The sequence below is a fragment of the Benincasa hispida genome, chromosome 11 (genome assembly GCF_027475165.1).
Source record: "Benincasa hispida cultivar pf3 chromosome 11, pf3_genome.v1.1, whole genome shotgun sequence".
NCBI lineage: Eukaryota > Viridiplantae > Streptophyta > Magnoliopsida > Cucurbitales > Cucurbitaceae > Benincasa > Benincasa hispida.
This window is the reverse complement of record NC_143488.1, coordinates 53,071,489-53,142,710: the sequence shown is the minus strand read 5'-3', so window position 1 is coordinate 53,142,710 and position 71,222 is coordinate 53,071,489. Positions and strand designations below refer to the sequence as shown.

The 71,222-nt window shown below is 34.9% G+C and overlaps 5 protein-coding genes, 1 non-coding gene and 1 pseudogene across 12 annotated transcripts; 3 read left to right on the top strand and 4 right to left on the bottom strand.

The window, feature by feature from the left end:
* The first annotated feature begins 14,540 nt into the window (after positions 1-14,540).
* Positions 14,541-26,713, top strand: LOC120090618 (altered inheritance of mitochondria protein 32-like). 3 transcript variants are annotated; one of them, XR_005485573.2, is made up of 9 exons: positions 14,546-15,043; positions 15,203-15,288; positions 15,707-16,012; positions 16,104-16,187; positions 18,982-19,097; positions 19,802-19,989; positions 20,083-20,115; positions 20,186-20,526; positions 26,194-26,713. XR_005485573.2 is itself a non-coding variant. In XM_039048336.2 (5 exons), exons 1-5 carry the CDS (start codon positions 14,675-14,677, stop codon positions 19,079-19,081), a joined length of 945 nt encoding a protein of 314 aa, XP_038904264.1. In that variant the 5' UTR covers positions 14,541-14,674; the 3' UTR covers positions 19,082-19,443. The 3 variants fall into 3 exon arrangements, 1 of the variants encoding a protein (XP_038904264.1); XR_005485576.2 differs by lacking the exon at positions 18,982-19,097; XM_039048336.2 differs by lacking the exons at positions 19,802-19,989; positions 20,083-20,115; positions 20,186-20,526; positions 26,194-26,713 and having other exon boundaries at positions 14,541-15,043; positions 18,982-19,443.
* LOC120090617 (putative pentatricopeptide repeat-containing protein At3g01580 pseudogene) lies at positions 19,601-20,921 on the bottom strand (annotated as a pseudogene).
* A 9,284-nt stretch (positions 26,714-35,997) lies between the features above and the next one.
* On the top strand, positions 35,998-40,199 carry LOC120091142 (serine/threonine-protein kinase STY13-like). 3 transcript variants are annotated; one of them, XM_090307491.1, is made up of 7 exons: positions 36,035-36,153; positions 36,255-36,884; positions 37,014-37,146; positions 37,286-37,481; positions 38,186-38,310; positions 38,422-38,580; positions 39,612-40,199. In XM_090307491.1, the coding sequence occupies exons 2-7, from the start codon at positions 36,754-36,756 to the stop codon at positions 39,924-39,926; spliced, it is 1,059 nt and encodes a 352-aa protein (XP_090163617.1). In that variant the 5' UTR covers positions 36,035-36,153; positions 36,255-36,753; the 3' UTR covers positions 39,927-40,199. The 3 variants fall into 3 exon arrangements, with proteins under 3 accessions (XP_038904939.1, XP_038904938.1, XP_090163617.1); XM_039049011.2 differs by having other exon boundaries at positions 35,998-36,884; positions 37,014-37,140; XM_039049010.2 differs by having other exon boundaries at positions 36,007-36,884.
* Positions 40,200-40,301: 102 nt separating this feature from the next.
* LOC120091144 (cryptic loci regulator) lies at positions 40,302-42,153 on the bottom strand. The gene is made up of 2 exons (XM_039049012.2): positions 41,454-42,153; positions 40,302-40,738 (listed from the first exon to the last, which is right to left on the bottom strand). Exons 1-2 carry the CDS (start codon positions 41,871-41,873, stop codon positions 40,580-40,582), a joined length of 579 nt encoding a protein of 192 aa, XP_038904940.1. The 5' UTR covers positions 41,874-42,153; the 3' UTR covers positions 40,302-40,579.
* A 663-nt stretch (positions 42,154-42,816) lies between these two features.
* On the top strand, positions 42,817-48,714 carry SGF29B (SGF29 tudor-like domain-containing protein). 3 transcript variants are annotated; one of them, XM_039050066.2, is made up of 10 exons: positions 42,835-42,998; positions 43,160-43,235; positions 44,596-44,689; positions 44,869-44,945; positions 46,088-46,182; positions 46,319-46,404; positions 47,066-47,119; positions 47,272-47,425; positions 47,605-47,618; positions 48,363-48,714. In XM_039050066.2, exons 2-10 carry the CDS (start codon positions 43,214-43,216, stop codon positions 48,469-48,471), a joined length of 705 nt encoding a protein of 234 aa, XP_038905994.1. In that variant the 5' UTR covers positions 42,835-42,998; positions 43,160-43,213; the 3' UTR covers positions 48,472-48,714. The 3 variants fall into 3 exon arrangements, with proteins under 3 accessions (XP_038905995.1, XP_038905994.1, XP_038905992.1); XM_039050064.2 differs by having other exon boundaries at positions 43,077-43,235; XM_039050067.2 differs by lacking the exon at positions 47,605-47,618 and having other exon boundaries at positions 42,817-42,998; positions 43,077-43,235.
* Positions 48,715-51,529: 2,815 nt separating this feature from the next.
* On the bottom strand, positions 51,530-56,063 carry LOC120092130 (GDSL esterase/lipase At5g14450). The gene is made up of 5 exons (XM_039050342.2): positions 55,369-56,063; positions 55,073-55,282; positions 54,121-54,293; positions 52,933-53,206; positions 51,530-52,010 (listed from the first exon to the last, which is right to left on the bottom strand). Exons 1-5 carry the CDS (start codon positions 55,685-55,687, stop codon positions 51,763-51,765), a joined length of 1,224 nt encoding a protein of 407 aa, XP_038906270.1. The 5' UTR covers positions 55,688-56,063; the 3' UTR covers positions 51,530-51,762.
* Positions 56,064-70,717: 14,654 nt separating this feature from the next.
* LOC120092250 (small nucleolar RNA R71) lies at positions 70,718-70,824 on the bottom strand. The gene has a single exon (XR_005485960.1). It is a non-coding gene; the product is annotated as a small nucleolar RNA R71 (small nucleolar RNA).
* Between the last annotated feature and the right edge of the window lie 398 nt (positions 70,825-71,222).

Here is a 71,222-nt window from a genome sequence, read left to right as displayed (position 1 = left end):
GGGTAGCTTGGATAAAGTTGAAAACCAGTGTTTGGGTTAATTTGAAATGGTCAAATTGACAAGAAGAAGTTCAATTATATATGATATAATTGGAGTGGTTAATTATATATGATATAATTTGAGTGGTTAATTATATATGATATAATTGGCTAAATGTATGAGATACATTATTTTGGAGGAAATTAGATATAAATATGATTTATATCAAGTCGAGGAGAAAAACTATAGTGGATATGTGATATCAAACTATAGGTTAAAAATATAATATGATTATATTTATTAATTAATTAGTTGATTAATTATATGATAATTAATCCAAATTTCATATTTGGACGTGGGTTAGTGGGGTAGCATCGGTTATTGTAACCAATGAATTAAAATGAAAATAGTTTTCGTTTTGATCAATGGCCCAAAAGAATTCGCAAGCGCGCGCTGGTGAAAAGATAAAACGATCGCTTAAGATTTTCAAGAGCCTATACGATTGTTGCCTCGCGCCTAAACGATCGCACACTTATTCTTACACGATCGCATAGCTTCTCTAAACGATCGTATAGTATGCCAATTTTGTTAAATGATCGTATAGCTTTTCCTAAACGATCGTTTAGTAAAACCTACACGATCGTGTAGCTTCTCCTAAACGATAAGCATTCTGCTATGCGATAGCGTCTTTTTCCCTCCCACTTGCTTATCGCCTACACGATTCATGTTTCCTTCTTCCTCTACCAAATTTACCAAAGATCACTGATGACGGACATAAATGTACGTCATTATAGGCCTTTTATTTATAATTATGAGGGCTGCTAAGTAGAATATGTGTGATTGTACTAAGAATTCATGAGAAAACGAGCTTGCGTCGATCGACATTAAGAATCTCGGCTAACCCACTATTATGCGTTACTTAGCGTCCAATTGTCTATTTTTGTAGTTAACGCAGGAATCGATCGCATGCGGTGAATCTCGCCATCGCAGAGGCGTTGCATACGTGATCACATATGCTCGATTCATGGATGTTGCAGCCATTAACCGCATGCGTTCATTGCATAAAGGTTGCGGCTACAGAGTATAACCATAATAGAGGGATGACTGCAAAGGTGGTGGAATGTGATGATACTATGGAAACCAAGCATGAACGCATAACTTGGGAGTATCAAAAGGTGATGTTGACTTTTCACGTACCACGCCGTTAGCAGCAGAGATTCAGAGCAAGTCCATCACGCCGTTAGCTGCAGAATTTCAGAGAAGGACCATTAATGCTATCGGCGATCAAACTCTATAAATAGAAGCTTTGTGATCCAGACAAAAGTGTGAGAGGATATTCTTGAGAGTTCTTCATTCCTCCTACCCTTCTGAGTGACGACCAGAGCTCCGTCGGAGATAGATCTTGAGAGAGACTACTCCACCGTCCATCCATGGCACCACCGGTAGCCTTGACACATATCTAATGGATACAAGACATTGCCCATCTGGCCTTCCATATCTCTTCTATATCTGTATTGTATTACATTGTGGCTTAAGAGATTAATACATTTTGTGATCAATGCATTTCCCTATTTCCTTCGATTTCATCTTCTTTTTCTCCTAATCCTTTACTTTCACTGCAAAGACTAAGTAAGATTGCTAAGAGTATCGTATACTCAATCTTGCGGCGTAGACATATGAAGCAAGTAGTAAACCACCGAGAGGTGTGCGTTGCGCGAATGTTGTGAGAAAATCCTATTTGCTTAGTGTGATGTTGTAGCAATGCCTGTCTATGAGCTGATCAGAGGTAGTTAACTGCCCGGGAGGGTAAGTGGTGGAACGCATTAAGAAAAATAAGCAGTGTTCCTAGAGATAGGAATAATATCACGTCAACCATGTTTATGTGATTACCTTGTCTTATGAGCGCATCATTCATCATTTAGGCATACTTGAGAGAGTAGTCTAAAGACCAAATCTAGGCTTGAGAGAGTCAGATTGGATTGCATAGGCAAGAATAGAGGCTTAGAGATAAGCTTTGTTTGTTATCTCACAACGTATGCACCCTATAGGTAGGATATGGTGGTATGCGGTCATCTTGTTTATGTGTGGGAGCACGTGAGTAAGAATAGAGACTTAGACATAAGGCCTTTCGACACTATCGCATATACATCGCATGCGTCTTTGTCAAGTATGTGTAGCATAATTGCATAGCTTGCGCTAGCTGGGATTACCCTTGCTATCAAGCTTAGTGTTGCGGTGAAGTCATCCTTACCATTTTCTCTATTTTCCCATGCATTTTATTATGCATTAATAGTTGTTGTGTCTTTATCTCTCATAGTCATACTTCCACTGCTTAATCTGTTAGTTAGGAGTAGGAGTAGCACATAGCCCATAACCTTCAATATTCTTTTATTCTTCGTCGTAAACACTTTACTTCATAAAATTTAGCTACAAATCCCTGAGTTCGACCTCGGATCACCTAAGAAACTTGCGATCTCGTTATACTTGGCGAGAGAGCAAGAAAACTTATGGCTGGAACGAAATGCATGGTCATCGTATAGGTTCTTAAACACATTTTGCATATCCCTTAGATCAACGCACGACTAGCAAAACGCATGGAGAACGAACAATGAACGCATATTTATTTACTCCATTTTCCCATACCATCAAGTTTTTGGCACCGTTGCCGGGGACTTAGCAACAGATAGTTTGTTGAGTTTTGTGTTTCCGCGGGCAACCTTTTTACCTTGAGAGTATTGTATCTTGTGCGACCAAGCTATAAATAATATTTGAAGTGTAGGCGATGCGTCGAAAGCCAGTATTGACCCCAAGATAGAAGGAAAATCAGTCGCATGAACTGAAGGTAGTTATAAGCGCGTAGCGACCAACAAGCGCCAGAAGTTCCAATGGTCAAGGCGAGCCTCTTGACATAAACAGTTGAGATCAATCTCCTGCATGGAAGACTTCTTGCGGTGACCTTACTCCAATTTCTTCAGGGACGCCTTCTACTCTATCTTTACCTTGCTTTTCTAGTTTAATTTATTTTTATTGTTATTTTAGATATGCGGCTGCTTTTTTGGATGCGGTGCGTTTGCTCCTTGTAGATGCGACAATAATTCTCTTTGGTGCGTAGTTACAGCGAAAGAATCCTCTCCATCATTCAACACATGGCTTTGACCGCATGAATTCTAAGGCATGGTCGCAAGTGTTATTCTACTCAAAGGTTCTTTTCTTGTTATCTTGTATGCATTATCCTTTTTAAATTCTCTTTTGTCCACTTGCCTACCTTTGCGTTGCATCTATGATGGTATGTATAATTTACTACATCCACTACCTAGACATCGCAAAGCTCACCTTCCTTTTAATAGTCTCCTCAAAATTTGACAATCTAAGTTTTATTATGTGCAAACCTCTGCTCAAACATTTGTTATCGCATTCCCGATGAGTTTGTCTTTAGTTTTTAGGCAATAGCACTACCACTCTTTAAGTTTAGGGGTGGCAGTGGTCCCGGAAAGATGTGTCTATCATATTGCGATGCTATTCAAATATATATATATATATATATAATAAAAAAAAATAAAAAAAAAATCCACTATCAGCGCAAAGGGGAAACTCAAGTTGATAAGAGTAAGTTGTGAAAGGTACTTACCCGTAGTTGGATGTCCATATGATACCCGTGGGGCAAGAAGAAACGAAAGTAAGTGGCCAAGATCAATGCATAAGTGCAACTCTTTTGTCTAGCACAAGCCAAATTAAGCCAAGACAAGAGTTGAGTTGAATATAGCACATAATCGAAGTTGGCTATCCGCATGACACACGTGGGGGCAAAGAAAAACAAAAAGCGTAACCAAGTGCCACACTCTAATAATAAATCACAAAGCTTTGAATCGATTTAAATGGACACATTGTTAAAATCTAAACGCAAAGTTGCGGGGCACGAGTAAAAAGTTTTTAAGCAGAGGCTTGCCTTATTTAAGCTTAGAAAATATTTCTTTGAAGAAGTAGCCGAAGATGAGAAGAGTGTTGCTGCCAAGGTTAGAGGTATGAGTAAATTATATTCCAAGAGGCTGGTCATCGCAAAGGAAAGCCAGAGGGTGAATTATGAATTTCCTAAGTATAAAGTATGTCGAGGACAAGCATGATTCTAAGTTTGGGGGTGTGATGACGGGCAGAAATATACGTCATTATAGGCCTTTTATTTAGAATTATGTGGGCTGTTAAGTAGAATATGTGTGATTGTACTAAGAATTCATGAGAAAATAAGCTTGCGTCGATTGGCATTAAGAATCTCGGCTAACCCACTATTATGCGTTACTTTACATCCAATTGTCTATTTTTATAGCTAACACAGGAATCGATCGCATGCGGTGAGTCTCGCCATCGCAGAGGCGTCGCATACGCTCGACGCATGGATGTTGCAGCCATTAACCGCATGCGTCCATCGCATATAGGTTGCGTCTACAGAGTATAACCATAATAGAGGGATGACCACAAGGGTGGTGGAATGCAATGATACTTCGAAAACCAAGCATGAACGCATACCTTGGGAGTATCAAAAGGTGATGTTGAGATTTCACCTACCACGTCGTTAGCAACAAAGATTCAGAGCAGGTTTATCATGCTGTTAGCTGCAGAATTTCAGAGAAGGACCATTAATGCTGTCGGCGATCAAAATCTATAAATAGAAGCCTTTGAGCACAACTTCAGATATCCGAGCTTCTGCCTTCAAGCAGATCCTTGTGATCCAGACAAAAGCATGGGAGGATATTCTTGAGAGTTCTTCATTCCTCTTACCCTTCTGAGTGATGACCAAAGCTCCACCGGAGATAGATCTTGAGAGAAACTACTCCATCGCCCATCCATGGCACCATCAGTAGCCTAGACACACATTTGATGGACGCAAGACATTGTCCATCTGGCCCTCCATATCTCTTCTATCTCTGTATTGTATTACATCGTGGCTTAAGAGATTAATACATTTTGTGATCAATGTATTTCCCTATTTCCTTCGATTCCATCTTCTTTTTCTCCTCATCCTTTACTTTCACTGCAAAGACTAAGATTGTTAAGAGTATCACATACTCAATCTTGCGGCGTAGACATATGAAGCAAGTAGCAAACCACCTAGAGGTGTGCGTTGTGCTAGTGTTGTGAGAAAATCCTATTTGCATAGTGTGATGTTGTAGCAATGCCTGTCTATGAGCTGATCAGCGGTAGCTAACTGCCCGTGAGGGTAAGTGGTGGAACGCATTAAGAAAAATAAGCAGTAATCCTAGAGATAGGAATAATCTCACGTCAACCATGTTTATGTGATTACCTTGTCTTATGAACGTATCATTCATCATTTAGGCATACTTGAGAGAGTAGTCTAAAGACCAAATCTAGGCTTGAGATAGTCAGATTGGATTGCATAGGCAAGAATAGAGGCTTAGGGATAAGCTCTGTTTGCTATCTCACAACATATGCACCCTATAGGTAGGATATGGTGGTATGCGGTCATCTTGTTTATGTGTGGGAGCACGTGAGCAAGAATAGAGACTTAGACATAAGGCCTCTCGACACTATCGCATATACATCGCATGCATTTTTTTCAAGTGTGTGTAGCATAATCGCATAGCTTGCGCTGGCTGGGGTTACCCTTGCGATTAAGCTTAGTGTTACGGTGAAATCATCCTCGCCATTTTATCTATTTTCCCATACATTTTATTATGTGTTAATAGTTGTCGTGTCTCTATCTCTCATAGTCATACTTCTACTGCTTAATCTGTTAGTTAGGAGTAGGAGTAGCGCATAACCCATAACCTTCAATATTCTTTTATTATTCGCCGCAAACACTTTACTTCATAACATTTAGCTACAAATCCCTGAGTTCGACCTCGGATCACCTTAGAAACATGCGATCTCGTTATACTTGGTGAGAGAGCAAGAAAACTGATGGCAGGAACAGAACGCATGGTCATCGAATAGGTTCTTAAACGCATTTTGCATATCCCTTAGATCAATGCATGGCCAACGAGGCATGGAGAACGAACAATGAATGCATATTTATTTACTCCATTTTCCCATACCATCAACCATGCTTTGGGTTCTCACTTCGAAAATATCCGGGGCTCTTTACTGGTGGTGTCGTCCCCACAGCATTCATGTTCGTGCGGTTGTTCGTGCTGCTGTTGTTGACACTGCTGCTGGGCATTGGTAGATCGCTTGGAGGGTTCCACTGCTTGGAGTGCCGAAGTTTGAAGAACGTCTTCAAATGGTATGGCACTTTTTCCCTTGCTTTTTTTTGTTGTTCATAGCTTGTTGATAATTAGTGTTTGTTTGCATAACTGATGTTTTGAATGTATAATGTGTATTTCGGTCACGGTGAGATCGAAGCGATCCGAACGCACTCATGGAACTCTTTGGTAAGAGATTTTTCATCCACATATTGCATGGAGAGTGTACAATTACACTTCAAGGTCTAGCCATCCAATTTGGACTCCCGATTAATGGAAGACCATTGATCGGATCTCTAAATTATGACTGAGAACAACTTTGTGCCCTTCTTTTAGGCGTAACCACGAATGATGCCGTTCTTAAGGGAGGTCATCTAAGTCTGCCATGGTTAGCTGATCAATTTAACAACTTCACCCATCTACTAGACCATGCAGATGAAGATGACCTGCAACGATATGCTCGAGCATATATTCTCACGTTGATTGGAGGATTGGTATTTCCCGACAAATCCAACAGCAAAGTACACCTGATGTATCTTCCTCTCTTTGTGGATTTTGATGTTGCCGGGACTTACAGTTGGGGCGCTGGATGTCTTGCATGGTTGTATAGGCAACTATGCAAGGGTGCAGTTATAGATGGAAGAGACATTGTAGGCCCACTTTTATTGCTACAAATTTAGGCATGGGATCGATTTCCTCTTCTAGCACCTCGACGACCCCATAGATACGAGAATAACTTAGGTGACAGACCACTTGCAGTAAGGTAAGCATATTTACCTCATTATTGTTGTGTTCATTATGAAATACTAATAGCTAAAATTCAATTTCTGATTGTTGTAGATGGAATGACAACTATTCTGTAATTAGAGCACTTACGCATATTCTAGTACAGTATAGGCACATACTCGATACACATATGCCTAACCAGGTAATATTTTATTCATTCATATATCATATATTCATAATGTTTCAATCTTCTGGTTAATTCATTTTTTGACACATATGCATGCAGGTTATTTGGGAGCCATATAATCATCTTATCCAACTATTGCCGCCATACTGTCTCAATGGTAATGAGATATGGACATCTAGATGTCCACTCATATGCTTCTTCGTTGTGGAGTGGCATCACTCAGATTGTATGATGCGTCAATTTGGGATGTTGCAACAAATTCCTCAACCTTGCAACACGACGCCCGACTTCATTCACACGATTTAAGAGGCGTGTATGAGTGGGACTAGATTGCATATTTGGCTCCCCCAATTTCAATCTTGGAAAATCGATAGAGTTTGGTTATTAATGGACCTCTTAGTAACAATAGTTTAGGTACCGAGCCTAGATATATTGAATGGTATTCCACTGTGAACAAGTGGTATATAACTAAAGCAGGAGCATCCTATCACTTGTTAGTATGAGTTTATTGTTTACTATGATTGTTTGATTTTATTTCTTAATTGCACACCAAAATAAAATTTAAGTCATTAACTTGTTATTCAATTCTTTTTCAGGCCGAGCTTTCAAATTTGCCAATATATGCTCAAAGAGCCTTGCGTAGACTCACCTCAATATATTGCATTACATATATTTCCATGATGTCCTCTCCCTCAACATTTGAATTTTTTCTAACAACCCTCAGTACACTAAGCATGGAAGAAGGACAAACTTCACAGGTCCATCCAAATATCCATGACCAGTATGTGACATATCGACAACGTAGTGAGGGTATACACTTTGCAGAGGAAAGTCAACCATCAAGTGTAAGAGGGCGTGGCGATCGTGGACACTATGTCACTCAACATGATCGATCTAGGCGTAATAGAGGATCTTCTTTCAGTTGTGAATAAAGAACCTTATACAATGATTAAATGTATTAATGAAATTCAATTACGAAGATGTACTTGCAGTCTACAACACATCCTAAAGAACCTTGAATATTATTTACAATAATCGAAAGTTAATATCTATATTTTTGCATAATTTTCTAACAACTTTAAACAAAAATAATAATTTGAAATTAAAAATTAATATTGAGTATATCAAATCAATCATAGCAATTTCTTAATCTCAAAATCATTATTGTTTATATTGTTAAAAAACTAGTAATATTACTATCAAAATAAAAAATGAGATTAGTGAGTAGTTGATTTTAGGTAAGAATGATTTAGAATTAAATAAATGAAATATTATTAATTGTAAAAAAACACAAGTAATGAAAGAGTTGAGTTTCGGATTATTAAAAGAATGAAAAAAAATAATAGCAAAAATATTTTATTATTTTATTATTTTTTTTAGGGATGCGTCTCTTTAAGAAACGCATCTTTTTTTTTTTTTTTTTTTTTTGTTAATGAAAAGAGATACATTCAATGCGAAAAAAAAATTAATAAAATATTGTCAAATGCATCTTTGAAGAGACGCATTTAGTACGGAAAAATAAAATAAAATATTGAATGCGTAGATGGGGACAAAAAATGTCCCCCTTTCCCCTAAATAAGTTTCAAATCTCATCTTTTCTCTAATTAACTTTCAAAACCCTCCACAAATCTAAATAACCCGTTCTTATACTGTTTTATACTTTGAAAATATTCATTTTGATACTTTTATTTTAACTTTAATTTATTTTCATTTTTGAATTTTTAAAAAGTGAATGAAAATAAATGGACTAAAATGGTTGCTTTTTAGAAAACCAAAGTTAAAATAATAAGGACCAAAATGAACATTTTGAAAGTATAGAGACCAAATGAATCAAAATTATAAAAATAGGGACCATAATAAACATTTTTAAATGATAAGGACCAAAATGAACCAAAACTAAAAATACAATAACCAAAATAGTATTTAAACATATTATCTAACATTTTGCTTTTCTCATTCCACTTAACACATGGTGGAATTTCACCGATTGTGGATCATTTGGATCCCTATGACAACTTAATATGCATCACTATCTTTTAAAAAATCTGTTGGTCATTCGCGATCTAGGCTCCACTATGATTTTGCGGTGGGTGGACACCCGCAACTACAAAGAACCAATTTGAAGTTTTTTTTTTTAATACAATCGTGATGTACATCTAAATCACGTTAGGAGTACAAATATTAATAGATGGGGTGAGAAGCTACAATAGCAAGAAGAAGTTTTAAGTTGTTAAGTACTGATAACGGGTAGAAATGCACGTTATTTCATTACTAAGTTATTAAACAATGAGGGTTTGTATTGATAAAATATGTTAGATTGCGTCCAAAAATCATTAAGTTTATAACATTGCGGTCGCATGCGTTCATCGCATAGGAACAGTTAACTTTTTTGTTTTTATGCAGAATATGCGTTGACGCAAGGCGAAAAGCGCGATCACAAGAAATCAATGGACGAGCGCAGCATTACCGCAAGGCTTTGCGGTGATTTGTGCTTGCAAACATTTGCTTAAGAAGGATTGTCGCATAGAGCCGATGCAACTTGGTGGGCGCATTTGGGTGAAAGGCATAATTAAACACGATAGGATAGGAAGCTGATAACAGTCGAATCCGAATTAAGTTGACAAGTCGCTAATGATAACAAGTACACTCAACTTTTCGGTGACAAATATTCGACGCATCAGTCAAAGAATTAAAGGCATCCCATCTGTGCAATCATAAGAGGGAAGCCGCCTTTCACCCTGGAAGCTCTATAAATACCGAAGGCATCCTTCAGAAAAGGGATTAACAAGTTCACCTGTTCATCAATTTAGGAGCTTTAGTCGTGTTCATAGTTTTCTTTTATTTTTAAGGCGGAGTAAGGGAAGAATAGAGACGCTGGAAGATTGCTCAGGACAACTCGAGAGATAACCCGGAGGCATAAAAGCAGAGAGCGGGCTGACTCTCGCGAGAGTGAGATTATCTTTTGAATACGAGTAGAAAAGACAGTGTAAAAGCCTGGGAAGCAAGAGATTGCTACCAAGCTCTTTATTCTCTTCTTGCATTGTTATTTTGTACTTCATCTTTATATTTATACAATGGAAGTTCTTATTCTACGTCTGTTCACTCTCTTAGCACGCATGAGTAGCTAAACTTGTCGAATGGGTTGAGAAAAACTAAGCTAACATGACCTAGGAAGTTCATTGCTTGCGATTATCTTGTGTTATGCTGTGCCAAACATCCCTTTAGAGCTACTTGAGAGAGAGTCTAAAGAAAGAACCTAAGACTTGAGAGAGCTAGGTTAGAATCTAGACTCGAGAGAGCAAGATTTGAACTGCATAAATAAGAGATAGGGACTTAGAGATACGCTCTGTTTGCCAGCCTGCATCGCTTGCATCCTAGAGATAAGAATGATATTATGTGGTTGCCTTATTTGTGTATGTGTCATTCTGTCATCACATAAATAAGAACAGAGGCTTATATGTATGACCTATAGACTTATTGCATATATCGCATGTGTTCTAACATTAGAAGTCGTAGCATTCACATCGAGAGATGGTTTACTATTGTATGTGTGTTGCACGATCGCATAGCATGAACGCATCCTAGGAAGTGTCAGCCAAAACCCTTCTCAACCCGTTCACCGCATACTCATCGCATCTTCCGTTTTATCAATTATTTTCGAACTCCGCCGCATTTGTTTATTTTCATTACCGCAACAAACAAAACCAACAACTATTTGAGTTATCGGTTACCGCAAAGTTTTCCTAAAAATTACCACTGCAACCTATTTCCCCAAGTCCCTAAGTTCGACCCTGAACTTACCAGAAAACTCAGTGGGGTTTACACTTGGATTCCACTGAGAAAACTTAAGTGCTCAACGCATTTTCATCATCGTATTTCATCCATAATTCCACATCATAAAATAACGCATCAGGTACTCTGTAACTTAAAGCAGAATGTTAGTTTTCAATGGATTTTAGGATTGGGTCATCCATACAATTTTCCTAATTAAGGGGTAACTAACCATTGCCAAAGTGAGTCTAGCTCAACTAACATGTGAATGTGTTAGTGACATAAGGTCTTTTATTTGAATTCCCTACCCCCAATGATACTAAAAAAGGGTTAACTAACCATTAATTGAAACACTTGCTTAAATCTAGAGGCCGGTTTGGATTGATTTGAGAAAAAATGTTTTTGAAAAAATTCATCTTTATTTAAATACTTTTGATAGAAATGAATTAAAATATACTCGAAAAGTTACTTTGAATGGTTGTTAAATACTTCAGTGTCTTTCAAAATGACTTATATTTTAAAATAAACACTTCAAAATGTATTTAAAACACACTCTAAATTGTTGAAATCGAAATTTAGAATATAAATTGATACATCATATTAAATTTGTAGTATAATTACATAATTTTTAAAAAGATTTAAATGAAAAAATGAAAAACACACAAACAAAAACTATACACCAAAATAGGGTGAAAAAAATCTTTCTCGACTTTAAGCTCGTCAAATGCTACCATTTTGACCATTTATTAAATTTTTACTAATTTATCCACAAATTTTACTATCTTCGAAAAATTCTTTAAACTGTCCTAAATCCAACTGAATTTCTCCTCTTCAACAGCTCCTGGACCACCAATTGATCTTTCTTAACTATATTCTTGACCTTAGATTGGGTGGTGGAACCAAACTAAGATGAATTTTGAGGGTGATTATCAATTTTGGAGAGGAAAAGAAAGAAAACTAATTTTCTTCCAAAAATTTTATATTGCATGAAGAAGTTTAATCAAATTAAAAAAAAAAAAAACTTCTTTTATAGATAATTTGCATGCAAACACAATTAACATAAAATTGACATCAAATCAATTTTATTTTAGTGGATTAAAGGTGTTAATTAAAGTGATTAAAAAAAGAAGAAAATGGAAAATGTCGGAATTTTCCACTTTCTCTCTTTTTTATAAAAATTTATATTTATTTACTTTATTTTTATTTTTAAATTAATTTAAAACCAAATTGATTTAAAAGAAAATTTAATTTTATATTTAAATTTCACAAATTCAAATTTCAATTAATTAAAAATAAAAATCAAATAGTAAAATAGTAAAATACCTAATCCAAATATGAATCCATATTCATATATATTTAAATCATATTTAAATATTTAACTCTCCAAATTTGTTTAATTCGAAAATTAAACGTTAAATATAATAATCCAAACTCTAATTCGAATTTGAACATTTCAAATTCTCTCATTATTCTAAGGTTAAATCCATTTACAAGGTAGTAGAATGACCTAATGGACCTATAGATCATAAGCTTCAACGATGTGAGATCAATTGGCTAAACTCTTTTAACTAAATCAATCAATATTTGTTAACTACGGGACACTTCACTAAAGCCTAATAGTTACACTCTCCTCACCGTAGATATATTTCTGTCCACTTGATTTAACCATGATCAGTAAGTCGATCTTTCACAGATTATTCCTATTAACAATTGGGTCAAAATTACCGTTTTATCCCTATAATATATATTGCTTCTTAAGTTTCCACTGACCCACTAATGAACAATTGGTTTGTGATTCTACCACTAAACTGAGTCCCCCTCAGTCATAGAGAGGGCAAACGACGATGATGAGCCACTCTCACCTATGTAGATTAAAGGATAATCTCGAATAAACAGGAGTTCATAGTTAGCTCGGGATTGAGATCGAATTACCTTAGGTCATTGAGTCTGAGAAAAGTTAGTTTTAATAATAAACGATTGTTATAAAGAAAAATGACTATTTTGCGGTCCGGTATTATGCAAATATCCTTTGCATATGATGCCTCTACTCGCATGCATATGAACGACTTTGGGATCACTTCGTGTGTATCAATATCCAAAGCTGCCTGCATTCAAGTGTCTCTAGGATAAGGAACCTAATCTTATTTTTATACTTATAGACCACTTTTGCTATATACTAAAACTTGATCCACTTTTATATCTCTACATAAAGTTCAAGTATTAATGCTATAGCGTCATGGGTTTGTTAGTTTATTGGATCTAGTTTTTTTACAAATGAAATTTACATGTTCAATAATGACTTTATTGAATAAACCTCAATAATAACTTTATTGCCAATAGAATATGTTAAAAGTTTATAAACGCGAGTTTTAGGACATATAATCCAACAACTTCAAAGTTTAAATTAACACACTTATAAAAGTTCGGGGTTTAAATTGATACAATTATTAGTTTATGGATTAAATTGATACACTCGTAAAAGTTCAGGATTTTAATTGATACGAATATTAGTTTATGGTTTAGATTGATATACTTATGAAAGTTTAGAGTTTAAATTAATATAACCACAAAGTTCACGGGTGTCAATTAATATTTGCCAAATTTATAGTGTAAAAATTATATATATATATATATATATATATATATATATATATAAATATGTGTAAAAGAATGTAAATGGACTAGAAATTTTTCCAAGTAGCCATGTAACAAACAACAACGCACTTTAGTACCTGTTTGGGTCACAATTCGAATTCTATTCTATATTTTCAGATTCATTGAATTCAGCGAAAATGTGTTTGACAGACAACTCAAAATTTTTTTTCTAAAAATTATTTTTGGATTACGTGATCCAAACCGTATAAATTCTAAAAACAATATTTTTTATGTTTTCACTTATCCAAAATTTGAATTTTAAAATTTAAAATGCATAATTATATTAAATAAAAATAAAAAAACATTTAAAAATATAGTATGTCAGGTTTTAAGCTCGATTCAAAATTTTTAAAAATTAAAATATGTATCATGCAATATATTATAAATTAGGTTAAATTCCAAATTTGGTACCTATGGTTTGGTTAGTTAAAAATACTCATTCCATATGATTTTAAATTTTAGAATTTAGTTCATATGATTTGATATAACTTTATATATAGTCCTTATAGTTTGTTAAATCATCTTAAGTAGTCTATATGTCTTAAATAATCTGGACTATTTATGAAGTTTTTTTTTTTTCAAACTATAGGTGTAAATTCTAATTATAAACCATAATACCTGAAGTTTAATTTCTTCCAAAGTATAGAGACAAAAATTTCAACTTATCCTATAAATTTTATAACATTACAAAATAATAATTATATATTTTTTGTTGGATTGTTTTCAAATAAAGGAAGATGAACAAAAATATTTATATATATAGCAAAATTTAATTATCTATCTGCGATAAACTACTATGTCTATATGTATAATGATAGACATAGATAATAGTCTATTGCAGATATAGTATTTTATTATGCTATTATTTGTAAATATTTTCAGTAGTTTTATCATTTAAAATAATTTTCTATTTTTATAACATAAAATCATGTTCATAAATAAATTAATAAAAAGTTATTGTCAATTAATATTAAGTGAATTTCTACCGCCAAACATATATATGAAACTTAAAATACAATCGTGTTTTCGTTTAATCTATTGTTTTCAAATTCTCTACCAAGCATCTTTATGTTATCTTTTATCCCCCGCGCATTTAGTTTTCAGTACTCTCAGCGGCCTTCGGCGTCAGGGGACACGGCGGCGCCGCCCAAAAGACGAAGCTATGCGGTTATGGCGTCCACGTCGTTCCCTCTCACGTGCCGAGAAAACTCCACGCGAGCCTCTCTTGCTCTTCCGTTCTACCAATCTCTCCTCTTCCCACCAAATCCAGTCGCCAATTTTACTCCACTTCTCGGAATCTCGCCGTTTCTCCACATTCTCCGTTGCCGAAGACGAGAAGTATGGCTTCCGGCGGCCGGATATGTATCGGAGCAACCTTGCCGGAACCGTTGCTGCTTACGAGCGCCATGTGTTCCTATGTTATCGAAGTCCTGAATTCTGGCCGTCCCGCGTTGAACACTCGGACGCTGATCTGCTACCAAACCTCCTATCTTCTGCCATCAAAGTTCATAAGAATGAAATCTCTGTTAAGGTTAGTAATGCACTTTTGATGATTGAATTCGAACGATGGTTTATTTTGTCCATGAGATGGCTTTGTTGTTAATGCCATTTAAAATCCTGTATATAGTTTAATGAATTCGAGTACCCTTCCATCTCTTTTATATTTCTCCTGCTCGTTTTGGCTTGCTAGACGAAACTGACGATATGCGAGGCAGGTGAGGGAACGGAGTATTCGGATGGAGATGTATTGATTTTTCCGGAAATGGTCAAATACAGGTGAGAGAATTGATTTAGTTCTCATTATTGATTGACTTATTTTTAAATAAACTAAATGATAATGTGCGTCAACAAACTGTAGTTACCATACAAACTAAAGTCTGATTTGTTCCAAAAGGTAATTGAACTGTAATCACGGTAGATTATAATACCAATTCCAATTATGTGGCCAATCTTTAGGATCTTTGAAGATCATTAATGTTTTTCTCATATTATTTTTTCTTACCTGTACTTCACGAGTTATTGTAGACAAATTATGATCATGGGTTTTTTTTGTAAGGGTTATTTTGTTCAGTCCAATGTATTATCACTTTCATTCCTTAAGAGTTAATTTGATGTGACTCATTTCTGCCATGATCTTTTTTTGTTACCATATGAGCAATGACCCCGTCTCCCATCACACCCACCCAATATACAGGGGCTTGAAAGATAAAGGTGTAGAGAGGTTTGTTGAGGATGTGCTTTTGAATGGTAAACTGCAGGCCTCTGGAGAATACGATGTTTTGGCTGGCTCTTACATTTTTGTATGTGCACATGGTAGTCGAGACCAGAGATGTGGTGTCTGTGGACCAGTTCTTGTTTCAAAACTTAAAGAGGAGATTAAACTGAGAGGGCTGAAGGATCAAATTTATGTCCATCCATGTTCACACATTGGTGGACACAAGTATGCTGGAAACTTGATTATATATTGTCCAGATTCAGATGGGAGAATCATGGGGCATTGGTAAGACAAGTTTTAAATGGGGAAAATACTTCACCACCACTTAGAGATATTTTCAATTGATTTATTAGATAATTATGCATATTAAATTTAGGTATGGCTATGTTAATCCTGAAGACGTGCCTGAATTGCTGGACAAGCATATTGGAAAGGGAGAGATAATAGAAAGGCTTTGGAGGTTAGTGTTTTTCTGGTTTTCTATGTTGTCTGATAGCTAATCTTGAGTCCTATTGACACACATCACTATTGTATATTAGGAGCAGCTGCTAGTAGCTTGTCTTCTTATTAGTTTTATGGACATTTTCACTTGTTTTTGTTTGCTTTCATTTAAGTGTTTATTTGTGACTTAGATATGGATTCAGTACAACAAATCATTTTCAAGGAATAGGTGATGAATCATCCCTACTAGATTTGTTTATTTACCAATAATTACTAAATTTATTTAACCTGGCCATGTTTGATTATTTTTTTCTTACAAATACAATGATTAAAAGGAAGCAACGTACTAAATCAAATTGCAGTCTACGAACTCCTATTTAACCTAGTTTTGCCATTTTTTATTTTTTTATTTTTTTATTTTTAATATGCTTATTCCCTCTTTCACCAGCATTTTTTTTGAGAAAATTTTTTGGAAATCTTTCTCAAGCATTAACAAAACATTTCAATGAGCAAGTTTTGCTACTAGTATGTGTGTCTGCGACAACTTTGAACCTATGGAAAAGAGAAAAGGTATTGATTATGAAAATTTTAAACTACTGCAAAAACATTCATAAACATTTCAGCCTAATGCCATGATGTCGCATTCAGTAGGTAGGGCCGTAGGGGGTTAATATGAGAGATGACTAAGACGTTTTCCTTTTTGGATTCTCCCCCCTTCATTATGTTGTCTTTGTTCAAAGGGGGTAGACCATTGAGACACTGACCATTTGCTGCTTCACTGCTCTTTTGTGGCTAAAGGCTGGACCTTCTTTTTAAAAGAATCCTGTCTGTCGATTTGTTTCCCAAGAAGGTTGAGGACTGGTTGCTCGGCTTTTGTTGGGTATTTGTTTAGAGGCAAAGAAAAGATTCTTCGGTGTTGTGCAGTGAAAGCAACCTTGTGGATAACTTGGAAGGAACGAAACTTTAGAATCTTCGAGAATAGCTTAAGATTCTTTTGTTTATAGATACAGCACTTGGTTTCATGTGGGAGTTCAAGTCATAAAGAATTTTGGAGTACTTGCAGCCTTGCCATGAGTATTAAAAAATTGGAAGGTCTTTCTCTGTTAGCTCTTTTGTTTGGAAAGGGTTCTCTCTACCCTTTGTCCTTAGGTTGTCTTCCTTCTTGTCCTTTTGAATTTATACTTCTCAGTTTCTTATAAAAAGTGGGTCTCTAATCACGTTGGTGGTGATATGAGAATTACAAGTGAAAAACATAGAATGATCAATATTCAATACAATATATAATTAGAATAAAACAGAAACTATCATGAGCTCCAATATATAGGGGATTAGACGGGATAGTCTATGCTTCAGGGTGGAATATAGAGTTTTCGAATCTAGATAACATAAAGGAATCAAAATTCTCAGTTTCTTATAAAAAAATCTAATCACGTAATTGATGATCTGAGAATTACAAATGTTAAATATGGAATGATCAATACAATATATAATTAGAATAAAAAAGACACTATCATGAGCTCCAACATATATGGGATTATACGAGATAATCTATGCTTTAGGGTGGATATATAGAGTTTTCTATTAGGATCCCTTTTAACAAGAACAATACTCAAGAATATAGAATAAACTCAATAACAATTCAATTACAGAAATATAGGAACATATATTGAAATATGCTATAATCTCGTAAGCAAAATGAACAAAAATACCCAATAGAACAGTGTCAAACGAACACTTTCAAGAGGGCTGGAAATACTCTCTCAAATTCCCAAACTAGGAAATCCCACTAAATTCTTCACACCTTTCTCTCACCCCTCCCTCCCTATTTATAACTGAAATTCATAACAAACTTACTATCTAATTACTCATATGCCCCTTCTAACCTCCCTACTAATATTCTACTAATATTCTACTAATATTCTTCTTATTTCTATAGCTAGGGCCTTACGTTTTGAAATCTAGATAACATAAAAGGAATCAAAATTCTCAGTTTCTTATAAAAAAAATCGATCTCAATCATGAGAATTACAAGCATTAAACTTAGAATGATCAATATTGTTGCAAAAATCAAAGTAGCTGTGATTCTACTTTGAGAAAATGAAATTGATGGAAAAATAAATGCGGTAGAAGTAAATCAATATTTCAATGTTTGTTAAACAATGAGAAGAAAAATGAAAATGAGAGTGAAATTTAAACTTCTTATTGAAGTAGAAAAAAAATAGTGATACACAAAATGTGGTACACAAATGGTGATGCACAAAATGCGATACTCAAAATGTAGTACACAAAATTGTGATACTCAAAATGTGGTACAATCAAAACGTGGTACACAAAATTGTGATTTGTGACACTTACAATACATGGTAGCACATCTTTATATAGGACAAGGATATGAATCTAATTAATACTACTAACCTACAATTTAAAATAATATTAAAAAGAGAAACTCCCAAAACATTAAGGAAACTTAAAAATAACAAACCATGTAAATCTTAGATTTAACATTTACTTAGATATCAAACTAAAAATTAAATATAGCAATAAATTTAAGAAACTCAAAAATTGAAATTTAATGAAGAAAAACCTCATATCTCAACAAATACAATATATGATTAGAATACAAAGAAACTGTCATGAGCTCCAACATGTATGTGATTAGACGGGATAGTCAATTCTTCAGGGTGGATATATAGAGTTTTTAAATCCAGATAACATAAAGAAATCAAAATTATCTGGGTACATGACAGTAGAGCTTGGAACCTTTCTTTTCTCATTGTCCTATAAGTTGAGAAGATTGAGATTGACAATTTCAGGGGTCGAATGGAGAGGACCTATGATGAGGAAGGTATAAAAGGAGACAAAGATGAACTTCCTAGTGCTGAAATTTACAAGGAAACTACGAACAAGCCTTGAGAGGAGGACAGCCAAGGTAACAATTAGAAAAGAAGTGGGCAGGGCACGCTTTCCTGCTGGATCAGAACTTCTGAACAACGTGATATCTTATTTCTTGCTGCTCTTGTAGTTGTATGGGCTCTGGCAACAGTTGTTGTGGCTTGCAGACTCTTGCAGAGGTCCCGCTAAAAATATGTTCTTAGATTATGTTTATATTTCCATGTGGCTAGTCTATGCACCAATGTTCTGTTGGAACGCATACTGGCACTTGGGAAACAAAAAACAACGGTACCTTAGGGAAATGATATTCATATTTTCCTTTTACCAGGTGATTATGAATTGTGAAAACATAGCAAATAAATGGAATTATTTTTTCTGCTCCACTGCGGATTGTTAGTTGTGGTTTTGACTTTCTCAAAGCGAAGCACAAATCTTGTATCCAATGGATTATATTTTCGTAAATGGTCCTATAATCAAATCACCGACCACTCAATTTGCATAGTTTCCTCAACTTGCATGGCACCTTCAATTGAATGTTTATCATACAATTTTTTCAATGCCCTATAGACAAGAATTTGTATTAGAGCTATAACCTTCATCTCTCATATTAACATTCAAATTCCTAGCAACCTATAAATGTGATCAGATTCTGGGTGTAATTTGTCATCAGTTACAAATTTTTTTTGCTGCAAGCTCTCCCAACTCAGATTTGTGATGACTACAAGCGACACATAACTGCAGGGCACTTCTGGATTGGCATTTTTTGAACGAAGTCTAGTGCCCTGTCAAGTTCTCCTGTTTGACCAAGAAGATCAATAATGATGCCATAATGCTCTGTGTCAGTATGTTGGGGTTTTTTCTGTATTCATGCAACAATATGTCCAATATATTGATCCCTTCTCCATTCAAACCGGCATGGTTACAAGAAGGTAAAAATGAGAGAAATGTTACTTGGTTGGGCATAACTTCTGATGTCTCTATCATTTTGTCAAACAGTTCAAAATCTTTTCTTCCTTGTCCAGGGATTTCCATAGTCTGCCATGATCACACTCCAGGTAACTCTTTTACTTTTATTTCTTCAAATACTTTCATTGTATTAACTATGCTGTCACATTTCAAACACAGCTCTATGAGCGAAACTCCTACAAAAACATTATGGATGAAGCTAGTTTTAACAACATAGTCATGGAGGCAAAGTGCTTGTTGGAGAATGCTCAAAGCTGAACAAGAAGCAAGAATTTTCACTATGGGGACAACTTCAGGATTTATGTTGTTCAACAGCATGGTATTGAAGGTTTCCATTGACATGGATGATATCTCATTTGGAGAATATCCACCTATCAAGGCAACCCAAGTAACCAGGGCACTTTTTCAAGCATGTCAGGGGGTTCTTCAGGTGAAAAGCATTTCATGTCGTATAAATCAGAGCTGTGGAAATTGAAACATCCAAATCCAAAACTTTGCTGGTAAGAAGTTCACGGATCCTCTTTCCCACTTCCAAGTTACATGCAATTGAACATGTCTGTAATGCCCCAATCACGGTGATTGGATTGAATTTGGTTTTCCTATTAATAATTTTATTGAAAAGATTTAGTGCTGCCATTGTGAGAACACAAGCAATCAAGGAGCTCCATGAAATTACATTTTTTGCCAGCATTTTCTCAAACAAGTTGGCTGCAGCTTTTAATTTATTTATTATTATTATTTTTTGAAGCAAAGATTTCATATAGTTATTGTCGAAAAACAGCTTGCGGTTGGGCTTGCTTCTAAGAGATTAGACTCTCGGATGAGACTAAGCAGCCACCGACCGTTCTGACGCGCCCCTGACCTATCTTGACTAAGACCGAAAACCTATAAAAAATGGAGCCTAGTTTACCCTAGGGATATTTTAGTAATTGTGTGTACCCTAGGGCTTCTCACTAGTCTATTTATTTGGCATATTCTCTTGTACTTTGTGTATCAGAATTAATAATAAAAATCAGTGTCTTTCGTGGTTTTTCTTCCTGTACTAGGGTTTCCACGTAACTGGGTTGTTATTCTCTTCCCTACTCTTTTATTTTTTAACACAGTATCAGAGCTAGGCGATGAAACCCTAGCCATTATGGAAGAGAACCAACCTCAATCATCTTCTGCTGATGGAACTTCGTTTGACATGAAGACCGCTATTTGAGCAGCCGTAAAGGAATGTTTTCAAGCAGTCCTGCCGGAGTTGATTTCTGCCGTCCAACTGCAGTCGATGGAGAGCCGGCATCGGTGGAAACCGCCACACCAGATAGAAGAGTTGAGCGAGTCCAGACGAGTCATCGACGGACGGACAGGTATGTTTTCGGTTGATTCCAATCGTGGGTCGCCACCAGCCGCACCGGTCGAGGCCAGATCCATCATATCTCTTTGCGCGCCATCACAACCCTTCGTGCCGTCACAACCCTCCGTGCCGCAGCTCTTTGCACCGGTCGGTCCTTCTGCGCCAGATCCGTCCAATCTACGAGGAGTCACGCCGAACACGGTAGATCCGTCCGCGCTTGGCCCTAGTTCGTTCGACCAACAACGAGCCGGCGACCACTTTCAGCCGGTGACCTCCCTCCAGCTGGTGATTACCTTCCAGCCGGCGATCTCCTTCTAGCTGTTAGTGGCTGCCTCGTTTCAAGCCGGTTGTGGCTCGACTCAATACCCAGATGAAAACCCGGTAAATTCTTTCCCTATTTTACCCACTACAAATATCCTGTCTGGATTTCCCTTAGTTGATAGTACAACCAGCTTGAGTACGGTTGGAATCAGTACCATCGCCCAGTCAGACAATATACAGTCTTTTGGTCTTATTAGTGTGAACGGTAAAAAACCTTGGATTGTTGACTCAGGGGCGACGGATCATCTTACTGGTACCTCTGATCAGTTTCTCTCATATTATCCAAGTGCTGGTAATGAATGAATTAGGATTACAGATGGGTCATTCGCATCTGTTGCGGGAAAAGAGGATTTATCTCCGTTTGAGGGTTCGGTTTTGCAGGACATTTTGCATGTTCCTAAAATTTCATATAATTTGTTATCCATCAGTAAGATTACAAGAGATCTGAATTGTCAGGTAGTATTTTCACCTGACTCTGTTTTATTTCAGGATCTAAGCTCGGGGACGACGATTGGCATTGCCCGGTACGATAGGGGACTCTACTTCCTAACTGATGATGCTTCCTCTAAGAATGATTATAGGACTAGCCTTGTCTCCTTAAATTTTTCTAACTCTGAGAATGATTTTCTGTTATGGCATTACCGCTTAGGACATCCAAACTTTTAGTACATGAAATACTTATTTCCGCATTTATTTCGCAATATTAATGTGTCTTCTTTAAAGTGTGAAGTGTATATTCGTGCCAACAGAATCGTGTCTCCTTCCACTCCCAGCCCTATAAACCACTCAAGCCCTTCACCTTAGTCCACAGTGATGTTTAGGGTCCCTCACCAACCACAACCTCCACAGGGAAACGCTGATTTGTCACTTTTATAGACGACCACATTCGGCTTACTTGAGTATTTCTTCTCACTGATAAGTCCGAGGTGTTATCTGTATTCCAACAATTTTATGCCACTGTGGAAACCCAGTTTAATGCCAGAATTGGTATTTTGAGAAGTGACAATGGGCGGGAATTCTTTAACACTTCCTTTCAGGAGTTTCTTGCATCCAAAGGGATTATCCACCAGAGTTCGTGTGCCTACACTCCCTAACAAAATGGGGTAGTCGAGAGGAAAAATCATCATTTGGTGGAAGTTACCAGGTCCTTAATGCTATCCACATCACTCTCGTCTTACCTATGGGGTGATGCCATCCTTACTGCTGCTCACTTAATCAACCGAATGCCTTCCCGAGTCCTCAATTTTCAAAACCCGTTAGATTGTTTGAAAGAGTCCTACCCTACGACTCGTTTAGTCTTCGATGTACCACTTCGAGTTTTTGACTGTGTTGCCTTTGTTCACTCCCATGGTCCAAACCGCATGAAATTTACCCTCCGTGCTAAAAAATGCGTCTTTGTTGGATATCCACTCCATCAGCGTGGGTATAAATGTTACCACCTATCCTCTCGCAAATATTTTGTTTCCATGGATATCACTTCTTTGAGGATCAACCCTTCTTCCCTGTTAACCATCTTCAGGGGGAGACCTCTAGTGAAGAGACTAACTGGTCCACATATACAGTTCCTTTGGAGTCATCTCCTATTCCCTAACATGTCGGTCCTACCCTCTCTACCAATCAAGTCCCATAGATAACATACTATAGAAAGAATCTCAGGAAGGAAGGAGCGTCACCTGTTGCATTTCCGGCTCCGGTCTATGAGTCAAACCCGACATCAGTTACATGTATTCCTGAGATTGATACTTGTACTGAGACTAACGAGTGCAAGAGGAAAAAGGAGGAGAAGGTGCTGACAACACCACTATAGCAGATGGGAAGACGACAGTGAATGACGATTCAGACACAGCTTTAGAAAATGTGAGTGATACTAGAGATAATGGTGAAAAGGTGGTGATTTCTGAAGATGAGAAACAAGAAGAGGAGACTAGTGATCACAGTGAAAATTCTGACAGTCTGAAGGAGTATGATGCTTCTTTTGATTTTCCAATAGCCCTGAGGAAAGGTATTCGGTCATGTACAAGGTACCTTATGCATAACTACATGACATACAGTAACCTATCATCTGAATTTAGGGCCTTTACCACTAGTTTAGATGTAGGGGTGATATCGAGTAACATACAAGAAGCAATGAGAACTGAAGTTTGGAAGGCTGTTGTTATGGAGGAGATGAGAGCTCTGGAGAAAAATGGAACGTGGGACCAAGTGATCCTACCTAAAGGGCACAAGACAGTTGGGTGCAAATGGGTTTTCACTATAAAGTACAAGTCAGATGAGTCCGTTGATCGGTACAAGGCCAGGTTAGTTGCCAAAGGGTTTACTCAAACCTTTTGGGTAGATTATTCCGAGACATTCTCTCCAGTAGCTAAACTCAATACTATCTGAGTATTGCTATCAGTTGTAGTTAACAAATATTGGCCTCTACATCAACTGGATGTAAAGAATGCCTTTCTCAATGGAGGAAGTCTACATGAATCCTCCTCCTGGATTTGAAGACTAGTTCAAACAGCGAGTCTGCCAGATGAGAAAGTCGCTTTATGGGTTGAAACAGTCTCCGAGAGCTTGGTTTGACAGATTTGCCACTTTTGTCAAAGGACAAGGGTATACCCAAGGGCACTCAGATCACACTTTTTACAAAAAAGTCAACTTCAGGGAAGGTAGCAATTCTCATTGTGTACGTTGACGATATTGTGCTCTCCGGTGATGATGATGATGAAATTGTGAAACTCAAAACAAAGATGGCCAAAGAGTTTGAAATTAAAGACCTTGGGAAGTTGAGATACTTTCTCGGAATGGAAGTAGCCCGGTCTAGGGACAGAATCTCAGTGTCCCAACGGAAATACGCGATTGATCTTCTTACGGAAACATGAATGACTGGGTGCAAACTTGCTGACACCCTAGTTGAATATAATTCAAAGCTTAGCAATACTAGTAACAGTGTTCCGGTCAATAAAGAGAGGTATCAGCGGTTAGTTGGGAAATTGATATACTTATCTCATACGAGACCTGATATTTCATATGCAGTGAGTGTTGTCAGTCAGTTTATGCAGGCTCCTTGTGAAGAACACATGACAACAGTTGAACGCATTCTACGATATCTGAAAGGTACACCTGGTAAGGGGTTAATGTTCAAGAAGTCTGATAAATGCTGCATTGAAGCCTACATTGATTTTAATTGGGTAGGGTCTGTTGTTGATAGAAAATCAACATCAGGGTATTGCACATTTGTTTGGGGTAATCTTGTGACCTGGAGGAGCAAGAAACAGGGGGGTTGTGGCCAGAAGTAGTGCAGAAGCTGAGTATCGGACCATGAGTTTAGGGATATGTGAAGAAATCTGGTTGATGAAAGTGTTGTCAGATCTTCATCAAGACATTAAGCTCCCAATGAAACTGTTTTGTGACAATAAGGCAACAATAAGTATTGCAATTAATCATGTTCAGCATGACAGAACAAAACACGTTGAGATCAACCGGCACTTCATCAAGGAAAGACTTGACAACGGAAGTATATGCATTCCTTATGTTCCCTTAAATCAGCAAATTGCAGATGCGCTCACAAAAGGGTTACTGAGACAGTTTTGTTTACTGTGTCAGCAAGTCGGGCCTTATTGATATTTATGCCCCAACTTGAGGGGGAGTGTCGAAAAACAGCTTGTAACCTTAGGGGTATTTTAGTAATTGTGTGTACCCTAGGGGTTCTCACTAGTCTATTTATTTGGCCTATTCTCTTGTACTTTGTGTATTAGAATTAATAATAAAAATCAGTGTTTATCGTGGTTTTTCTCCCTGTACTAGGGTTTCCATGTAACTGGGTTGTTATTCTCTTCCCTACTCTTTTATTTTTTAACAGTTATAAAGCCATGTATGCTACTTCTGACCCTTGAATTTGACAGTTGAGTACAGGTCGATAATAAGCTATCAGGTGTGGTAGGGTCGGGGTTTATACATGCTTGGTCATCGGTATACTCATACCCAGTTATCATCAAAGTCCACAAAATCACGTTTGGTTGAGAAAATTCCAAAAAAACGTGGAATTGCTCATGCATTTTTCTTATTTTTCTTTATGAACACATGAACAGTCTTTCCAAATGCAAGTGCGTACAGCCCTGTGTAGGCCTTCTATTAGAATGTCTTCAATCTATTATTTGTTAGAATGCCTTGAAATCTATTTTGTATTCGTATTTATGTTATTGACGATTTTGGCTCTATAGTTTAGGGAGGTGCACTATATATAAACCTTTTAACCCTACAGGTGCCTTTACAATTTGTAATATGATACTCTCTCTCTAATAATAAGCTGCTCTCTCCTTTTGCCCGTAGACGTAGCTAATACACTGTTAATGTATCACATAAATCTATGTTGATTTCTCTACTGTTTATGTTTTATCCTTTTCTTTGTTTGTCGATTGCATAACACCTTCAAAAACTATAGGAACAGTGAAATTATCTTTCATAAGATACTATTTCATGAAAGAGATATAAAGTTTGTCCCCATTGATTCTATTTGCAGAGGCTTCTGAGAAGAGCATTTAGCAGGTGTATCGTTTTGCTCGGCATTTCTTTTAACACCTTATGTGCTCAGGAGAGAGGTGTAAATTTCCCATGGAGAGAACCGTGTTTGATGGTGAAGAAACTGTCATGGGCAAGGCCAACTAACATGTGACATTGCAATTGAGCTAGAATTTTGGTACAATTACATTTTCCAAACCACCTCACTAGCTGCTCCTTGCGTTTCATGTATATGATATGTGAGCAGCATACCTATCAAGCTTCATTTCCAGGTTGGTTGATTTGGGTAGCGAGCGGTATCCTTTCTGGCTCCAAATTATGAAGGAGGCACAAATCAATTTGATCGAAGCTTAAACAGGTTGCAAAAGGGACGCCATCTAAATGTAGGATTTATATTGAAAGTTCATAGATTAAGTTTGGACATTTGAACATATATAGATGAAAATTTTAATGAAACCTAATTTTTAGACCGAAATGGTACTTAATTTAACTGAAAGGAAAAACTATTGTGATTGAATTAATCTTGGATTTTGGTGGTAATGTTTTGTTAAGTTTTTATGAGGATCAAGTCAAGTGATGGGTGGTGAAGGGATCTCAAATTTGAATGAGAAAAGGATAACTTTGAGTATTGAGCATTTAGTTTAGGTACACGTATTTGATTAAAGGGGCATTTGGGGCAATGACTATCCTAAGATTATAATAATCACATTTTGCTATAGTAAATACTATTTTGTTGTTTTTAATTAGCTACGGTCAATATTATTTCAAAGCTCAAATTTACAACAATATTTACTATTTGCTATAGTGTTTATTATTTCATTTTCAACCTAAAATAGTTTACACATCAAACACACTATTATAGCTCAAACTAAAATAATTTACATCTTAAACACAAACTATTATAACCTAAAACTATAATAACCAATTCTTGTTTCAAATGCCCCTAAGAGGTAAAAGATTTAAATCTCTTATCTTACATATTGTTGAATTAGAAAAAAAAAAAATTCATACAATATTTAAGATGAGAATCTTCTTTAATATGAATATGTTACTAGTTTAAGTCTTAGATTTCAAATTGGATCATTTCACGTATACTAACATTGTCCTGCCTGTAATATTGTCAGAATATCTATACTAATTTTGAATGTGATTTGAGAGAAAATATTCCTTACAAGATGTGTTGATGTGAGAACTTGGTTATAGGTCCACGTGGGCGGATAGTCGAGGTGATGAGACGAGGGGTAAGGGTCACATTATTTTGGTACTTGTGTCTAACATGTTCTAATGCTTCAATGCTTAGATTGAGAAAGTGTTGAGTAGAGCTAGGGTAAAATTGCATACTTACATACCGTATGTGTTTCACTATTTATAGAGACCTCTGTCATCGCTTGAGAAATACGCTCTTGGTTCACTTAAGACCAAACTCTGTAGGTTAGATGGTTCAATTTAATAGTTCTTTAGCTTTTTCATAAGCTCGAAATGTCTACCACGAGAGTCTTGACACGTGGTGGTGCCAAAGGGAGACCTTGTGGGAGTCCATGTAAGGGCTCGATTTCTACCAATTACAAGATTGATGCTTCAACAATAAAACAATAAAAGGGAAAAAATATTTGGAAAATTTGTACTGGTGGGTCAAATTTCGAGGCCCACCTGAAATTTGGCCCAACTTTAAAAAACACTCAATTTTTGGCTTTTTGATGACGCCAGCCACGTGTGAAATATCCGTTTAGTACCAAAACGGTCGATGTCGCACACGTTCTGACTTTCTTTTTCTTCTTTTGCCTTATTTTCTTCTTCTTTCTAGAAGAAGAAACAAGAGGAAGAATTCAAAAGATGGGGAAAAAGTCGAGGAAAAAATGATGGAGAGCAATGTGAATTGGATAGCGAGAGGAAAGAGCGAGAAATCTGTGTTGCGTTTGGCCTCGCACGCGTTTTGGGATTAAAACGGTACTTTTGCATGCAACGTCATTAGGAGGTCAATTTTCGAGTGGCTTTAAAAGATAGATCAAATTTCAAGTGGGCCTCAAAATTTGACTCTTTCGTACAAATTTTTCAAAAAGTTTGGCAAACAAGTCTTACCACAAAAATTTGGATGATTGGTGAGGGTTGGGGAGCGATGTAGAATAATAGTCAAATCACTTATTCACCGACACTTTATTTTCACATACCAAAAAGGCACCGTTTCTTTTTTGACAAAGCAAACGAAAAGAACAAATACTGAAGACTCTTTCTACCTTTTCTTTCCCTTTTTCCTTTTCATTTTCATTCCTATGTCAGCTTTACACAACCATAATCTCCCAAAGTCTACAAACTCAACATTTCCATGGTCCATTTTGTCCCTCTTTTAGTTCAATTATTAATAGAATTATAGAAAATTTCCTAAATAAAGTCACATTTATTGTAAGTTTCAAGTTAATATTTTATCCATTTTGGTATAACAATATTAATAATATAAATATCTTTCTAAAATTTTTGAAGGAATGTAGTCGATAGAGATTTGTTGATAATTGTCCAATTCAAGATCCAAAGGCCACAGGCGAACTCAAGTCCATAGCATATTAGGGAGAGACATAAGAGAGTGTGTCCCAAAAGAGATATGTAAATGTTTTGAGGTTTGGGCCAATCAGTTGAGTCGGTGAATGTATACCAATTGTAAAATAATTGAGTCGGACTCAAATTGGCACCCTGCAACTTCGTGTGCTAGCAATGTCTCTAACATCGATGTTGTTACACGTAACCAAAGGGTGTTTGTTAGAGAACCCTTATAAACAACCTCATTCGACCATCCCAAAGGGGAAGCCTCCAAAGAAGAGATCCAACCTTCTTTTGTGCTTAGTTGAATTAGCCACTCCTTATACTAACCTAAGCATCAAAGTGTAGTAGGTTCAACACTAGACTAGTGCGAGGGTCTTTTATGCAGGATAGCTCGGAGTATCTTGTGACCAAACTAGGTAGAAGCGGGCTACCGATCAAGACGATTGGGACCCATGACGAAGCCCAACGCAAACAAGATTCGAACGTCAATAAGATTATTTTTTTAGATGAGTTAACTATAAAATAATGGTATGAACTATGAACTAATTTTGAGAATTATTAAAAATATGGAGATTAAATAGAACAAAAATCTAAATTTAAGGAATCAAAATGATATTTTAATGTAGTGTGCTCTAAAAGTTCTTCATTCATTTCAACTACTTCAAATTTCCCCATTGACACTAAATCTTTTATTCCACCAATTTGATTGGTTGTATTTTACTCTACTATAAACTCTTTCAAGTTTGAAGAAATTAATTTAATGACTTTTAATCTCTTTTTCATGGAGATTGTATCTTTGATCTCTTCAAACTACCATACAAAGAAAAAAGTCAAAATTTTCCATTCACAAAACACACATGAGATGGAAATTCTGAGAGAGAGAGAGAGAGGAGGTGGTTAATATTGGATTGAAATATTAGAGTTGAAAAATGTTAATTTTGATTTTTTGGAGTTTATTATTATTATAATAATAATAATTATTAATGATTGAATGGCAAGTTGAAGTACAAAAGTCATTGATCTTAGTATTCTACATAATGGGAAAAAGTTAAGAGTGTTGTCAAAGCCATGTTAGGATCTTTTTACTTTAAAATTTTCTTTGACCAAGCAAAAAAGTATTTTCAAAATTTTCATGGTAAAATCTTTAAAATATTTATTTTAGAAACATTTTCATGGTAAAATATTCAAAAATTTCATGGTAAAATAGGTTTGTGTACTACTAAAAATATTCAATCCATTAGGTAGTTGAAATTTCAACTTTATATCTTTTAGATTCCTAACTTTTAAAAATATCAAATATGTCTCTAAACTTTCTAATTTGTAACTAATAAATCTCTACATATTTAACATGTTTTTGAAAAATTAATAAATTTATTAGACATAAAATTAGTTTCAACATCTAATAGGATATTAAACTTTTAATTCTTGTTAGGGTTTTATATTACCATTTGTTTCTCCTTTCCAATTTTAATAAAAGAAATCAAGTAAAAATATTTTTTTATAAAAAAAAATTAAGCCAATTTTTTTTTTGAATAATTACAAAACTATTTATGAAGTATGGTCTTAGATTATTATAGCTGTGTTATAATAGTTTGTGTTTGAAATATATATTATTTTAATTTGGATCATGATAGTAATTTGGATTATGATAGTATGTGTTTGAAGTATAAATTATTTTAGTTTGAGAAGAAAATAATAGACACTCTAACACATAATAAAAAAAATGATGAATAAAAATAGTAAAAGTTGCAATAAATAGTAAATACGGTAGCAAATAAGAGTTTTAAAATAATGTTGACGGTACCTAATTGAGAATACAAAATAGTATTTACTGTAGTAAGAGATGGTTAATTATAGTCTTAGGATAATCTTTGTCCCAAACACATACTTAAACTTTCAATTATAAAAACGAGCCATTAAATTTATACAAATATTAAAGTTTGACTCTCAAACTTATATAATGTTAAATTTTTATCATTTGAGATCTAATGTCTATAACTATTATAAGTTTTAGTGTTCAATTTTAATATTTGTAAAAATTTAACGATTTAATTTTTACAATTGAAAATTTAAAGGTATAATTGTATCTATCATCATATAAATCGGGATAATTTTTACTATATAGTCCAAAATAAATAATGATAAATCTGAAAATTTTCAATGAGCATAAAATAATTTGGGGGACAAGGTCACAAAGGTTAGGTTAGAAAGGCTAATAATTGATTTTAATCGGCAGCTCTAAAGTTTATGAACCGACATGACGTCATGTCGTTCAACAAATTTGGATTTTCAGACAAGTCGTCCAAAGTTCTAAACGTGTCGGTGTGTCCTAGTCAACGTTTGCCTTCGGCCACGTGCCAAATCCGACGGCCATCCTTTTCACACGTGTCATAAGCTAATGTTTTCAAAATTGAAATTCCAAATAATACCTTTTTGCAAAATTTCCAATTTGCCTCTGCTGGTTGAAAATTATGTCAATTAAAATCATAAACTAATGATTGGACTAATTCAACTCATAAACTTTTATAAATATATAAATTAATATCGATTTAATCTGAAAAATATTATCCAAAATATATAATTGTTGCAATTACATTTTCTAGTTTGTCGTAAGTGAATCAACTATCTTGAGATTAATTTACAAAAATATTAATTTTAAATCAATACAAATATTAGTTTGTGATTTAAATTGGATTTAAATTGATATACTTCTAAAATTTTAAGGTAGAAATTGATATTGGCCCTTTTTTCAAATTTATTCTTCATATCTAACCACTTGAAATTTTGTGTTAAGGTAGTTCTAACCTCCTGATCGAGATTCGAGAGTATATATTTAAAAGAGTTGTGTCGTGATTAAGTTATCTACTTAGTTACTTTTTAGATTATATATAGAATTAGATGTTGAAAGAGTAACCAAGATCTTAAATAATTTAGAACCAAGGAAAATACAGTAAGTATATAACGAATATAAATGAACACAATATTTTTATTGGTATGAGGTCTTTTTAGGAAATTAAAAGTAAAACCATGAGTGTATTTAGATTTGAAATAAACAATATTCTATCATTGAAAAAAATGTAAAGATAAAAGACTGATCTTATAATATTTCGTGCCCTCCAACAAATTTTAATTTAGAGGGAAGGATTTTTAGTAAGGAATTAATTATCAACGAGACAAAAGACATTTGTTATACCTCTAATCTTGGTGAGGTAAATCATTTTTTATCCAAAAATTTCAATTGCATTAACGGTATATTTGATAACTATTTTATTTTATTTTTATTTTTATTTTTAAAAATTAAGTTTATAAACATTATTTTCACTCCAAATTTCTTCGGCCGTTATCTACTTTTTACTGATGGTTTAAAAAATCTAAATTAAAATTTGAAAACTAAAAAAGTAGCTTTTAAAAACTAGTTTTTATTTTTGGAATTTGATTAAGAGTTCAACTATTATACTTAACAAAAGATGTAAATAAAAATGTAAATCGTCGTTGTAAGAAATGGGAGGAAATAGGTTTGATTGTTAAAAACCAAAATGAAAAAATAAAATGATTATCAAACGAGACCTAAATTACATTGAAGTAAATTGGATCGTTAAGTGTTAGCAAAGATTCTTTTCCTCAAATTTTTAATAAGTATTTTAATTTTTATCTTCTAAATAGACTTTCTTTTGGACAACCATTTGATATAATATCATCATATGAACATGTCTAGTTTGAAGATTTATTTTAAAGAAAAATGATATGAAAATTGTTTGAAGATTTATTTTAAAGAAAGATGATATGAAAATTGTTTTGTTGTTTGAATTTTATTTAGTTTTGAGAGAGTTATTGTTTTTTGTGAATTGAGTAGACTTACTTCTGCCAAATTTGATTTTAATTTGGAAAAACTGAAAGTTGTAGGGTAAAAAATTATATAAATAGTTAAATTACATATTTATACAATATGGTCTAATTTTATAAAAATAATTAGGAAATCGAAACATAGAAACTATATTACAAATCTATCAAAGTGATTGCATTTAGTCAAAGTTTAAAATATTGATATCGACATAAATATCAATATCTTAACTAAATGAAAAATATCGATAAAATGTCGATGTTGATGATTATTTATAGAAAAATATAAAATAAAATAAATAAAATATTTAAATTGATAAATAAATCTTTTATGCTTTAAACATGTTAATAAGTTTATATTTATGTTATTTTTACATTAGTGATTCTTTGTTGTTTATTTTTTATGTTTAATGAATTTTTTTAACGATATAATAGAAATGTCAATTTATGTCCCACATGTCAATGTCGAATATATAGAAATATAAAAAGTATTAGAGAAAATGTTGACATGTACATAAAAATCTAATACCATACATTTAATATAGATATAGATAGATACAACATGGTAGTAGTAAACAAAAAATACAACATAGCATATGTAACAAATTATGATTGAATTCTATTATAAAGTAATCTATGTAAATAGATTGTTTCATATTATAATTATTCACAAATCAATTGAAAACAAGGGTATTTGGTGAACCAAATTTTATTTTTAAAAAAGGAAAGAAAATGAAATGATGGGAAAGAGAAAGGATGTTAGAGAGAGAAGCATTGAGAAATACAATATTTTACTATGGCTATGAGAGTGACTTTTTTTATTTTTATTTTTTTTTTATTTTTACGAATATTCTAATTAGACGTTTCACAACTCATACTATTAATTTTTATAATTTTTTTTCAATACTATTGTTATGGGTGTTTTTCGACTTAAAAGACAAATCTATAATGAAAAATATAACATAAAAAATAAATCGAGATGGAATAGACTAAACACCATTTAGATTCAAGTCGAACAGAGCAAACTTAAAAGAAGAAGGAAATTGGATTAGAACTACCCAATTGCTTGCTAAGGTTATCGAGGCAAGCCTATTCTTTTACAAGGCTCGCTTATTTACAAACCCTTTGACTCATGCCTTCTTCGATTGTTCCAGTTCCTTTTATCTAAACCTAATTTAAAAGAGAATACTGATAACTTTAAAAATAAGTTCATCTTCATAGTCTAAAAATTTTATTGCATTTACTAATCGTCTATGTTCAAAATATAAATTTAACTTATTAGTTTCTATAGATTTTCATGATATCCAAATATTATAGGATCAAACGGATTATAGTTAATCTGAATTCACGAATATCATAAAAAAAAAAAACGTGTTGGCACATAAAAGGTAATGTGAGATTTATCTGGCCCATGTTTTGCCATCATCCACTATTATAATATTAATTCTTTGTTAATTTAAATATATATATATATATATATTTTTTAAAATCCTATAAGTAAAACTTGTAAAAAACATTTTTATATATACTTGAACAATTTAAAGTTGAATAAGAACTAAGAGGCACTTTGCCCTTCCCCATCTTCTCTTTCTCCTCCGTTTAATAACAATTTAATACTGTTAATATTCTTATCGTTTTTATTATTTTATTATTTCATTATATCAAATTATTAATACTAAAAAGAGAGAGTGAGTATTTACCTCCTAAATTAGGAAAAATGGTATTTGTTTAAAAAAATTATGAAAAAAACAGTATTACCCTCATATTTAATATATAAATTTATTTGATTTTATTTATAGTTTACTAATTGAGAATTATAAAGATTTAAGTTAGATAAATTTAGGTTTATAAAACTACTAACCTTGTGCATTTAAAATTGTTGGGGAAAATGATATATATAGAACTTAATATATTAGCAAACTTTGGAGACTCAAAACGTAGTGGAGGCATACTTCTGGTAAGCGCTGTTCTAAAGACAATTATTTGCTCTATACGGGCTGTAAGCATACTATAACGATCGTCTCAGTATGATACAATGATTAACTCTAGTAGAACTATACCCTCAAACTATTTGGATTTGACAGAACTCTTAGATACTTGTTCTCAACTCAACTCAATAACAAAAGAAAGAAATAAAGAAAAGAGAGAACTCTTCAATTTGGAATGAGTTGTTACAAATGAAGAAGCAAGTTGTTATTTATAGACTAGCAACTTAGTAACTCTCCAAATTACATAATAAAATTAAATAAATATAAAAACCGAAATATTTGTCAAATTTAACTCAATTCAGTTGTTGCATGATAAAAATCAAACATAACTCATTCAAATTGAAAAAATTACAAATTTAACTTTCATACATATTAAATTTGTACATAAAACATCATTTTAATTTGATTTCAATTCAATTTGAAAGTTTCTAAATAATGAATTTAATCTACAAATTAAATTAATTTTATGTTTTAAATATTCACCAAAATTTTACTTTCTTTCAATATATATATCCAACAAAAACTTAACTAAAACAAAATTAAAATGGTTTGCTAAGATGATAGGTTTGAATTCTCATGCACTCTTTCTTTGTTGGGTGTACATGTAAAAAAAAATATTTTAAATATCATCTATAAAAAACAAAATATTATAGGTCTTTTCTCAACAATTTAAAAAACATATTCACATGGTGTCACAAGCCTCTCTATATATTTATATATTTTGAGTGTTTCACAAGCTTAAATAAAACTTTATATATATAATATATTTTACTAGGTCTTAATTTCTAAATATGTACTATATATCTTCTTGACCCAGTTAAATTCCATTTTTTAGGTTTCATTTGACAACCATTTGATTTTTTATTTTTGTTTTTTAAAATTAAGCTTATTTCATCCACATTTCTTTTAATGATTTATATCTTTTCTAACTACAATGGTTGGGTTTTTAGCTAACTTCAAAAAACAAAAGGATTTTTTTGAAAGCTATTTTTTTAAATTTTCAAATTTTAGCTTGATTTTTTAAACAATTTATTATAAAGAGTGGATAAGAAAAGAATAAATTTGGAGGTGGAAGTAGTGTCATATCCTTAATTTTCAAAAACAAAAACAAAAAATAAAATTGTTACCAAATGAGCCTTAATTTATTAAATTTATTGGTTGAATGTAACTATGTTTTTTTTTTCTTTCTCACACAATTCAATTTTTTTTCTACCAATACGAGTATAATTAACCTGAACTTATAATATCAATTTTAAAGTCTGAAATTTTCATAAATGGTAAAAAAAAAAAAAATCAAACTTCTTGTAGAGGGTGAAAAATTCAAACCTCTAATTTTTTTTTTTTAATAAAATCGAAATTTAATCTGTTTATAATTTACCCCCACTTCACAAAGGAAAAATGAAAAAAAGAGGATAAATTCACTTCCACAATTCAAAGACACATTTTTCATTATCCAACAAGATACTATAGACTTGTCCTTCGTTATAAACAAAAACAAAGGGATTGTTTTTTTTTTTTTTTCCTTTTTTCATAGCAATTTTCAGCATTACAGATCTTGTCCTTATCCGTGCATCCGGATTTCACTTTGCAATCCAATCGTCTCTTCTCTCTCTGTTTTTATTCTCTCAATTTTGCATTCAAAGTCAAATCACGAGCCGCTGTACAGTGACAATAACTCACAAACTCTCTTTTTTTGCAGCTTTAAATTGCAGATGGCAACCGCATTCACTTCCATACGGGGAGAAGCAGCATCAAATTCACATCTCAACTTTGTCCCTTCACCTTCATTTTCATTGCTTTGCTCCCATTCCATTGATACATTCAATTATTTATTGCCTCCCCTGCTTCTGACATTAACTCTTTTTCTGATTTCTATTACTCTATATACCAATTTTCCCAATTTTATATTCAGGGGCTGCTGGTTTTGCGTTTTCCTACATGTGGAGGGAGTATATTCTTTTCCCACCAAGCACAAGAATCCGTTCAATTTCTGGATCGGCTAGCGGGATTTTAGGGATGGGTTTGTTCAGAATCAAACATGGGTTTTTTTAGTTCTTTTGTCTTTGCTTTAGTACTGTGTCCGTACCCTTTGAATCTCTGATGGGTCTTTTTTGGGAAAGGTTTTTGTGTGTGAATTGAGAGGAGAAGGAAGTAAGGAAGTGCCCTGAAGGTGTTTGATAAAAGTCCTGACTGGAGAGATGGGTTCTGGTAATGGGTTTTATTCCACTGGTGAATTCAATTTAGATGCCAAATGGTTGATTGATCCTAAGCATCTTTTTGTTGGGCCAAAGATTGGGGAAGGTGCCCATGCCAAGGTGTATGAGGGAAAGTACGTTTTTTCTGATGTTAATTGGTTTTTTTTTTTTTTTTCTGTTTTTCTTTGTCCGTCTGAAATCAGATATATTAAAGACCTTTCTGTCTCTCTCTTTAAACTCTGTCTCTTTCTCTCTTCTCTCAGATACAAAAATCAGATTGTGGCTATAAAAATGGTGGGTAAAGGAGATACCCCTGAGAGGATGGCCAGAAGAGAAGCTCGGTTTGCTAGAGAGGTTGCAATGTTGTCCAAAGTGAAACACAAAAACTTGGTGAAGGCAATGATCACGTCTACATTTAGAACTTTTGCTTCTATATCTGAATTTCATACTTAGTTCTGGAAGTTGTTCATTTACTTTTTATAGTGTCTCTCAAGTTCTAACAGTGATTCTCGGTTGGTGTTCTTCTTTTTTTCAGTTTATTGGCGCTTGCAAGGAACCTATGATGGTTATAGTGACTGAATTACTCACAGGTGGCACATTGCGCAAATATCTCTTGAATTTGAGGCCAAGGAGCTTGGAACTTGATGTGGCAATCGGGTTTGCGCTTGATATTGCTCGTGCAATGGAATGTTTACACTCCCATGGAATTATTCACCGTGACCTTAAACCAGGTACATACATTTACACTAATCTCTGGATTCTGATAGATGGCACTCCCATGCCATTTACTGATTTGTGTATGATAAAGAATCCATTTGGTAGATTTTTCATTTCCTTCTTCCCTGGAAACTTCCTTATTCTTCTGTCAAACATAGTACAGGGAGAGAATTGGAAGAGAGAAGGAAAAGAAATCGAGCCTTTTCTTTCTAAGAGGGCTAGTGATTTTGGTTCCAAACGAGATGGACTTCTGATATAGTAGTTAGAATTGGTTTTTGCTGTTTGAATTGAGGTCTTCCTAAGCATCAATTGTTATTTTCTCCCAGAATTTCATGGAATTCAACTTAGAGTTGTCAGCCATTAATCAAAATGTTACCTTTCTTTCTAGTCTGGTTTGAATTAGAGAGTAGAGACAGCCTTGAAGAAAACAATTGAGGATTTGTAATGTGAGAATCTTAAACATTTCTTGTGTGGATTCAACATGACACTTTATTACCCCCATGAGAGGTTCAAAATTGAATTTAAGAATTTTCTTGTCCCACAATCTGATTGCTCCGAAACAAATATAAATTTGGTTACTGAATCCGGTTTCGATGCATGTAGCTGAGATGAGAGAACTTGTTGGATTGTCAACTGCATACCCGAAAATATTACATGTTTAACCTACAACATTCAATTGATGAAATTCTCTAGCTCTAATGAGACCCTTTTATTGCAGAAAACTTGATATTGACTGCAGACCATAAAACAGTTAAGCTTGCTGATTTTGGTTTGGCAAGAGAAGAATCAGTAACAGAGATGATGACTGCAGAAACAGGAACATACAGGTGGATGGCTCCAGAGGTGCGTTTTTTCCCTTCCCCCTCTTTCTTTATTGTTGAATATTTGATTATAGAGCTCTTAAGCATTTCCTTGCTGGGTCTTAAACAACTTCCATTTTTCATTTGTTGGCAGCTCTATAGCACAGTCACCTTAAAACATGGAGATAAAAAGCATTATAATCATAAAGTTGATGCCTACAGTTTTGCCATTGTATTGTGGGAGCTCATCCTTAACAGGTTGCCTTTCGAAGGCATGTCGAATTTACAGGCGGCATATGCAGCTGCTTTTAAGGTAAGCTTGATGTCATAAAATGTTGTCTTTTGATTATACAATGAGCCCTGGAATGTCACACGAACACCTATGAGTTTCCAGTTTTTTTTTTTTCCCTCCCTCTCCTTTTCCATTTTCTTAAAAATCTTATTTCTCTTCTCTTAAAAAAGAAACAAAACTTTTCATTTAAAAAAAAAAAATAAAAAAGACTAGTACTCAAAGATGCAATGACATTCTAGAGAGGAGAAACAAAGTAAAACAAAGGTAGACAAAACTATTGAGATATATTGTAAAGCAAACTCTTAAAGAACCTAACAAAACAACTCCCGAAGAGAACCCAATGCTATATATTACAAAATATTTAAACCCATTGCCAACAAAATACCAGCGAGCAACCGAAGAAAGCAATCCTTGAAGACAAAAAATATGAGCGTCATTCCACAACTGAATGGGAACGAGATCCTTGAATAAACAAGGAAACTGAGACTCTTAAAGTCAATGAAAACCAACCAACGAACCAATTGCTATTCAATACAGGGATATTAATGACTAATTCGTTGGGATTTATACCAGGGGATAAAGGATGGAGTTTGTCTAATGACTGAGATCCTTACAACCAATTTCTTTATAAAAAAGTCCTCTTTTAGTTTGATTGAAGAATTGTTTATATAACACTTTCTATGTTCATATTCAAAACTTATACGTAAGATTTGCAATATGATATTGTTATGTAAATGTTAATATTGTTGTATATATTAAAATCAAACTCACATCGCAAGCATAGAATTATCATAAAAAGAAAGAAACAATCAATGATATGTCAAGCAGTTCATTGCATTTACTTTATTCTGCAATGTAAAAATGTAGCATCTAGAAGAACAAGAAACTGCAAAATAACAATATTAATATTAAACTTGGAGATGCCATATGGCTTTTTACAGGAAATGCATGGCTAAACAAGTACTTATAGTTATAGCCATTAGCAACAAGTAAATAAACAAATTTGTAGCCTTTCAAATATCCTGTTTTGAATAATAGCTTTGTTATTTCAGAACATGAGGCCCAGTGCCGAAAACCTTCCGGAGGACTTAGCTTTAATAGTGACATCATGTTGGAGGGAAGATCCAAATACAAGGCCAAACTTCAGCCAGATTATACAGATGCTATTGCAATCGCTCTCTAGAATATCACCACGAGCACCTGTGATCCCACCTCGGATATGTGCTTCTGAAAATGTCGTGATGCCACCCGAATCTCCCGGTACAAATTCCTTGATGGCTGTCAGACATGGCTCAGGGGAAGCTTCACACGGCATGATCGAAGAAACGCCAAAAAGCTCCTTCTTCTGCTTTAACAAGTGTTACTGATCCAATGAAAGAAAACCCTAGAAAGCATAGTTTAACTTTAGTTGTAGTTCTATGAGAATGCCCAATAAGCCAAACCAGAATATGCAACAGAATTTGGATTGTTGTCAGGTCAGAAGTTTGAGAATCTCTGCTTCTTTCAACAGATGTATAGGATCATCATTGAGTGATGGCACCCATCTTTCCAATAATCAAGAATCTTGGCATGTAATATTTCTGAATTCTGTTGGGACTTAGATAATGAGAAATTCACTGATCATAATGGTTGTAAATAAATCTTGATGCCTTGTGCCCAACTGATAAGCAAGCCTGTATACAGAAACCCTACATTTCCTACTTAAAAGCATCATCAAGAATCAGAGAAAGGAAGCACAAGGAAGACCAATAACACCCACAAGATAAAATATTTATAACATGTCAATATTTTCATCGACATTTCTACAAATTGAGATTGTTGGAATATCGACAATTGACCAAGTCATCGAGCATGATGAGTAATGGGGGAGAGGCACACACTTAAAAGGTTCACCATCAATGTGATCTCCACAAGTAGGCTACATTTTGGTGATTTCATAGGATTTAAATCAGATTTTACACTGCAAGATCTTACAAATGGAAGGTCCCCAGTTTTCTGTTTTTCTGCGTTGTCTGCATAGTTACTCGTCGCACAATGAGGCCATGAGCTCGCGAGGTGAACTCCAAATGGGAAGATCGATTAAACACTGTTTGAATCGGTCTTCTTCCGTCTGGCACAATGCTTCAGCTATATCACAAAACCTTGAAACATTGTGAATGATGGCTTCCTGAGCTTCCACCTACACAGTTTGCACTTTAGATATTGTTACTACAGCAGCAGCCAGAGGCAAAAAAGTATGTAGAGACCAGCAAAAATGTTCAACATGGGTTTCGTCCACAACAAAAGACACCTTCAATTTTCCTACTCTATGGCCTAACTCCAGTAGACAACAAAACTTCAAAGTTTTAAATTACGAAGTTCCGACTCAGAAACTAGAACACAATATTCTCAATTTGATGATATGCCTGCCATCTCTCAACTCTCGAGTCCTTGCCTTAAAAGCCATCTTTTGAAGTGTAGTAAATGAGAAATTCGAACAACATTTGGGCGAAAATGGAAAAGTAGAATAACAGTTTGGGCAAAAGTGAGCAATTTGAGATTTGTACGTTCTCTTAATCAAATGCTCGACATTGTTAGTAGTGGGTCATTTTGATTTGACTTTCCAAAACTAGACCTTACACTGAAAGACGAAAGCCATTTATCCGATGAATTTGTCAAGCAAGTAGAGGAATAATTAGTTCGAAACACAGTTTAACCCAATCTACAGATAATAATAATAAAAAGAGGCAAAACTGAACTGGAAAAATCTTCTCTCTAGGCATGAAATCTTACCAACGAATGATGAATTACGAGCAATTTGAGGAAATTCCTAAGCAACTCAACGCCTGGATCCGTAAAATTTCTATTGCCCCCATTATCCTAAATTATGACACAAGACCAGAACACCCATTTACCTGAGAGAGAAGATCGTCCACCATTGACGCGCAAGAAACCTCCTTCTCCCGAACTACAGTCAACGAGGAAGCTTCAAGAAGCGACGCCGTTCCTTCTTCCCCATCCCGTCGGTACTGTTCCTGCAACTTCCGAGTCCTCTCCTCCATCTCCCGCAAATTGCCCGACAAAACCTCCCACTGCTCCATTTCTCTCTGGTACTTTGCTCTAACCTTCAACAACGTCTTCCTCCTGCCCTCTCGTCGCCGATTCTCCTCCGCCTCAAGGTCCACGGCCTGAGCCACCGACGAGCGAGCTGCGACGGCTTCCGCTGGGTCGAGCCGGCGCCTTTTCCGCTTATAGACGAAGCCATCATCGTTGCAAAGCTCCCAATCGTCTTCTTCTAGAGAGACTGTCGCTACGGCTGCTGCAATTGACTCCATGAAAAACCAAATCGAGCAAGAAACGAACAAAGAGAAGAGAAAGAACAAGCGCCTATCTATCAGTTTCGATTTCGATTTCAATTTCCCTCAAATTTCGAAATCTGCTGAAATTTGTTGGCGTCTAAGAGCGCGCGCGTCGGCTATTTGGGCCTAAAGCCCAATTAGTTGTTTATGGGCCTCCAATTTTAAGGCCCAACTATATCTCAAGCCCCATTTATTCGACCAAATTGTTATGAGCAATCACACATTTTCCTTTAATTTACGTTTAAATACCTTTTTCGGTTTCTATATTTTTTTTTTATTATTTTGATTCATTTTAACCTATATACTTTTAGAATGTTGAATTTTATTTTTATATACTTTCAACTTGGTTAGACTCGTATATTATTTTTAAATAAATTTTGTAATTTAAAATGTATATCATTATTTAAATTAAAACAAAAAAAAAAATAGTAACTTATTCTTAGAGCCTCTAGGACTAGAAATTTGTGGCTTATAAGGCAATAAAGTAAGGACTATAATTTTCAAATTGTCTCTTAAGTATAGTTACAACTTATTAAAGCATAGGATTATTATTTCAAACGGTGATAGTTCATTCCCACACCTTACAATTATTGAACTAAAAATATGCGGTTAAAACATTATGTTCTTATTAATAGGTTAGTCGCATAATGACGAGTCTTAGAAAAATAATATCAAGTTCAACATAAGTCCCTTTACTAAAACTTTCAAATTTCAATTACATCTACCTCAATTATTATTATTGTCGTCGGTGTAATTTTTAGTACATTAATTATATAGACGAGATCTCGAACCTCTGACTTATTGGAAGGATGCATTAATTATTGTTAAGTTAAAAGTTACTTTGATTTTTTTCCTTTTTTTGGAAGTGTTTATCAAATTTATACAAGCATATGAGAAGATTAGGGCTTAAAAATCCTTTATTTTTACTTTTTGGTTTACTTTATTTCTGCAAAATATATCCAAAAAATTTAATGTTTCTTCACAATCATGCAATTCTCTTAGCTCCATCCCTCTCTCTAGAAACTTTGAAAAAAGGGGCAAAAATAATTTTCAGTTGGAGAAAAGGGCATTGAATGAGAAACCCAGAAGCCCATTTTTCAGGTAGAATTACAATTTAGATTTTTTTTTTCTTTTTTTTTTTCCCCCTTCTTGTTCTTCTTCATTCAACAATTTGATCAGCGGTGGACACACAAAAAATTCGCAACTCCGAACACTGAGCAATGTCGTCGGTCGACATTGACGGAATTTTGTTTAACACGAAGGAGCTCGATCGCCTGCGGAAGGAGCAGGAGGTCGTCGTTCTTGAGATAAACAAGATGCACAAGAAGCTCCTCGCCAGTGAGTATTATTTCCTTCTTAAACCTTTTGATTGGATCATGGTTTTTTTCCTTCTTTTTTCTTTTTTTCTTTTTTTGAGATCAAGCTGCTAGGAATTGGCCAAAATGTTCGGCTGTTGGTCTGCTGCTGGTCTAATTAGTTTCGTTAGTTGATGAAGCTGTGGTTGAAATTTGGATGAGGTGACAATAATCCTAGAGTTATTGCATTCTGGAATTTTAGGGGAAGTTACTTGAATTTGATTTTTTTTTTCCCTTTTTTTGTAGCAATGCTTGAATTCGTTAAGGAACTGATATTCTGTAATAAGTGTATGACGAAAAACTGAGGTTTCTGTTAATTTTTGTGCCGGCCTTTGAATGCTATAGGCTAAATTTCAAGTGTGTTTTGAGAAAGAGACTGATTCAATGAGGTTGAAGGGACAATAAAACTGAAATAAAAGGAAAGTTACCGAAAACACTGAGCAGTGTACATACCTCATCTGAAGCCTTTTATTTATAGCATTACAATGTTAAGAGAAGACACTGCCAAATAATAAAAACTAGATACATTGAAAGAAAAAACAGCAATAAATAAATAAAAACCAAGAAAAGAACAAATTATTTAGCAATTGCCAATTAGAATAACTTACAAACTATTAAGTCTTTACAATCTTAATTAACTAATCTAAACTAATTAATTGTCCTGCGATATCATACAGTGTCAAGAGGATAGTGGGCAAGTTTGTATTTCGTTTTACATTTCTCAATTTTCTAAGGGGTAGGGTGAGGGATGCATATTAATCATGAGTGAGCTGATAGTTACGCCGTTGACGAGATACATGTTAGAGATGTCAAGGCAATGAGGTTATGTAACGAGTTCCATATATATGTGTGTGTGTGTGTGTGTGTGTATATATATTTGTGTTTCCTTTTACCTGATCCCCGATTATTATGGTGCGTTGTAGTATGATTGGATCATAGTTTGAGGTATATTTTCATGTAGCTTTTAAAAGACTAACTTTGGAAATTTGAAATATCATTACATCTTATATTTGATTCTTGTGGTTACTAAGTGAATGAGTTAAAACGTAATAAGAAAAATGTTAAATCTGCAATTTTTTTTTTCTAGATCTCTGACGTTTATATGAATTTGGAAGGTGAGGATGATACCCTCAGTAATACTATGGTTTTGGGATACCCTCAGTAATACTATGGTTTTGGATTGTTACCTAAAACGAAGAAGTACATAATGTTTGGGAGTTTATCACCTTGCTTTCTTTCTGTCGCTTTTAGAGAGTTTTATTTTCTATTAGTACTTGCCCCTCTGGCTTCCTTCAAATTGCTGTTTGTAATTGGCTTTTTCCTTAATATTTGATTGTTTGCAGCTCCTAAAGTGGTTGAGAAGCCTGGGGATAATTCATTGTCAAAACTGAAGCATTTATATACACAAGCAAAACAACTTTCAGAGGATGAAGTGAGGTATTTTACTCTATTCTTCCATGAAATTCATACTTCAGAGTTTGTTCACTCGTGTTTTATCTTTTGTCAGTTTGTGTGTGTTTAGATACGTACAGGCAAAAATCATTTATCTACCCCAAGTGTGCCTGGATCATAACTATTGTAACTGGCATTGAAGTCCATATTATTTTGTATTGCAGCGTTTCCACAACCTTATTGGGCCAACTTGAATCTTTGCTGCCCGCTGGACCTCCTGGGCAACCAAGGAGAAGGATAGGTGTTTCCAAGAATTATTCAACTATACTGTGTTTTACGATAACTTTCCCAAAAGCTTTTTGATTCAGGCTTTTCATAAATGATAAATTTGAAGACATGTTATACACATTATCATGAAAAGAAACCCAATCATATTTTCTACTCTTCTGCTCCATTGACTCCTGTCAAAGTATTCACACTTGGATTAACCACAGGATAGGACTTATTTGTGTTCTTATAAAAAATAGTCGTTATTAATAGAAGGGTCATGTTAACAAATGTCACAGTGGAGATGGTGGGATTCTGCTGAATTTATTGGAAACTTGAACACTAAGACCCCGTTTGGTAACTATTTCATTTTTGTTTTTGGTTTTTAAAAATTAAGCCTATTTTCTCCCCATTTCTTATAATGATTTGCATCTTTCTTAAGTACAATGGTTGAATTCTTAGCCATATTCCAAAAACAAAAACAAGTCTTTAAAAGCTACTTTTTCTAATTTTCAAAATTTGGCATGGTTTTTTAAACATTGGTTTGAAGGTAACAAAGGAAGAAATTTAGAGATAAAAGTAGTGTCTATAGGCTTAATTTTCAACAACAAAAAACCAAAAAAACAAATGGTTACCAAACAGGGCCTAAATGTCATTTCTTTCCTTTATTATTCCTGAGTTTGAAGCTTTCTTTATGGATGATCAATTAATTTCAGCCCTTTGCTAAATTACTGTATATTTTGTTCCCTAATTCTCATGGACACACGTAAGGTGCCTGAAATAGAAATTTTGAGTTTCTATTCTTGAGCAAACAGCTTTATGTCCGTTCTGCCTATTCAAATTACCAAATGCATGCATCCGTGGGGGTATGAGTATGTCTACACTTATGGTTGCTGCAGATGGATCATAGGAGAAAGGAAATCGACTTTTGTATTTGTTTGCTCGATATTTTTTCACCTTAGAGGCACCGTGGGGAAGGATCTCCTAGAATGGCATTGGGTTTATGATATGACTACTTATGGCTATCAAATCTAAAACAATCGATAATTCATTACTATCTTTTCCCTTATTAGCAACCAATCATTAGTTTATTACTGCTGCCTCTCTTGTTAAAATTTTGAAGAAATGCTATGAGGCAGTTATCTGTTTATTTACTGATTTGAACGTATATGGCAGAGAAACCGAAAAGAATGAAGGCAGATTCAGATAATGCTCGGCTTTCACCTGCTATGAGAAACCTCGAGGCTTGTGCTAATATGAAAGATGAACAGGTCTGTATGTCATTTTCCAGTTTGTATGTTTTATTTATTCATGTTTTCCACTTTTAAACAGACGAAAAACAATTCAATTGGTTTGATCAATTTCAGTAAAGATAGCTATTTAGTTAGCATCTTCTGTTATCTTCAGGTGGCAGCCAGGGTGACGCCAGATGGGGCTGAGAAGGACGAATGGTTTATTGTAAAAGTGATACATTTTGATAAGGAGACAAAACTGTGAGTTAAATTATACTAAAAAGTTCTTAACAGCATCTATTTTATAAAAAAGAAATGATTGGTGTGAAGTATCTTTCATGGACAACTCAGATCTCACCATACCCATATAATCAAGTACAAATTTTCACATTGCCTTCATACAGGCTTCTTCAATATCAGTAATAAGTGACTAGTGTGTGCCTGTGTCAATTTCCCGTTCCAGAGATAACTATTTGTAATAGATGAGATGGAAGATTGTCAAAGCAACGAAAGCTGTAGGGCTCTTAACAGTTAATATAAGTAACTTAAGCATTTCAGTTGTGCTCCTTGCTTTGTCATTCATTTTATTTGATTATGATCACTGTTTTGAAATCATTTTTAATTTGTAAATTTTTAGAACTAGTTAAATCATTTAAAACATGCTTAATTGTTATAATCTCACTTAGATGATCTTGTTTCAAATAGGATTTCTTGACATGTTTGTAGTTAGTAAAAAATTGAGTATAAATACAATTTTGACATTAACCTAATGCAGAGTCTCATGGTTTATCTTTTATACAGAAAAAAAAGAAAAAAAGAAAAAGAAAAAGGCCAGATTAATGATTAAAGCATGATACTTTTTCAGACACCAAATCTCCTTTATGATATTTCGTTGTTTAATATGTAATATGCACATATACAGATTTGAAGTACTAGATGAGGAGCCAGGTGATGAAGATGAAGGTGGAGGGCAAAGGTAAAGCTGTTCGATTATATCCTTGCCCTTAACTTCATTTCTACATAATTATCTAGATTTTATTTATTTATCCTTTTGTTCTAGTTAATTGGAAGGTTCCTTCATTCAGTTTGGTGCCTAATCAACCAATGTTTAATTCAATTTAATTACAGAAAATACAAGTTACCAATGTCAGCCATCATTTCCTTTCCGAAACGAAATGATCCTTCTACTGTCCCTGAATTCCTACCTGGAAGACGAGTGTTGGCTGTTTATCCAGGAACAACTGCTCTTTATAGGGCAACAGTTGTCAATGGTCATCGCAAGGTCATCATCTCATCCCTACACCTTCTATATACTTCTAACGCACCAAACCATCTCAATTCTCTTGATTCTAACCTAGACTGTTTTAGCATACATTATATTTATTCGTTTTATATGCAACTCGCTGACAAGTAAATTTCTTTTGCAATCGATGACCTTTAAATAACTCTGCACGCTTCCAGAGGAAGACAGACGAGTAAGTTACCTCGTATTTATTTAAAGTTCATTACGTCATTTCTACTCGGATTGTCATCTGTTTCATGACCATGGTGTTGTGATTCCTTTTAACTTATCATGTAAAATAGCATCTCCTAGACCCTGATTGGCAATGGAATATGGGGGAAAATATTGACCTTTTCTGCTATCCATCTTGATCTCTTACAAAGTATAGATGGGTTCAGTCAGGCTTTCTTTAGAACTTATTTCCTTCGTGTTAGAACTTGGTATCCCAAATGCTACTTTTTGATCTGATCTGAAAGGGTGGTGGTGCAATGTGTGAACTTGGGACGACTTTTAGTCCACAGAATCAACTTTTAAAATAAGAAAAATTCTAAGAACACTAAAAATCTCTTTAAAGAAAGCTTACTCCTTCCAAACGTCCTTATGATAGAAGTGCTTTCAAGCTATTATCACCACTTTTGATCTCTCTTATACCACTTTGTGATAGTCAGATTTCGTTTGCACAGGATGGTACGATGTTGTTTGATTTCTCTGTTTCGTTTGTAATGTGTGTTGCCATCTATTTCGACCGACTGCATCATGTGTCAATTTTCGACGGAATGATCTTTTCTCCCCTTCAAGCTACGGTTATTTTTTTCATAACGATTTCCCATGTCAAACGATGTGTTCTTGTAATTCTCAATACATGAATTCCATCTATGTTTTCCAAGAAACTGGAACTTGATTCTTCAAATTCATTCTTATGTTTTGTTCTGGACAGTTACTTGTTGGAATTCGACGATGACGAGGAAGACGGGTCGTCGACGTTGCCCCAAAGAACAGTACCCTTCCATAAAGTGGTGGCCTTGCCTGAAGGACTACGCCAGTAAGCTCCCTGTATTTATTTTGTGAATAAAATATAAGGTTGTATGTAAATCGTAGACCAAAAAATTCGACTTAATTTGTGTTTAAATTTGAGAGATGATAATGTATTCAGTACATTCACACAAGCTCTAACAATGGTGAGGAAAAACCCATGATACGTCCTCATGGGTGGATGTTCGCTAAATTATAACAACAATAACACCTTGTTCTATCTTCAAATAATTTATAGTTTTAACTTCTTTTTAGTATCCATTAATCTTCTTTTTGTGTATTCACATTGTTTTTTTTCATAAATGGAAATTATTGTATTTAATTTGGAGTTTGTTCGATTTTATTTCATATTCAATTATAGTCCATGAAATTTTAGTAAGTCTTAAATTTAGTCCCTCAAAATTGGTTTAATAATAATAATAATTTTCATGCAATAAAATAAAATATGTAAATATGTTATTATAATTTATAGTTAAAATATTAATGCATAATACATTCTTTTTAAAAATAAAGTAATAATAAATTAGTTGTACTAATTAAAATTAAGATTTATTGAAAGTATAAATACCAAAATTAAGGATCCGTTTAGATTGACTAGAAAAAAAATAATTAAAAAAACTCACTTTTATTTAAACATCTTTGATCAAAATATTTAAAATATACTTTAAATATGTTTTATGAGTGGTTGTCAAACACTCAAATTTATTCAATTCCAAAATGATTTTATTTTTAAAATTAAATACTTGAAGACATTCCAAATACACCATAAACGTTTGAAATTATATTGACTAAATTTGAACAAACTTTAAAGTATAGAGTCCGAAATGATATTTTAATTAAATTATTATTATTTTAAAAAGTTTGATAAAAATTAACTTCAAACTAATAAGTACATGAAATTTATTCTCTTTTTCGAAAAACCTATTTAGTTATATTATGAATTTATGTAGTTTAAATTATTGATAATTGTTTTAAATGACAAAACTTACTATATTGATAGGCAATGAGACTATTCTATATTTCTAAATAAGTTACTCGTTTTCCTACATTTGAAAACAAGACTTTAAGTTCTATTATCAACCTATTTTTGTTACACATATCGACCTAAACTTTTGTATGTCTATTAAGCTTGTCATATCCTTGATTTTAAAGAGAGATTTTCAAAAATAGAAAAATGAGAACCATTTACACAAAATAATAAAATTTTAATCTTTTGATAGAGACTGATAGAAGTTTATTAATGATAGATGTTGATAGACGTTTATCAATTTTTTTTTTGGTTATTTCTATAAATAATTTAACATTTTTTTCTATATATGAAAATTTTTCGATTCTAAAATCAATTTTTATGAAAGTGTTAAGGTCAACTGGTCAAGTAAATGAAAAAATGTTATGTTAGATAAAAATGTTGATGTACATTGTACTATATATATATATATATATATATATTTTGTATGTTATGTATATATGTATATATAATAATTAAAGTATAATAATAATATATAAAATAAATAAATAACTAAAATATAAAATTGAAAAATTTCTCCAAAATTCTCACTAATTTTCCAATCTTTTGGATTTCTCACCAATGTATGTATGTCTCTCAAAACCCACCCAAATGTCATTGTTTAGAGGCAATTTGACAAATAAAAAGTAGATTACATGACACTAAAAGGTCATTTGGTTAGAGGATTTTTTGCATGGAAATTGACACATGCATTTAAATCTCATGTTTATTTCACAGTTTTCAAACATTTGCTTGAGAATAAGCTATTCCCAAACATTCTCACTTCCCACATTTAAGGGTTTTCTATTCCATTCTAAAATGTAGATTTTCTCTTTTCCCTTTTTTATCTGTATTTATTTTATATATAATTTCACTTTAAATATAGTTAATTAGTTAAGAAATCAATATTAATTTAACAAAATAATATATTTATTTTAATAAATATTTACTTAACTTATTTTTATAATAAAATTTTATTAAAGGAATACAATTACTTTTTTTACATAAATTAATAATTTATTAGCCAACAATATCTTAAATATATTTAATTAATAAATTAGGATTCGTTAAATTTAATTAGTACAAAAAAATCTCTACAATAATAATTTATTACTTTATTGTTTTTTTTAATAAAAAAATAATTATTTATTGAGATTAATTTTAATTTAATCCGAACATGTAACTATTATTGATTAGTTAATTATTTATTGTTATTAATTTTATTACTTCATTCACTATTAGCATGTTAAAAAAAAATATTTTTTTATTAATATATCATATTTTATCTTTTTTTTTTTTACTGTTTATAAAATATATTGCTTATTAAAATATATATTCTTATATTATTTGATTAAAAATTAAAACTATTAATATTCAAATTAATTAATTATAAAAATGATTAGATATTAGATTATAATCAGTAAGACATTCATTAAATATATTAATTAGTTAAATTTTAATTATAAATAATCATTTTAAAAATATTTATAATTAAGATTATTATTAGTTCATAATTAATTAATTTTTTTTATCGATATTAAATGTTATTTATTGATTAATATATTAATCTATTACAATTATGAAAGATTTTCATGCATACTTTCATAAATTAAATATGAACAGAATTTTTATTCATAAAATTCTCATAACACTCTATGTAAGACATGGACAATATAAATAAATACTAAACTTGAACATCTAACGGACATTAATGATTGTAATATTTATAATACATTACTTATAGTATGTCACATTCGTAATGTTTCTGTCTTTTTATGAATACCCTAGTCACAAATCGCAATGGTATTTTCTATTTTCTTTTTGAAGAAAGACAATGTTTTATTCACAGTATTATTTAAAGAACATAAAAAAAACATATTAAAGTTTAAACTAAATATATAATTTTCTTATTAAAAGAAGATGATGCATAAGATATCTTTTAAAAAATGTTTTGAAAAATGTCAGTGTTTGTAAAATTTAGTCAGCAGTTCAAAAATTATATTGAAATAATGGAAATCAACAAGAAAAAATTATAAGATTACAACTAAATTTTAAAAACAAGATCATTATCAAACAAAGTTCAATAAGTTTATTAACCATGTTCTTAAAACCAAATATACACTTCAACAAGAGCCATCAAAGATTCTTGCTAAAAGCACTTCTAAAGCAACACTACTTCAAAAAGAAAAACCAAGAACTCAAAAGTTCTAAGTTTTTATTTAGTACTACAAAATGCATGCTCAATATTTTGTAATAGTAGAACTTCAATATTTCCTACTAATGAATAATTATGATAATTTTATCCCCTATAGCATGCTTTTGTGATTGGAATAGGAGGGCTTGATAAAGAACCATTGAGAATGTGATTAGCAACAAAATGATTAGCAGCCTCAGAGTAATGGACTCCATCCCAACTCACATACTGAGCTCTGTTTTCACATGCATCTCCAAACATCAAGCTTCCATTTATGGTTGCTTTTGTCCCACACCACACATGGTCATACCTCACATGGTACCCACAGCATACTTTGAGTGGCTCGGGAAACCCTGCAAAAGTTCGATATTTGAAATAGATGTCGATCAATATTTTGTATATATATGGTGGTTCAGGCAGTCCAAATCAAAAGAAACTTGCGATCGAGAAAGATGAGTGTATTAACTATTAAGAAGCATAAACACTTTAGTTTGGCTAGTGTTTTCGTATCAAACACGTGTTGTACATTTAGACACTTCAACACTTGTTAGACACATGTCAAACATTTGTTAGTGCAATAGATAGACATTAGTTTTACAAAGTCAAAATAAGACCAACATTTGTTAGACATGCATCAAACACTTGTTACATATACTAAAATAGACACATACATGATAAGAATAATAAAATTTGAGAGTGAAATACATCAAACTCATTTTTAAACCATATAAATATATAAACTCATTGACTTTGAATTTTCTTCTGGTTTAAAAATGATATATATTTTAAAAAAACGTATGTTTTAATGGACGTGTCTTTGTTGTATCCGTATCCTAGATTTTAGAAAAATGACCTCACCGTGTCCGTATCGTATCTATGTCTCGAATCCACATATGTGCTTATTAGATTAACTATGAGCATGATTGTTTTAGAATCTATTGCTTTCGACAATTTATTTAGTGGCTCCTATATTCTAGCCCTTTGGATTCGTGTTCATGGTCCTTAATGAATGAATGGGCATTTTCTAACATATAAACATACAATCCTATCGCCGTACACGAATACGAGTTCACCATTGCACTCTAGATATCCATCCGGTAAAATCATGAGGACCACCACTTTTCAAGATAGTTCAATGGATAAGCATACATAGGGAAACTTTTATTCTCCTTTCGATTCTAGGCAATAGACTCTCAATTCTTTGTTCCCTCAAATAAAAAACAACGAAATGTAGGGCAGAAAGTGTTAATAATGATTAAGAGATGGAAGAATAACCTTGAGTTTTCCCATTGCTGATTAGAGCATACTTGGCAGCATAGACATCCACATAGGTAATGGCAGCTTCTGGGAGCTCTGACCTAAGCTTGTCCAATTTTGCTTTGAGCTGATTATTTAATTCCATAGAAATATCATTTTGAGCCTTGATACAACCATGCTGATCAAGGATGCCAGGGGGAGGGTTCAGATTGTAAAATTGGTTCACTGGGAGGCAACCAAATGGCCCTGTATTATGTATCCAAAATGATCTCCCTCCTAGCTTGTATATTCTCTGAAATGAATCAAATGGCATCAAAATTCACAAACATTCTCAGAAATAACAACAAAACAAAACTATGTTCATCAGTTTGAGCTTGTTTTGATTAGAGGGGTACAAATAGGTAGTATAGGTATCTTTCTTTTTGTCAAAACATGAGCTGAACTGACTTATCAGATGTGGAAGAAAACAACACCAAACCCTTTTTTAAAACCAGTTGTCTGCCAAAAAAAAAAAAAAAGGAAGAAGAAAAAGAAAAACAATCAAAATAAACCAATGAACCTATTGACTGTTTCTTTTAGTTTGTACTCCAAAAACCTGAGCCGACCAACAAACCTAATTCAAACTGACTGAACTGAGACATAATTAGGTTCAAAAAACGTCAACATCTCCCTTACTTTCTTTCCACAGAAGACTTCTCTAAGCTCAATTGGAATTATCTCTCTCCCTCCGATGCACTACTTCAATTTTCTCAATGAAAATTTGTTTCTTAGTGATAAATCACCAATGACCCAAAAGCTTAAGCTAATTGGTGAAAGTAAATTTAATATTATCTCAACACTCTTGACACTCCCTCCCACTTTTAGGCTTGAAATATGTAAAAGATCCAACGAGTGGAAATCAATATTAGTTGAGGGAGAAAATGACATTGCAGTGGTTTAAATATAAGGCTTGCTCCGGTAACCAATTAAATAACCAATTGACCCAAAAGCTTAAGCTAATGAGTGAAGATAAATTTAATATTATATCAACACTCTAACACGTGCAAAAAAGAAAGAAAAAAAATCTCACCGATTTATTATATAGCTCAAACACCTTTACTAACAGCATATGACCAAATGGGCGTCATTCAAACAAAATAGATGACATATCAAGAATAGGAAGGAAACAGATCTGTGAGAAAGAAGGGTGAATTTTCTTTTGCTTACTTGAAGTGCAGAGGCAAACTGGTTAACAATATCAGGCAAAGCAGCACGAAGTTGATCGATGCTCAGCTTTCTAAAGCCAACAGCTAAATCATTCTGCCCAATATCAAAAGTGTAGAGTGCTTTGGAGTAATCCTCTGGTCTTGTAAGTTTGTCTCTGTCAGATGGGTTCTTGGCTAAAATCATCAACAACAAATTTCAGTATAGAGAAAGAAAAAGGTCAAATTACAAATTATGATTTCCAAAACTTTGAGATTGTGTCAATTTAAACTTTAGTCTTTGCGAAACTTCAATTGTATCATTCTATTTAATCTACACCATTAATACCGCTAATTAGAATGTTAGGAATTTGTTCGACCGTCCATCAATTTAGCACACTGTCACATACAAGTGGCAAAAAAGTGAACAATGTTGAAGATATCAAGAGACATCACTATCGTAATAAAATAGATGTACTACTTCGCTCATTGCTTGTTTTGAGATGGAATCTCATATTATTTAATATGGTATTAGATCCCATAAAGTCTAGATGGGTTTTCAGTCTAAAAACATGAATTGGGACCGTTCTAGTGAATCCAGAGATGAGGAGCATATTGAGAATCTACATTGGAAAAATCAATAAAGAATTTTTCTATTTCTAGGTCCAAGGAGTGAAGATTCAAACCTACAACTATTTGGTCAATGATGTAAAGCCTTAACCAACTAAACAACAATTAGGTTGGCAAAATGAAAAGATTTGATAGGTAGACTTTCAAAAAGTAGCAAGCTGCAGATGTAACTCTATTTAATTAGGATAATGACAAGCGTCAGTCAATTTAGCACAATACTCCATTCAAATAATAGTGAACACTTAGATAAAATCACTACTCTCAATAAAAGCTAGTTCACCAACTAGATTTGTTAATAAACGACATAGAAAATGAAGTAAAAGATTGAACTTATGAGTCTTTGAAACCTTGATTGTAGAGGTCATTGGAGCGAGCTTTGAACTGTTCAAACTGGGTAACCTGCATATCAAGGAAAAATGGACTAATTCCATATTCATATATGGTTTCATTTGGCTTCTGTACAGTCGATCCGCCCGTGGCGAAATTGGCGCCGTGCCGGAAATTAGCGCCGAGAGAATTCAGATAAGCACTCAAATACGGCAATCTCAACTTCTCAGCTGCAAAATCATCAGAAACCCTAAATCAACATCAAACAATCCTGGCCGGAAACTGAGAGAGATTACCGAAATATTACGTCACTTACCGATGAAATCGATGATCAAACGACCGTCGCTATCCCTTCCGGATGGTTTGTTGAAGAATACATCTCCATACGGCCATCGGATAGGCTCAAAAGCGGCGGAGATGGCGCCGGTATCGGAGTTCGAGTCGCCGAAGTTGAAAATCACTGGAAAATCACAGTCCGGTGAAGCCAGTGCTAGAGAAAACCCAAGGAAAACATGAAGAACCAAAAATGGCGACACTACTATCGCCGGAAACTCCATTTTTGTTGTGCAACTGATTTCTGGAAGAAGGTTATTCAAATTTCGCAATCTTATTCTGGTTGTTTCACATTTATACATCACATCTAGTGAGTGAGTGCTTCACATTTGGCATTCCCTCACTCTCTATCTCTACATTATCTTCTTCGAAGGTTGTGCTGCGGCCATGGCCAGAGCTTCAGTTGTATAGTAGCAGTGAGGGAATAAAGTTTTTTGACGTTTGGTTACAATGTCGGTGGTAGTGGAAGAAAGATTGGGTGGATTAGGACCGTTTGATCGGGATAGTGATCGTGCGGCTGTGATGAAGTTGGCGAATCGAGGAGAATATTTCAGCGGTGAGATGGGATCGTCTTGTCCATCCAGTCCTGTCGTTTTCTCCACAATCATATGACCGGAAATCACTCACTCACTCACTCAAGTCTGTCTCACTACAACATCAAACATAATAAATCGATCCAGGGTAATCTCAAAAAATAGATCATTTTGACCATGTTTGTTGTTGTTTTTTTTTTTTTTGGTTATGTGAGGTCATTTTGTTTTTGTTTTGTTTTGTTTTTTTTTTCCCCAAATTTACGTAAATGTAAGATTCATAAATCTAACTAAACATTATTAACAATAATTCAATTACATTTACGATTGTAACCCATTATAATTGATTCATCGATAGAATCTCATTATGATTATACCATTTTTCATTACGGTTTGATAAAATTAGCAAAAATTTTGAGTTTTATATTTTGGTCCCTCAAGTCTAGGACAAGTGTTTATTTGGTTCGAATTGGAGTAAGTATTTATTTGGTCTCTGAATTTTTTATATATGTCTATTTGGTTCTTGAGGTTTCAAAATTTTACACTTTCGTTTTTCGAGGTTTTGAAAATAGTTCTAAATGTTGGATTTGGTGTCCTAAATGTCATGTATCTTGTAGTTTGTAAATACAAACTATATTTTTAATAAAATAAGAGGTATTTTATTAATATTTATACTGCATTTATTCAATCCAATTAACTAATATCCAATGTTATTTTATGTAACTTAAAACATGTATATGGGTGACATACAAGTGAATCGTGTTTAAGTAATAACCTAAATGATCTGTAATAGATGGATTAGGCTATCTTATCCTTGTGACACTATGAATACGGTCTGTTTTGTAGTTGTTATAATTGTTGCAAAATGCTACAAATGATCTGATTCTAATAATTCATTTGAAGATATGTGAGTAAGAGTATTCAATACAAAGAGTTTGTATAAGACCAAACCACAAAATGAATAGTCTCTCTATATAACACCATTACTAGAAGAGACTTATATTTTACTAGGATAACCATAAGTGACTTGATCTTAATCTTGAGTGAGTTGTGAACTCCTAATTATGAGGGAAATTCTTTGATCTGCATTGGTGAGAGTGACTATGTTAGACGATTCAACAAACCTACCATTTTGGGGATTGGTCCGAGTAAGGAGTTGGGAACACAATTACACAAGATGAAATTCACTCCTTCCTAATCTTAGAAAAAGTAGATAAATTGCTTCTTAATAGCCATTCCTGGTCTTGAACAATGAGGCCTCAACCTTTTATTGGCCCAAGAGGTGTTAGTTTCGATTTGTGAATGGTCGATTCACTATTGATTGGTTATATCTATGGACATAGAAATATATCTGCAGTGTGAAAAAGTGCAGCTATCGGTCTTTAGTGTAATGACCGGTAGTTAATGAATATTGATTAATTTAATTAAAGAGTTTAATTAATTAACCCCTTATCACTGGAGCTTCTAATTTGTAGGTCTATAAGGTCCCTTTGTTAGCTCTACTAAAGGATAGTAATGATGAATGGTTTGAATTGTTCAAATCAATTGAGAGAATTTTATAATGATTAATTATAGATGTGATCTATAATCCAAATTATGTAAGAGAGAAATATTTGAATGAGATTCAAACACTAAATTCAAGTGAATTAGATTCATAAAGAATTAATTAATCATAATGTTAGAGAGGTGGATACATATAAATATATGATGTTTATATGTTAATTAATTAACTATATACTAAATAAGATTTAATACATGGTTATTTAATTAATTAAATAAGAGTTATTTAATTAATTAGCAGTAAGGGTATAAAAGGAAATACTTGGAGAAGAGGTTAACCCTTCTCCATATAAACCCATTCTCCATATAAATATATTCTTATAACCCATTTAGGGCAATGATTTTTCACTGTAAAAAATTACCTAGCCTCCAAACCAAAAATCCTCTCTACTCTCTCTTCAATTTCTCTCCAACTCTTCCTCTTCCAAGTATTGGAGATCATTCATCAATTCTTAGAATCCCATAGAATAACAAGATTATTTTTAGGTGGTGTCCTTGATCATGAAGAAGTGTTCGTGATCAAAGAAGGAGAATTTTTTGAGAAGTTTGGGATTCAACAAAGGTGAGCTACGTTTTTCCCTTTTCTTTATCTTCAATAACATGCTGAAATGATGTTTATTCTTCAATGTTCTTTGTATGGACTGCTATGATTTTGTTACTTTTAAATGGAAAAATCAAATGCAAGGCGATCTCACGCTTCCGCGGGAATTCGATTCCTTTCAATTGGTATTAGAGCCAATACTTGCATTTCTGTTTTTTGCATTTTAGAAACAAAAATAGAAAGGTGAGTTTTAATCTGCATTTTGAATGTGAGGTTTGCAATATTGGATGTTTACATTTTTTGGCACTTAGCTTTACGTTTTAATGCGATTAAAATGTAAGGACCAATTGTTTTTTGGGCATTTAAGTGTCGCTATCACGTTTGTAAGTCCGTGTCAATCAAGGAGCAAGAGTTGCTGAAAAGATTGGTGAAAAACGAAGGTTTTCGGTCCAAGTTCGAAGCAAAACGTAGCAAAATGGAGGTTTTTGGATTGTAGCATCGTGGCGCTACGAGGCTAGGCGAGACAGACAATATCCGTAGCATTGTAACACTCCGAGCTTCACATGCGCGCATGAGGAGTCCGATGGTCATGAGTTTGAGCCCCCTCTCCAGTGTCTGTAGCAAATTTCCCTTGTTTTTATAATTTTATTTATTTTTTAATTGAATTAATATAAATTAGTTATATTAATTTAATTAACTCTTTAGGGTGCTAAAATTTGGTCCAATATTTGATGTTTAATTTATTATGTATTTGATATATGTATAAATTTATGGATGAATTTATATTACATAATGTATGTCATATAGATTTAAAATCCCACATTAGGAAAAACATTTTCATGCATCATATTTAATATAAGTGCTATATTAGTTATAATTGCATGATTTTTATTAGTATGCCCATGCATCATAATATAAGTGTTATATTATTTTGATGTATGTTACATTAAGCATGTTCATGCATAATAAAATATTATAAATGTTATAATGTATGGTGGAATGATGAATATGTATATTTAATTTTCATGGATGACAAATATAAGTGTTATATTTTTCAATGAAAATGAACTTTGTATTGAGCATAACACTACTTAGATAAATATAATTGTTATATTTGATCAACGTCATTAGATGCAAATTATAGGTTTTAATATGACATTAAAATATAATTGTTATATGTATAATGGAATAGATTAAAATCTATAATAAAAAGTTGCATGCAAACATAGGTTAAACTTAATTTTAAATGGTTTAAAATTAATTTACCTAGACTTAGATTGAAAGATTTTCTAATGAGATTAGAAATAGGCTAATCTTTTAATTTGTTTTAATAGGATTAAAACAAATCCGGTAAAAGATTAAATTTATAAAATAATTGTCTATAAGGGACCTTTGTCTTAGGAACGTTCTGTTTAAGCTGAAGTATTTAAGCTGACGGAAACGAAATATCTCGACTTAAGAACGGACCTGAAAGGTGAATTGGGTAAATATTTTATAAACATGCAAAATGAAATCACATATTGTTAAATATGCAATATAAATGTTATATTGAGCAAATTAACAAAAGACTTAGTTAAAATTAATTAACCAGAATTTTCTAAGTTAATAAACTCATTTTTGCAAAACACTTAATGGGAGGAATAAACTCATTAATTAACCGTAGGGCCCGGGAGCCGTTTGGGGCACAAAATGAGCTCTGTTCCCAAAACCGTCTGTCGCATGACTTTTTTTCATCGTTCTTAACCCCTGGGTTCATTTTTGCGTTTTCGCCTGAAGAAAAGTTCGCGCACAAAAATTGAGCCCCGGGACAACTCCACTAGGTCCGAGAGTTGTATTGGGCACCAAATAAGCTTCGTTCCCAAAACCGTTTGGTGCACAACTTTTTTTCATCGTTCTTAACCCCTGGGTCCCTTCTTGCGTTTTCGTCCAATGAAAAGTTCGTGCACAAAAATTGGGCCCCGGGGCAGCCTTGACAGGCCCGAGAGCCGTTTGGGGCACCAAATGAGCTCCGTTCCCAAAACCGTTTGGCGCATGACTTTTTTTCATCGTTCTTAACCCCTGGGTGCGTTTTTCGTGTTTTCGTCTGACGGAAAGTTTGCACACAAAAATTGGGCCACGGGGCAACCTCGACGGGCCCAAGAGCCGTTTGGGGAACCAAATGAGCTCTGTTCCTAAAATTGTCTGGCGTATGACTTTTTTTCATCGTTCTTAACCCCTGGGTCCGTTTTCGAGTTTTCTCCCAATGGAAAGTTCGCATAAAAAAATTGGGCCTCGGGGTAGTCCCGACAGGCCCGAGAGCCATTGGGGGCACCAAATGAGCTTCATTACCAAAATCGTCTGCCGCACAGCTTTTTTCATCGTTCTTAACCCCTGGGTTCATTTGCGCTTTTCGGCCGGCAGAAAGTTCGCGCACAAAAATTGGGCCCTATTGTAACCCCGCCAGGCCCAAGAGTCGTTTGGGGCACCAAATGAGCTCCGTTCACAAAACTGTCTGGCACACTACTTTGTTCCATCGTTTTTAACCCCTGGGTCCATTTTCGCGTTTTCGTCAGGCAGAAAGTTTGCGGAAAAAAATTGGACTCGGGGCAGCCCTGACGGGCCCGGGAGCCATTTGAGGTACCAAATGAGCTCCGTTCCTAAAACAGGCTGGCACATGACTGTTTTTCATCGTTCTTAACCCCTGTGTTCGTTTTCGTATTTTCGTTCGACGGAAAGTTCACGAACAAAAATGATGGAATGTGTGTGAGCTACTTGGTTTGAAAGTGAAAAAACCCACTTTTGAGATTTTTCCATTTTCCATCTCTTTTCCATCGTTGATTTTACTAATTTTTTTCTAAAATAAATTTTTGTTTTCAAAATTGAAATCTTTATTAATTTTACAAAATTAATTCATCAGTTAATTTTCTAATAAAATTAATAATAAATAATTAATTAAACAATTTAATTAATTTTAATTAATTCAATATCAAATATTAAATTAATTTGACACTAATTCCACCATCATGAATCCATATTCATGAATTTAATATTTAAATCGTATTTAAATATTAATTGATTCCCTAATTTCGTTTAATCCCAAAATTAAACGTGTAATTATATCACATATAATACTAATTTTCTTAATTCTAATTCGAACGTTTCAAATTAACTTATCACGATTCTCTAAGGCTAATCCATTTGTGAGCTATTAGGGAACCTCGTAGACCTACAGATCATGGGCTCCAACGATTTGAGATTAATTGGCTAAACTTTTTACACCGAATTAACCCCATTCGTTAACTACTGGGTTGCTCTACTAAAGCCCAGAGTTGCACTCCCCTGACTAAAGATATATTATGTCCACTCGATATAACCATGATTAGTAAGTTAACCCTTCACAGGTTGTTCGTAATAACGGCTGGGTCGAATGACTGTTTTACCCCCGAGATTACCTCTTGTTCCTTAAGTCCCATTGATCCTCTAATGAACAATTGGTTTGTGATTCGATCAACAAACCGAGTCCCTTTCGAGCCAATGAGAGGGTGGGGCCCCTTGTTCAAGACCCGAAGTTAGAACTTAAGGGAACAACCTCTCTACTATCCATGAAAGCGGGTAGGAGTGAATTCTATCTTACACCCTATGTCCATAGCTATCTACCCAGTCTTACCCCCTGAAATGGAAGTTTATTGAGTCGACGCTGTTGGACCAACCCTCACCTATGCAAATCTAAGGATAAGCCCGAATAAACAAGAGTTCATAGTTAGCTTAGGATTAAGGTTAAGTTATCAAGGTCATAGCTTTGAAATAGTCAGTCTTAAACACTAAACAACGTTATAAAGTAAGAATGACTTATTTCGTGATCCGATCTTGTACAAACTTATTGCACATGATGCCCCCACTCCTCTTGTCATGACATGTACGAATTAGGATCACTTCGTCTGTAGCACTTTACAACTCCTCGTAACAACTACAGAGTGTGCCGCATCCGATAGTGTTACCAGAATAAGGCACCCAACCTTATTCATATACTATAAAGCATTTTGACTATTTACTTGAATCTGATCCACTTTTATGTCTCCACATAAAGTTAAGTACTGATGTAACAGTCATGGATCTTTTAGTTTATTGGATTTATTTCTAAAACAAAATAAGCAATTCATATATTCAATAACAACTTATTGAATTTTTAGACTAAGTTTAATTGTTTACAAACCATACAAACCATGAGTTTTAGGACATAAAACCCAACAGGAAAGTTCGCACACAAAAATTGGGCCCCGTTGTAGCCTTGACGGGCCCAGAAGCCGTCTGGGGCACCAAATGAGCTCTGTTCCCAAAACTGTCTGGCACACGCCTTTTTTTCATCATTCTTAACCCCTTTGTTCGTTTTCACGTTTTCGCCTAGCAGAAAGTTCATGCACAAAAATTGGGTCCCTTTGTAGCCCCGACGGGCCCGGGAGCCGTTTGGGGCACCAAATGAGCTCCATTCCCAAAATCGTCTGGCACATGGCTTTTTTTCATCTTTCTTAACCCTTGGGTTTGTTTTCGCATTTTCACCCTGCTGAAAGTTCGTGCAAAAAAATGGGGCCTAGGGCAGGCCCAACGGGCTTGGGAGTTGTTTGGGGCACCAAATGAGCTTCGTTCCTAAAACCGTTTGGCACATGACTTTTTTTAATCTTTCGTAAACCCTGGGTACGTTTTCGTGTTTTCGCCTGACGGAATGTTTTCACACAAAAATTTGACCTCGGGGCAGCCTCGATGGGTTAGCAGCCATTTGGAGCACCAATGAGTTCTGTTCCCAAAACGATCCGGCGCACGACTTTTTTCATCGTTTTTAATCCCTGGGTTCATTTTCGCATTTTTGCCCGGTGGAAAGTTTGTTTACAAAAATTGGGCCTCGGGTAGCCCCGACGAGCCGGGGACCCGTTTGAGGCACCAAATGAGCTCCATTTCAAAAACCGTCTAGCACATAACTTATTTCATCGTTCTTAACCCCTGGGTTCGTATTCGTGTTTTTGCCCCGCGAAAAGTTCGCGCACAAAAATTTGCCCCCAGGGTAGCCCCGACCGACCCGGGAGTCGTTTGGGGGTAACAAATGAGCTCCGTTCCAAATACCGTCCGATGCACGGCTTTTGTTTATCGTTCTTAACCCCTTGATCCATTATTGTGTTTTTGGTCGACGAAAAGTTTGCGCACAAAAATTGGGCCCTGAGGCAGCCACGAGGGGCCCAAGAGCCGTTTAGTGCATCAAATGAACTCCGTTCCCAAAATCGTCTGACGCATGACTTTTTTTCATTGTTCTTAACCTCTGGGTTCGTTTTCATGTTTTCGCCCGATGGAAAGTTGGCGCACAAAAATTGGGCCCCGTTGTAGCCCCGACAGGCTCGGAAGCCGTTTGGGGCACCAAATGAGCTCCGTTTCAAAAACCGTCTAGAGCATGGTTCTTTCTCATCGTTATGAACCCCTGTGTTCGTTTTCGTGTTTTCGCCCGGCGAAAAATTCGTGCACAAAAATTGGGCCTTAGCATCCCCACTAGGCCCTGGGAGTCGTTTGGGGCAACAAATGAGCTTTGTTCCCAAAACCATCTGGCCCACGATTTTTTTTTCATCGTTCTTAACCCCTGGGTCCGTTTTTGTGTTTTCGCTTGACGGAAAGTTCACGCACAAAAATTGGGCCTTGGCTCCCCCGCCGGGCCCTGGGAGCCGTTTGTAGCACCAAATGAGCTCCGTTCCCAAAACTATTTGCGCATGATTTTTTTCATCGTTCTTAATCCCTGGGTTTTGCATTTTCGGCCTGCGGAAAGTTCGTGCACAAAAATTGGGTCTTTTTGCAGCCTCGATGGGCCCAGGAGTCATTTAGGACACCAAATGAACTTCGTTCCCAAAACTTTTTGGTGCACGACTTATTTTCATGGTTCTTATCCCTTGGGTCAATTTTCGCGTTTTCGATCGGCAGAAAGTTCGCACAAAAATTTGGCTCGGGTGCAGCCCTGCGAGGCCCAGAAGCCGTTAGGGGCACCAAATGAGCTCTGTTCCCAAAATCGCTTGGCACACGACTTTTTTTCATCATTCTTAACCCCTGGGTCTATTCTCACGTTTTCGCTGGGCGAAAAGTTTGCACATAAAAATTGTGACACGTGGAAGCCCCGACTTGCCTGGAAGACGTTTTTGGCAACAAATGAGCTCTGTTCTCAAAATTGTTTGGCATAGGGCTTCTTTTCATCATTCTTAACCCTTGGGTCCGTTTTCGCATTTTCGCCTGGTGGGAAGTTCTTGCACAAAAATTGTGCCCCGGGGTAGCCCCAACGGGCTAGGGAGCTGTTTTGGGCACCAAAGTGAGCTCCATTTCCAAAATCGTCTAGCGCACGACTTTTTTCATCTTTCTTAACCCCTAGGTCCGTTTTCACGTTTTCGCCCGGCGGAAAGTTCGCGCACAAAAATTGGGTCCCGAGGCAGCTACGACGGGCCCGGGAGCCGTTTTGGAGCATCAAATGAGCTCCATTCCAGAAACTATCTAGCTCACGACTTTTTTTTTTTTTGTTCTTAACCCCTGAGTCCGTTTTCACGTTTTCCCCTGACGAAAAGTTCGTATACAAAAATTGGGCCCTGGCAGCCACGTCAGGCACGGGTGCCATTTGGGGCACCAAATGAGCTTCGTTCCCAAAACTGTCTGGCGCACGACTGTTTTTAATCATTCTTAACCCCTGGGTCCATTTTCACGTTTTCGCCCGATGGAAAGTTCACGCAAAAAAATTGGGCCCCGAGGTAGCCCTGACGGGCCAAGAAGCCATTTGGGAACCAAATGAGCTCCGTTTCCAAAACCGTCTGGTGCACGACTTTTCGAGTGCACGACTTTTTTCATCGTTCTTAACCCCTGGGTTCGTTTTCGTATTTTCGCCTGACGAAACATTCGCACACAAAAATTGGGTCGCAGGGTAGCCCCGACGAGCCCAGAAGCCGTTTTGGAACCAAATGAGCTTCGTTCCCAAAATCGCTTGGCGCACGACTTTTTTTCATCGTGCTAAACCCCTAGGTCCATTTTTGCATTTTCGCCCAATGGAAAGTTCGCGCACAAAAATTGAGCCCTGTTGCACCCCCATCGAGCCCGAGATCCGTCTGAGGCACCAAATGAGCTATGTTCCTAAAACCCTCTGGCGCACGACTTTTTTCATCGTTCGTAACCCCTAGGTTCATTTTTGGCTTTTCGCCCGGCTAAAAGTTCGTGCACAAAAATTGAGCCCAAGTGCAGCCTCGCCAGGCCCAGCCGTTTAGGGCACCAAATATGCTCTGTTCCCAAAACCATCTGGCGCGTAGCTTATTTTCATTGTTCTTAACCCTAGGGTCCATTTTCGCGTTCGCCCAGCAGAAAGTTCTCGCACAAAAATTGAGTCCTACGGAAGCCCCGATAGATCGGGAGCCATTTGAGGCACCAAATGAGCTCCGTTCCTAAAACAATCTGGTGCATGACTTTTTTCATCGTTCTTAACCCCTGGGTCCGTTTTTGCATTTTCACACGGTGGAAAGTTTGCACACAAAAATTGGGCCCCGAAGCAACCCTGACGTGCCCAGGAACCATTTGGGGCACTAAATGAACTCTGTTTCCAAAGCTTTCTGGCGCATGACTTTTTTTCATCGTTCCTAACCCCTAGGTTCGTTGGCGCACAAAAATTGGTCCCCGTTACAGTCTCGTCTGGTTTGAGACTGTTTGGGGCACCAAATGAGCTTTGTTCCAAAAATCGTCTGCCGCACGACTTTTTTCATCGTTCTTAACCCCTGGATCGCTTTCATGTTTTCGCCCGGTAAAAGTTTGTGCACAAAAAATGGACCTAGGGGCAGCCCCCTCGAGCCTGGGAGCCGTTTGGGTTTTAAATGAGCTTTGTTTCCAAAATTTTCTGGCACACGACTTCTTTACATCGTTCTTAACACCTGAGTCCATTTTCGCGTTTTCGCTTGGCGGAAAGTTTGCACACAAAAATTGGGCCCCGAGACATCCCCGATTACCCCAGGAGCTGTTTGGGTCACCAAATAAGCTTCGTTCCCAAAATCGTCTGTCGCACGACTTTTTCTCATTGTTCTTAACCCTTGGGTCCATTTTCGCGTTTCCTCATGGCGGAATGTTCGCGCACAAAAGTTAGACCCTGAGGTAGCCTCGACGGGCTCGAGAACTGTTTGGGGCATCAAATGAGCTCCATTTCCAAGCCCGATTTTTTTTTATTGTTCTTAACCCGTAGGTTCGTTTTTTCGTTTTTGCCCGACGAAAATTTCGCGCCTAGAAATGACTCCTTCACCTGTTTCTTCAATTACATCTTAATTTCAACTCTAATGACTCCAAATAAATTACAGATTCTTGCTAACACATAAAACCTCATAAAAAAAGAGCCAATTATAAATTTCAACGAGAAATTAAAGGGAATTAAAATGCCAAAACTCAGAACCCATATCAGTGCATTAGTTTCATATTTCTCATATAAAACACCCACCAAACCAAAATTAAACTTAATTGAATGGTTATATGATTCTTTGATACCAATTGTAGGATTGTATCAGCAACAGCAGAAGCACAAGGATCATTAAAGCTTTCTAATTCATTAATTTTGGCAAAATATAAAGCATGCTCTTGCAAAAAAACAAGTGAGTTTCAAGACATATCTCTTGTAGAACTTCTTCAAAGCTTGTTCTCCAGCTACAATCTTCTCCAAATCTTGTTGCAGACCACCTTAAGATATTCCTTACTATTCTCTTGGTACTCTAGATTGAGTTGTGGGACTCAAAACAAGCTTGAATCATGGGATGAAGAAGAAAAGCTCACATCAGTAATATTGTTGAAGAATCCTTTCTTCAACCTGAATTTTCTCTTGATTGCATGCTCGAAATTCACTTCAAACTCTCATTATATTGCAGATCAACATGCAAGGGAGAGAGTTGCATGAGTCGCAGCTCATGCTTGGAGTAAGACAAGACAAAGAAGATGGCTTTTGTGTGAGCAAGTAAAAAGATGGATAATGGAAAATATGATTTTTCCATTTAGTATTTTATTTTTCTATTTTTCAATTTTATCTAAAAAATCAAAACTTGATTTTAAATCTGAAAAATAAAATTAATTTCATAAATTAATTTTAAATAAAATTTAATTAATTTAATATCAAATATTAAATTAATTTTTACACATATCCATCTTTGTATATTTAAACCATATTTAAATATATAAATTCTCCTATTTCGTTTAATTCTAAAATTAAACACGTAATTATATCTCATATAATTACTAATTCCCTTAATTCTAATTTGAACATTTTAAATGAACTTATCACGCTATTCTAGAGCTAGTAGGTGGACCTCGTGGACTTACAGATCATGGGCTCCAACGATCCAAGATTAATTGGCTAAACTCATTAAAACAGATTAATTTCCATTTGTTAACTAATGGGTCACTCCACTAAAGCCCATAGTTGCACTATCCTCACTATAGATATATTATATTCACATGATTTAACCATAATCAGCAAATCGACCCTTCACAGGTTGTTCATAATAATGGCTGGGTCAAATATCTATTTTAGCCCCGAGATTACGTCTTATTCCTCAAGTTCCTACTGATCCTCTAATGAACAACTAGTTTGTGATCCAATCAATAAACCAAACTCTCTCAGCCCAGTGAGAGGGTGGGGCCCCTTGTTCAAGACCTGAATTTAGTACTTGAGAGAACAACCTTTCTCTTATTCTTAAATCGGGTAGACATGAACTCTGTCTTGCACCCTATGTCCCCAGCTATCTATTCGGTCTTAGCCCTGAAATGGGAGTCTTATTGAGTTGGCGCTGTTGAGCCAACCCTCACCTATGAAAATCTAAAGGTAATCCCAAATAAATAGAAGTTCATAGTTAGCTCAGGATAAAGATCGAGTTACCTAGGTCATGTAGGTGAAATAGTCAGTCCTATACAGTAAACAGCGTTATAAAGTAAGAGTGACTTATTTCTTGGTCCGATTTTATGCAAACTCATTGCATAGGACGTTCCCACTTCTCATGTCATAACATGTACAAATTAGGATCACATCGTATGAAACACTTTACAACTCTTGGTAACAACTACAGAGTAGGCCGCATCCAATGGTGTTACCAGAACAAGGTACCCAACCTTATTCATGTACCATATATCATTTTGACTATTTACTCGAACATGATCCACTCTTATGTCTTCACATAAAGTTCAAGTACTCATACAATAGTCATGGGACTTAGTTTATTGGATTTAGACTTTCATACAATTTATGAAATCAATAATAAGTATATTGATTATAGAAAATGTTTATCATTTTACAAACTGCAAGTTTTAGGTCATAAAATCCAACAATACTCCCACTTAGACTAAAACTCTAGTGGATAAATATATACAATTATATACAATTTGAGTTTACATGGAGAGAATAAAATGTACAAATACAATAAACTAGGGCGCTACAATACCCATAAATTCTCCCACTTGCCCTAGTGATACAAAACTCTTAGTCCTAGTCATACTAGGTGAGCCTTGAACATTTAGCCGAGAGGGTCTTTGTAAATGGATCAACTAAGTTGTCTTGGGAAGCAATCTGGGTGACGATTATGTCTCCTCTGTGTACAATCTTCCTGATGAGATGGTACTTTTGCTCGATATGCTTTCCTCGTTTATGGCTTTGTGGTTCTTTTAAATTTGCAACTGCTCCACTGTTGCCACAATAGAGAGTGACAGGCAGGTGCATATTTGAAACTACTTCCAGATCTGCTAGAAACTTTCTGAGCCATACTATTTCTTTTGCTGCTTTACTTGTAGCTACATACTCAGCTTCCATTGTGGAGTTAGCAATACAACTCTGCTTGATGCTTCTCCACACAATTGCTCCTCCATTTAGAGTGAATACTGACCCCGAGGTTGATTTCCTCGAATCAATATCTGTCTGAAAGTCAGAATCAGTGTATCCAGTAAGGATCAAATCTTTAGCACCATACACGAACATATAATCTCTCGTTCTCCAAAGATACTTGAGAATGTTTTTAATAGCAGTCCAATGATCATGACCAGGATTGGACTGAAATCTGCTGACAATTCCTACGGCATAGCATGAATAGGCTTAATTTCCGAATGGGTTGAATGAGTATTCCTACTCAATTCCGAATGAATAGGCATAGCATGATAATTCCTACGACATAGTATTCTGACTTTATTTATAAAATGGAATTCTCATCTCAACATCTATTCAATCTCTCCACATTTCACATGAGTAGCTAAATTTTCGAATGGGTTGAGCAACACTTAGCTAGCATGACCTTAGATCTTCACTTTATGCAATCATCTTGTCTTACGTATGCGTCATTCACCCTTTAGAGATACTTGAGAGAGTAGTCTAAAGAAAGAACCTAGACTTGAAAGAGTCAGGTTAGAATCTAGGTTTGAGAGAGTTAGATTAGAACCGCATAAGCAAGAGATAGAAACTTAGACATAAGTTCTGTTTGCTATTATGCATCATATGCACCCTAGAAATAGGATATGATAGTATGCGGTCACCTTGTGTTTGTGTGTATCATTCATCATCGCATAGACAAGAATAGAGGCTTAGACATAAGTCCTATTGACATTATCGTATACATTGCATGCGTCCTAGAAATAGGAACTATGGCATTTGTATTGAGAGATGACACGTTGTTGTGTGTGTGTAGCATGATCGCATAACTTGAACGCAATCTTAGGAAGTGTTAGCTAAATCCTTTCTCAACCTGTTCATTGCATACTCATTGTATTCTCGATTTCATCAATTCTTTACTCAAATCTGTCGCATAGGATTTATACTTAAACAAAACACCAACCAACTTATTTGTTTTTGCCACCACAAAGGAATCAATTTTACTAATGCATAGTAACTCAGTAGTCCCTGTGTTTGACCTTGGACTTACCAGGAAACCTAGTGAGATTTATACTTGGGTTTTACTAGGAAAACTTGCATGTGCAACACATAACTCATCACCACAATCTCATACCATTATTTCATCACATTTACAATGCATCAAGTTTTTGGTGCCGTTGCCGGGGACTACGGCAGTACATATTGCGCTAACAGTAATCTTTGATGTTGTTTGTAGCTTTCGACCTTTATGCATTGCCATTCCTTTGGTAAGGGAAGAAGCAGGTGTCATATGAGCAAAGAACGCATTCCTTAGCCTAACTATGACCCAGAGATTGAAAGAACGTTTCGAAGAAGACGAAGAAACAACCGCCGACAACAACAAGAGAGAAATCCTAACATGGCGGAATAACTAGAAGATAAAGCAGCAAACGCGAATAATATCATGGTAAACCCCATTCTCCTGGCGAACGACCGCAATAGACCCATCCGGGACTATGCGTCGCCTAACCTCTATGATTTCTCCCCAGGAATAATGAGGCCAGCTCTGGATGGATCGAGGTTTGAGATGTATCCGGTTATGTTGCAGATGATTCAGACGGCCGAACAGTTTGGTGGAAGGTGTGGCGAGGATTCGTACACCCATCTCCGGAGTTTTATTGAAATCTGCAATACGTTTGTGTTCCCAAACATCTTAGCTGAAGAAGTTCGACTAACACTGTTCCCATTTTTGCCGTGCGACCAAGCAAGGAAATGGGCCTATTCTCTCGAACCAGGGGAGATAACGTCTTGGGAATAAGTAGTAAAGAAGTTCATGAAGAAATACTTCCCCCTTACCAAGAACGCAAGAAGGAGGAAGTTGATTACAAATTTTGAACAAGAAATTGATGAATCGCTCAGCGATGCCTGGGCGAGGTTTAAGAGACTGGTGCGAGATTGTCCGCACAATGGCTTACCTGACTGTCTCTAAATGGAAATCTTTTATCATGGTTTGAACCCTGCATCATAGACGGCTGCCAATGCTGCAGCAGCTAGAGGTCTGCTTGACAAAAATTAAGATGAGGCTTAAAATATCCTTGATCGCATATCAAAGAATCACGAAGATTGGAGGGAAAGCGATCAACGATTAAAAATTCGAGAAGGTGACGTAAACAATGGGGCCATCACATCCCTACAAAATCAAATGAATGCGATAATGAATATGATATAGGGCATCACAATTAATAACCCGGGAAAGCATAGAGGGCAGGTAAACACAATTGATCAGACGAGCATAAGTTGTGCCTCTTGTGGAGAAGCCCATCCTATGTAAGAATGTCCAAGGAACCTGCAATCTATATTCTTCGTAAAGA

Coding starts and splice junctions, on each gene's coding strand:
- LOC120091142 (XM_039049010.2), top strand. CDS start 36,754: ATGGGTTCTGGTAATGGGTTTTATTCCACTGGTGAATTCAATTTAGAT. Junction 38,311..38,421: donor ACAGGTGGATGGCTCCAGAG/GTGCGTTTTTTC, acceptor ATTTGTTGGCAG/CTCTATAGCACAGTCACCTT. Junction 38,581..39,611: donor CATATGCAGCTGCTTTTAAG/GTAAGCTTGATG, acceptor TTGTTATTTCAG/AACATGAGGCCCAGTGCCGA.
- SGF29B (XM_039050064.2), top strand. CDS start 43,118: ATGTCGTCGGTCGACATTGACGGAATTTTGTTTAACACGAAGGAGCTC. Junction 44,946..46,087: donor GCAACCAAGGAGAAGGATAG/GTGTTTCCAAGA, acceptor CGTATATGGCAG/AGAAACCGAAAAGAATGAAG. Junction 46,405..47,065: donor TTTGATAAGGAGACAAAACT/GTGAGTTAAATT, acceptor GCACATATACAG/ATTTGAAGTACTAGATGAGG.
- LOC120092130 (XM_039050342.2), bottom strand. CDS start 55,687: ATGTATAAATGTGAAACAACCAGAATAAGATTGCGAAATTTGAATAAC. Junction 55,283..55,368: donor TTTGATCATCGATTTCATCG/GTAAGTGACGTA, acceptor ATGATTTTGCAG/CTGAGAAGTTGAGATTGCCG. Junction 54,294..55,072: donor CAATGACCTCTACAATCAAG/GTTTCAAAGACT, acceptor TGATGATTTTAG/CCAAGAACCCATCTGACAGA.
- LOC120091144 (XM_039049012.2), bottom strand. CDS start 41,873: ATGGAGTCAATTGCAGCAGCCGTAGCGACAGTCTCTCTAGAAGAAGAC. Junction 40,739..41,453: donor TGGACGATCTTCTCTCTCAG/GTAAATGGGTGT, acceptor CAAACTGTGTAG/GTGGAAGCTCAGGAAGCCAT.
- LOC120090618 (XM_039048336.2), top strand. CDS start 14,675: ATGCGGTTATGGCGTCCACGTCGTTCCCTCTCACGTGCCGAGAAAACT. Junction 15,044..15,202: donor AGAATGAAATCTCTGTTAAG/GTTAGTAATGCA, acceptor TTGGCTTGCTAG/ACGAAACTGACGATATGCGA. Junction 16,188..18,981: donor ATAATAGAAAGGCTTTGGAG/GTTAGTGTTTTT, acceptor TGACAATTTCAG/GGGTCGAATGGAGAGGACCT.